At 41.5% G+C, this 72089-nt stretch overlaps 2 protein-coding genes across 6 annotated transcripts in view; one reads left to right on the top strand and one right to left on the bottom strand.

The window, feature by feature from the left end:
- Positions 1-1038: 1038 nt before the first annotated feature.
- nf2b (NF2, moesin-ezrin-radixin like (MERLIN) tumor suppressor b) lies at positions 1039-56686 on the bottom strand. 4 transcript variants are annotated; one of them, XM_078225009.1, is made up of 18 exons: positions 56475-56686; positions 52774-52902; positions 50167-50292; positions 47932-48054; positions 43070-43153; positions 38037-38105; positions 35754-35836; positions 33471-33546; positions 28795-28932; positions 27749-27823; positions 25180-25293; positions 24951-25073; positions 21625-21842; positions 18261-18363; positions 17223-17350; positions 14833-14992; positions 11675-11758; positions 1039-4970 (listed from the first exon to the last, which is right to left on the bottom strand). In XM_078225009.1, exons 2-17 carry the CDS (start codon positions 52861-52863, stop codon positions 11723-11725), a joined length of 1746 nt encoding a protein of 581 aa, XP_078081135.1. In that variant the 5' UTR covers positions 52864-52902; positions 56475-56686; the 3' UTR covers positions 1039-4970; positions 11675-11722. The 4 variants fall into 4 exon arrangements, with proteins under 4 accessions (XP_078081135.1, XP_078081134.1, XP_078081133.1 ...); XM_078225010.1 differs by having other exon boundaries at positions 3377-4973; XM_078225008.1 differs by lacking the exon at positions 11675-11758.
- Positions 56687-69060: 12374 nt separating this feature from the next.
- mrps17 (mitochondrial ribosomal protein S17) overlaps positions 69061-72089 on the top strand; it is a 3271-nt gene continuing 242 nt past the window's right edge. The window contains exons 1-3 of one of the 2 annotated variants that reach the window (XM_078225012.1): positions 69061-69105; positions 70901-71036; positions 71895-72089. The exon at positions 71895-72089 is cut by the window's right edge and continues 242 nt beyond it. In XM_078225012.1, the coding sequence (XP_078081138.1) occupies positions 70914-71036; positions 71895-72089 (318 nt within the window). In that variant the 5' untranslated portion in view covers positions 69061-69105; positions 70901-70913. Of the gene's footprint in view, positions 69275-70900; positions 71037-71894 lie in introns of both variants that reach the window. The other variant, XM_078225011.1, reaches the window with a different exon arrangement.

The following is a 72089-nucleotide window of genomic DNA, read 5'->3' on the forward strand; positions in this document are numbered from 1 at the left end:
GAGTGGGATAGCTTGATCTTGGTTTCAGATAAAGCTCGGCACAACATCGTGGGCCGAAGGGCCTGTTCTGTGCTGTACTGTTCTATGTTCTAACTGGGTCTCCCTCTGTGTATGCACAGGTTTAATTTGAAAGAGGGAAGAAATGCAGTCTTTATGTGAGATAATGCCTGTAGGTGTTTGGGTGCAATGCACAGAGAGATAGCCTGGGGCAAGGTAGCAGCTAGGGCAAGGAGATGAGATGCTAAGTCTTTGTCCAGTGAACAGCATGGAGAACTGATGCAAGAGAAAGCTTCATCCCATTCCCCCAATGATACAATTGTGTGGCAAATCTGTTGGCAAAATCGTCTGTTCATGCTTTTCTTTGCACTTATTTCTCGTTAGTATCACCTAATGCTTGTTTCAATCTCCAAGCCGTTGTTGTGATATCACTTTGAGAATATGCTGATAAGTAGCCAGGATATAAATCATGTAACCAGCAGACATTGTTCTGAGGAGCTTTCAGTTTAGCTAGCATCACTTGATGTGAAGGAGTTGTGGCTGGACTTCCCTGCAAACAATAGCTGTTGAATGTTTACTGTAAATTTGTCTGCTGAGCAATCCTGTGCTACATTTTCAAGTACCAGCCCTGTGAGAGATTGGTAAGTTTGTACCAGGCAAACATATTAACAACCGCCACACCACCATTGAATTACCTACTGTTCGCAGCTCCATTAGGAATTGGAATTATGTCCAGTGCCATATATACATTTTATAAAAATGCTTGAAATAGAAAGAATTTGCAACCTAAAAGGCGAATTATGAGATGTCTCTGGAATTGAGGGTGGCGGGAAGAGAGCGTCTCAGCCAAAGTAGAAGATTGAAGGATAGCATTTGAATTGCAAGTAGAACAGAAATGAATGTTTAATTGTGTAACTAATTTTTATACATATAAACCTGTCACGTAGTGATATTATGAATATCTAAATACACAAAAAAAGTAAAAGGCATATAAAACTGAACATCGTTCCCTGTAATAAAGATATTGGATATGCAATCAAATAATTGAAGATAAGTTTATTTTGAACAGTAATAGTTCAGGAATATACAAATCATAAATTTACAGCACAGACTCCCTTATTTCCTGATACAGGTGTAAGGAAGTTTGCTTAAATCCTCAAAATTAACAAAAATGCATAAAAATACAGGTGCTACAGCTTCCTAAGAAATGAAATACAAATTAAAAATACTCGTGCACCTCTACACTTCAATGCTATGAAACTGATAAGGCAGCAAATTAGGCAAAAATAAAGTTCATTTTAAGGATAAAGCAAGTGTAAATTAGACAGTGAAATGGGAGTCAACTGCCGAACAACCTACATTAACATTAAACAGTCTCAAGATGCCTCATGAAGGCACGAGGAAAGAAGTGGGATATATTTAAAGGTGTGGAATGCTGGTCAATAGTATACACCCTTTAAATAATCACTTGTCAATGGCTTGCCAAATGCACGGACCATCAATAATATAAATATTAGTGTGTTGATCAGAAGAGCAATCTGAAAGGTATAAGAGGTAAAATGATTTAATACAGGGCTTCAAAGACATCATAGGTTCATTAATCAAAATAAGGAATTTAATTGGGTAGTCAATTTTCATCAATTCTTACTTTATATTTTAATAGGTTCAGTCTCCTCTCCACCCCCCAATCTGACCACTCTTCTAACTTTGTTTCCTTAAGTGAATTGCTCCTTCAGAGAGCCAGCACAGACACAACAGGCTAAATGACCTCCTCCTGTGCTATAACCATTCAGTGATTCTAAGTATGAACATAGTATTCGCAGGACAGAAAGAACTGTTTAGTTCTTAACACAATGTAATTGATAATAGTTAAAAATGTGGTAGAGATGCTGCAATCCACAAAAAAAACACCATGTTTTATAATTTTATGATGCAATCAATGTTATTGAGAATGCCTTTGTGGAAATCCTTGGCATGCTCGAGAATAGCAATCAATTAGTTTCACACAATTAGCATGCTGGAAAAACTGGACATTCTCAATGCCTTTATTCAATATTTTTCCATCAATCTGCTCACCTTGCAACTGCACAGGACAACAGTCATTCAGTACCTCATCCATGTGGTTCATTCCACACATGCCAGTGGCCTAATTGAGAAACCGAACGCAAAATGATCTTCCTCAAACATTCAGGATTACATGCAATATTACAGGTCACTGGGAACCAAACAGGAGTAGTAATCCTGATTTTTTTGCTTGCTGTGCTGTAACCCACAGTTGGTGCTCATGCCAACTACATATAGGAATGATATCAGCAAAGTCTAGGGGTCAAACACGGAACATTCTGTCAGCTCATGTTATACTCCATGCAGTATTCGCCCAAAAAGCCATAAACAGTATAATAGGTTACACATGAAATGATAACCTGTATTTTCATTTTACCGGTACCGATGTAATTGTACAGTAATTGCAGCACAGTCTTTGCTCAGAATATTAGGTGTTTAGTTGGTCTCTAGTCTTGGAGCACTGAAGCTTATTCTAGCACCCTTTTTATCACTCAGGCTAAAATTAGATAAGATCAGAGAGAAGGAGTCAGAATGACTTCAGTGCCATATGGTGTATTTACCGCTGAACAAATTAAAAATACTTGTGCACCTCTACACTTCAACGCTATGAAACTGATAAGGCAGCAAATTAGGCAAAAATAAAGTTGATTTTAAGGATAAAGCAAGTGTAAATTAGACTGAAATGAAAGTCAACTGCCGAACAACCTACATTAACATTAAAAAGTCTCAAGATGCCTCATGAAGGCACGAGGAAAGAAGTGGGATATATTTAAAGGTGTGGAATGCTGGTCAATAATATACACCCTTTAAATAATCACTTGTCAATGGCTTGCCAAATGCACGGACCATCAATGATATAAATATTAGTGTGTTGATCAGAAGAGCAATTTGATAGGTATAACAAAGAAGCCGCGACATATCAATTATTTTGGATATGATAAATTTTAAAATAAGTTAAACATGTAATTTCCGAGTCTTTGGGAAAAATAACAGCTGCTGACAGGAACGGATGATCCTCAGTTGAAAGTGATTTTTGTGGCAGTTTCAATTACATGACAGAATGTAAAGATCAAGCACACTCTTGCTTTTCCTTCATCTTTTGTTATCCGGCAAAAAAATGAGCACCATTGAAAGAAGGTATAGTAATATGCTGGTCAACATGTTGGCATGAACTTTCAAAACTTTTTTCTTTTATCCAGAATTAAGCCAAAACTGCACTTAAATTGCATTTTAATCCTCCATATTTCTTCATCAGTGTGAAAGTAACTTCTACAAGAGAGATGCAGATCATGTATAAAAAATGAAGTTCAGATCTGATTTGAACAAGCTTTTAATCAGTTTCTCACTCATTGTTGCCAACATTTGTCAAGCAGCAATGAGCATGAACTATTAAAAGCACCAATTCACAGAATAAAAATCACACTCAACCACCCTAAGTCTTGTGCTCAATAAACAGTAATTTGATTCTTTCATTGATTTACACATGGGTTCTATGCTATTAAAGAACCTTGGATTTTCAATAGTTTGCGATTTCTTTCAACATTAATCTCTGCCCTATTCCTGACAAAAAAACATGATCGTTCTTAGTGAAGGTTGGGCACTCCCACAACTGAAGCTCTGCAAAGATACACATTCCTCAGCAGATCATGCAAAAGTTGCTGTTTTCTGGAGTCCATTAAAAAATCCAGCAGAGACCAACAAGCTCTCCACTTGCTGAGGCCAAATATGAATATTCAAGTCGAACTTGAATCTTTTTCCTGTCTTGTGACTCCGTTACAATTTTAGTTTGAGGATTCCTTCTTTTGTACCTCCTTAACCAATACCAGAACTTTGGACAAGAATAAAATGTAAAGTCAATAGCTGTACATCCATTGGTACCATAATTAACTGAATGAACAAAATTAGGAGGAAAAATGCAATCAGATTTTATAATTTTGTGAGACCTTGAAAGTTAAATTCAGGGTTAAAGAAATTGTGTAATCAGTGGTCCAATTGTCTCAAGAAGTCCTAATCATAAGTTTGGCCACTTGTGTTCAGTATTTCACTGAAGTAGATGAAGAATTCAAGTTGATCAGAAATGACTTGGGTATGAATATGTTCTATGTTTACGTATTTGTGCAATGATAATCAGGACTTGAAAGCCCGTAGCCAGTTAAATAAAAGGTATTTTCCCAACCGTTGTGAAGATTATATATTTGTGACAATTGTATGAATCATATATTGATTTGGAAGAATGTCTAAATATTGTTAATAAAGTACGACCAAAGGAGTGTGTAACAACAACTATAATGTGTAAACCGATGGACATTTTCAAACTAAAAAGCTGGACTCTGATAATTAATAAATGTGAAAAATGATACTTTTGCAGTAACAAAAATAAAGTTATGAGCAGTGAAAATAATAAGGCACTGATGTGTGTGTGTTAATTGGAAGAACTACTTAATTGGTGAATTGATCCAGGATTTTTTGATGGTTTGTGAATAAGTAGCTTTATTAACTGCTAAATATTCCGTTTTAGAGCCAAAGGGGATTCCATCAGCCTACGGTGGCGCTGTTTTTAAAATAAATAGCAATGGGACTAATGTTTAGTGTTATAACTGGGAACCATAAGCACCATTTCCATTTCATGCGCTCACGTTTACTGAGCAACTAAAACGTGACAAACTTTCTTCCTGTTCAAATGGTTATATGTGCATGTTCTGAAGCAGTATCAATGTCCGTCACAAAACTAGCAGCTGAAATTCATTAAGAAAGCTTTGCTAAATCCAGCTTCTTTTGTGCAATGGCTCTGGAATGCAGAAAGGACATCATCAAACTCATTTCCCAGGCTGGACAGTCCAATGTTGAGGATGTTAGAGTTCTTCCAGAAAGGCCACTTGTGTTTTAGCAGTTACACTTTGTAGATTAAGCTGCTGAATGAAAGGGGAAACAGAAAAAAATATTGCTAATGTTATACAATTTAAAAATTGTTCACATACTTTCCACATGTGCAAGTATACCCAGGTTTTACTCGAGTATAGCAATGTAACCCAGTATATATAGGGCAAGCAACAAAAACAAGATGCCAACACGAGTATAAATGATGTTCCAAAGTGCTATATAATTAATGGATTGGTTGCTGAAGTGCTATTATTTTGCAGGTAAACTTGTAGTCAATTTATGCACACAATAGTATCATAAAAAGCAATATAAGAAATAGTAATCTGTTTTAATGGTAATGATTGAGGGAAAAATGTTGGCCAGGACACAGGAAGAAAATTCCATGCTCTTCGTTCAACAACACAACTGTATCTTCTATGTCCGCCTAAACAGGCAGATGAAGTTTCAGTTTAATTTCTCATTCTAAAGGCAGTACCTCTGGCAATGCAGAATCTTCTCAGGACAACCCTCAAGGGCTATCCTAGTCCTGAAACCATAATCTTCTGATTCAGATATTACCGTAGAATCAACTTAGAACTTAAACCTGTATGTTCACAACTTCATTTAATATGCTTTAGACCAAGGCTGCTCAAATTATTACCACAAGGTGGCCACATTTTATCTTTGGCACACACTATGGGCTGCAGTACTAAAATGAAATATTTTTCCAGTCAAATGAAACATGATCCCTTGTACATGATAACAAGACATTTGAAGTGCAATCACACAACTTATAATTGAAGTATTAGATCTGATGAATATATACAGCAATGAAAAATATACAAAGAAAACATACCACCTTTAGTGTGAACACTGGACAAATGTTCTCATTTACGAGAGGAGATATAACTTTCTGCACAGTGACAAATCTAACTCTTCATAACTAAAATTAATAACTTAAAAACGCTTTATACTTACCTCCTGCTAGCCAGTTCAAGTCTCTGCTTTCCATTTGCCAAGCCTCCAGCTCACTGAACCTTTCTGCTCGGTGCTTCCATCCCCACCCTGTCGCTTGGCACTTCTCTCCCTGACCCTAACCCTCACATTCATCACTTTCCTCTCCCTCCCCCTCTATCCTCACCTGAACCCTGCTGAGAGGGAGGAAGCAAGCAAAGGAACAAGAGTGGCAGCAGGTGAGGGAGTGGGAGCAGGGCCGGAGGTGGCAACGGAGGGGATTCTGGAGGTGGCAGCAACAGGGTTGGGGTGGAGGTGGCAAGAGGGAGATTCAGGTGGTGGAGGTGGTGAGGGGGCGGTTCGCTAGAGGGGACGAGAGGCGGTTGGCTGGAGGCAGCAGTTGGGAGATTCCGGGTGGAAGCTGTGATTGAGAGATTCGGGGAGGAAGCTGCGATTGAGTGATTGGGGTAGCGGTGGCAAGTGGGAGGGTCAGGGATTGAGGCTGCAAGCTGCAAGGTCAGAGTTTGAGATAGTGAGTGAGAGATTCAGGGTGGAAGTGGCGAGCGGGAGGGTCAGGGGAAGAGGGCGCGAGCGGGAGGGTCAGGGGTAGAGGGCACGAGTGGGAGGGTCAGGGGTAGAGGGCGCGAGTGGGAGGGTCAGGGGCAGAGGGCATGAGCGGGAGGGACAGGGGTAGAGGGCGCGAGCGGGAGGGTCAGGGGTAGAGGGCGTGAGCGGGAGGGTCAGGGGCAGAGGGCGCGAGCGGGAGGGTCAGGGGTAGAGGGCGCGAGCGGGAGGGTCAGGGGTAGAGGGCGCGAGCGGGAGGGTCAGGGGTAGAGGGCGCGAGCGGGAGGGTCAGGGGTAGAGGGCGCGAGCGGGAGGGTCAGGGGTAGAGGGCGCGAGCGGGAGGGTCAGGGGTAGAGGGCGCGAGCGGGAGGGTCAGGGGTAGAGGGCACGAGCGGGAGGGTCAGGGGTAGAGGGCGCGAGTGGGAGGGTCGGGGCAGAGGGCGCGAGCGGGAGGGTCAGGGGCAGAGGGCGCGAGCGGGAGGGTCAGTGGTCGAGGGCGCGAGCGGGAGGGTCAGGGGTCGAGGGCGCGAGCGGTAGGGTCAGGGGTCGAGGGCGCGAGCGGGAGGGTCAGGGGTCAAGGGCGCGAGCGGGGGGTCAGGGGTCGAGGGCGCGAGCGGGAGGGTCAGGGGTCAAGGGCGCGAGCGGGAGGGTCAGGGGTAGAGGGCGCGAGCGGGAGGGTCAGGGGTAGAGGGCGCGAGCGGGAGGGTCAGGGGTCGAGGGCGCGAGCGGGAGGGTCAGGGGTAGAAGCAGTGAGGGGAGGATCGGGGAGGAGGAAGCGATAGGGAGGGTCAGGGGTACAGGCAGTGAGCAGGTGAGTCAGGGTCAAGGCAGAGAGCGGCAAAGTCAGAGGGAAGGAGAAAGCAAGAATGTTGAGGAGGGAAAACCTCAAGGCTTAATGAGCGAGAGGGTTGTGGGGAAGCAGCACACAGAGTTAACTAGTAGGATAGACAAAGGGGAACCAGTAGATACAGTATAAGTGGCTTTCCAAAAGGCAAATTTCACAAAATGATAATCTGCAAGATAAGGGCTCATTGAGTTGGGGGTAATATATTAGCATGGATCGTTGGTTAACAAAGAGTGAACATGAACTGGGATTTTTAAAAGTTGATAGGCAGTGAATAGTGGAGTGCTGCAAATATCAGTGCTGGCGCCTGAGCTAGTTACAATCTATATTTATGACTTAGAAAGAAGAGAGAGTAATGTATCCAAGTTTTCTGATAATACTAAACTAGGTGGAAACATAAGGTGTAGAGGGAACACAGACTCTGCAAAGAGACATAGACATGTTAGGTGAGTAAACAACAAGATGGCAGATGGAGAATAAATAGGAAAATGTGAACTTATTCACTTTGGCCATAGGAATTTAAAAGCAGAATATCTTTTAAAGTGTGAGAAACCTGTAAGTGGTAATGTTCAAAGAGATATTGGTGTGCTTGTACAAGGAATGCAGCAAACAATTAGGAAGGCTAATGATATGTTGGCCTTTCTCGCAAGGGAGTTGAAGTACAAGAATAAAGATGCCTTGCTACAGTTGTAAAGGGTTTTGGTGAGGCCACAGCTGGAATACTGTGATCAGTTTTGGTCTCCACATTTAAAGGATTTACTTACACTGGAGGTCATACAGTGAAGGTTCACTAAATTGATCCCTGAGGTGAGGAGGTTGCCTTATGATGAGACTGAGTAATTTGGGCTTTTGTTCTCTGGAGTTTAGAAGAATGAGAGACTATCTCATTGAAACCTACAAAATTCGGAAGAGGCTTGATAGGGTGGATGCTGAGAGACCGTTTCCGCTGGTCGGGGAATCTAAAACAGGCGCTGTGTCTCAGGATAAGGGGCTGATTATTTAGGGCTGAAATGAGGAGAAATTACTTCACTCAGGATTGTGAATCTTTATGAATTCTTTGCCCCCAGAGTATTGTGGACGCTTCTTCGTTGAATACATTTAAGGCTGGGATAGACAGATTTTTTTCAGGGATATTGGGATATTACAAACCACACGAAAATGAAAGTATGCTATTAGAATGCACTTTAAATGAGGATATCTTTACACATTTACAAAATCTCTCATAAGCTTCACACAACCCCTAGCAGGCTGCTAGTTGGACAGCCCTGCTTCAGGTGCTTCAGTGACACATATCTCTGGACCCCACCTTTGATGTGGAGATGCCGGCGTTGGACTGGGGTAAACACAGATTACCCCACCTTTGCCATACATCATCAGTCCCTGAAACTCTCATCAGTGCTTTTGTACCCTCAGACGTGACTACTCGATTGCACTTCTGGTTGGACTCCAAATTTCCGCTCCTGACACACTTAAACTTATTCAAAACTCTCTTGCCTTTATCCAAATTTCAAGACCCCTGTACCCACTAACCCACACTAACTCTTGGTTGTCCATTGCCTTGACTTTAAAATTCTCATCCTTGTTTTCAAATCCCTGTATGTCTCTGCCCCACCCTATCTGTGTAACCTGAATCATTCCTACAACCTTCCGAGATATCTGTGCTCCTCCAATTATGGCTTCTTGAGCACCCGCAATTTTAACTGCTTTGTCAGTGGTGGTTGTGCTGTCAGCTGCCATGGAACTAAACCCTGAAATACCCTCCCTAAACCGCTCCACCTCTTTTTCCCTTTTATGACACACCTTAAAACTTATTTCTTTGATTATCAGCCCATATGTCTCCTTATGTGGCCCAGTGACAAATTTTGCTTGTTGACATTCCTGCAAAGCACGCGAGGATGTTTTACCAAGTTAAAGATGCCATATAAATGCAAGTCAGGTCCTACTTTTCAACTTATGTCCCCACTCTGTTTGCACAATAAGATGGGACAATACAGATGGCAGCATGTACTGTTCTACAATTCAGAACACAATTTCTTCAACTTCTACAACTTATCAGAAGGGAGTCAGTCCTAGGTATGGAGTCAGTAGAGGAAGTTGACTGGACAGTTGCATCAGTCACATTTCTGGATTTTTAACCATTTTTCCACATTAATATTTGCAATGGGAATTATTTTGAAATGTGCTTTTATGTTAATACTTGTTTCAAGTGGATTAAATTCAAGAGCCAGCAAGCGTGTATTAGGTTTCATCCCAGGTGAAAGATAGTTTGACATCCCAGCGACTATTCACTCTCACCTTTCAGCTCCGTGCCAAATTAAACTTGCTATAGCCATTCCTGCAGGATGGTCATTGGTTTTTTGGACTGAAATTTGGCACTGGAATAGGGTTTTCAAAACAAGATTCACAGACATGAAAGTCAATTAGGCAGCAGAGTGCTGCATAAAAAGTACAGAAGACTGCAGAGAGAATGGATGGGTCCTGGGCTACAGGACAGGATGGAGGGGGATTATTCTGTTTCAGTTCAGTAATACAATCATTAAGGTGAGACAGTAGCACGTATTCTTTTTTTCAATTTTGTGAACACGAATACTGATGAAACTCTGATCATACCTGTTGCCTATATTTGTTTTTTTAGATTCATTCGTGGGACATGGGTGTTGCAACCTTCAGGAATGGCCAGTTCTGCACTGCAGTAACAGCAGTTCATACAGTCATGTAAGGGAAAGCCAAACAGACTGTACCATTTGGGACCATCTATGGAGCAGTCCAGAACCCATACCTGCATGACTGAGCTGAGAACCCCAAAGGAAAGAATGGCCAATCCAATGCCCCTATAATGGAGGCCACTCCTAGCTACAGCGAGCGCTGACTGAAACTCAAGAAACTTGGGCCTCCAATTTACAACAGTCTCTGCATTCACCTTGATGAATTCAACATAGGTGAAGCTGCTAAGTTACAGCGAATGCTGACTGAGACTCCAATTCACTTCTGATCATTTCCTACTAAAAACTTACAATAAACCAGTAAAATAAAATTATATTTATGCAGTCCTTTTAACTTAATGTTTATCTAAGGTGTCCTTAGTTTGTTTAACAATCTGGGATTTCTCCGATTCTGAAATTAATATAAGGAAAGCAAACTGACTTAATCAATAGTATGCTTTGTTCTGTTCTAGGCATAGTGGCATTTATGTAGAATAACCTTACTACAAATACAATGTTCATTTCCTGAACCATTATGCAGCCTTTGCTGTTTCTTAAGGACACTTAGATATTCATGGAAGAGGACAAATAAGTATTGTGTCGTATTACAATAATCAAACCTGTTAGATACTTTGAACCTTTACTTCCTCACTGCTGATGTGCTAACTCAATGGAATTGGTACATTTCGGTAGGACCAGACATAATCATTCTTTTTCATGCTTTCTGACAATACGCCTATTACAATGCTGCAGTCAAATATAATAGCTTAGATTTTCACCAAATATTCACTGCTAATGCTAGAACTTAATGATGTTATTTTGGTCTTTAAGTCAACAATAGCATTTTTGGAGAGCTTAAGTGTTAAGAATAGGTTATAATAGCAACAACCTTAACACCAACCAACAATTTGTATAGAAATGCAAAATTAGTTCTTTGTTTTAATGCAAATGAAGCAAAACAAGAATTATCAACTGTGGAAAGCAATAAGTTGGCAAGTCAGCAGGCATCGAGTCACATTGCCAATCTGATGCCCCAATAGTTCCATCTGTTGTGCTCAGCTTTCTTACTTGTCTTTATGCTTGTCATCACAAGTGCTCTCTTCATCCTCACTGCAAAGTTAAAATGGCATTTTGTGACAAGCCCAGTGAGGCTTCACACATTAACCCACAAAGTGTGGTTGTTGATGTGCAACTCCATGCTTCTAATCTCATCTCAGGCAGCAAACAAATTATATTTTTTCCATGGGGAGAAATAAATACAACAAAATCCAGAGAGATTATGCCAACTGCGGCTACTCACTTTAGCTCCAGGCTTATGTAAATGCAGCTGTAAAAACAATGAACTATACAGGGGGATGCTACAGGCCTACAGAAAAAGTGACCAACCTATCTGCCCAATAATACAATGGATACCAATTTGTTTTTAAAGTGGGAATCATTAGGGCTTTTACGAGACCACATCCGGGGTAGTGTACAGCTTTGCTTTCCTTACCTAAGAAGGGACATACCATAGATTCTGGTGTATAAAGTAACCTGGTGTGAAAGATGACCCCCCTGTTTTCGGCGCCAAAAATCATATTTAGGCCTATACTCAGCATGCAAGTTGACCCTCCTTTTCTGCTAAGAAATGCTATTCTCACATTTGGAATCGGCCCTAATTTGTCACCTCTGAAATGCATGATTCACTCACCTTTTTAAGTCAGCGCATGGGATCAAGTGGATGATTTGGGCCGTGTTCTCAAGATGATGCGTGGGAGTTTAAACACGCCCACCCCTGCATGTGGCAAACGACGAACAGAAATGAGTCCTCAAGCTAAAAGAATTAAGTACAAAGCTTGTTCCAAGCTATAACATTTGCTAACTCGTCAAACAACTGTGCTCCAGTAAGGGTATTCAGTTAGTGAAAAGCTAGCGCAAGAATGGAAGAAAAAGGAGGAACCTGTCCCTGAAGAAGATGCCCAAGACCAAATGCGTCATCAGAACAGGGACCAGATACTGGCCTGATCCTGAGCACATAGCAGAATGGGTCCCCAAAAATTGTCAGAATGGTTACATTGTCACCAGAAATGTAATGCATGTACGCACACTTAAGTGGGCCAATTCAAACCCTGAGTTCATAAAAGATTTCCAAGAAACAGCTAGTTGGTGTAACTGTTTTTTGGAACAAAAATGTTGAGCGCTGCAGCAGAAGACCAAAATTGCTCAGACGCTATCAATAGAGCTCGATGCTAAATGACCAGTTTCCAGCGATTCATCATCGAAAAACAGTAACATCCCCCGTGTCCCACTGGCAACAAAGATTAAACACCCATGAATTTTGATATGCCCAGCTCACAAACTGGAGCGTGGAAAGGTTCGAAAACAGCTCCAGTGAAGACCACAAGACATGAGAAGACAATATTCATGGTGGTAGTCTACATGGCCAATAGAATAAAATTAAAGCCTGTGATCATTTTCAAATGTAAAACCATACTGAAAATCAAATTCCTTGTAGGGGTTTTTGTGCAGTTCCCTGACAATGGTCGGATACACAAGGATGGAGTGAAGTTGTGGAATGAAGTGCCCCAGTGATTGACTCAAAGAATGCATCACAAGGAGTGGGAATGTGTGCTACTCCGCTTAATGTTTTGTGTGGTTTTGTCATCAAATTGTGGGATGGTATTAATGCACAGACAACCAGATCATTCAAAAGATGCAGAATGTCAAATTCAATGGATGGAGAGGAGAATATGTTTTATGGAGGGATTATTCTGAAACTGAAAGGGCCAAATCTAATCCAGGATCTAACCCAAAATCATTCCACACCAAAAATATATTTTTTCTACTAAAACAAAAGCAATAGTAGAAGGGGGAGCCAGTGGCCTAGGGGTATTGTCACCATAATCCTGGATAATCCGGAGACCCAGGTTCAAATTACATCTCAGCAGATCGTGAAATTTAAATTCAATAAAAATCTGGAATTAAAAGTCCACTGATGACCATGAGACCATTGTCGATTGCTGTAAAAACTCATCTAGTTCACTAATGTCCTTTAGGAAAGGAAATCTGCCATCCTTACCTGGTCTGGACTACATGTGATTCCAGACCTACAGCAATGTGGTTGACTCTTAAAAGCCCTCAGGAATGGGCAATAAATGCTGGCTGGCCAGCATTTAACCAGAAGTAATTTTGTGAAGGTGAAAGATGAGATAACAAGAAAACTCAAATTTGGACAAGGAAAAACTCTTGATGCTACATTCTATCTATTTTCCTGTATGCCTCAGAAACCTGGACAATAAGTAAAATAGAGACCTTTAAAACATGGCCGCTAAGACATATGCTAAAAATTCCATACATGGAACATAAGACAAATGAAGTAGTACTTAAAATTGCAAGCCCAAAAAAAAACTCTTAAAAAGTGACACACAGAAAAGAAAATGTCAACATTTTGGCCATTTGATCAGGGCTGAAAAACTACAGAGATCTATTTTAAAGATGTGGAGGACAGCAGAATGAGGAATCAACCTAGGCATAGTTGGGTGACAGATGCCAGAGTGAGCTACAGTGGATGTGAGAGGGTGGAGAGGAGTGTAGCATACCATGATAGATTGCCTTGCAGGAGTAGTCACAAGCAGCAGCAGTAAAACATCCATAAAATGAATAAAACTTAAAACTTATTTTGCAATAACTACATGAGGCAAGAAAGAACTGCACAATGCATAATGTTTGCAACTTTAAAGCAATACTCAGGTTGGATTTTAGGAAGTCTTGTATTCTTAAAATAATTTTTGAATTGTACATTAATACATAACTTTTTTATGCGATCACTATACATTTTGATCATATACTACATACAAAAAAAAGTAAAACAGTATACCAGTTTTTTAGTTTGGCTATGCATACTTTGGGGGCAAGGCAATTAGTTTCATCTTAGCCCTGTGGTTTAATTTGACAGAGGTTCCTGAAATAGCAGTTGCATTACAAAGCCATGTTCAAAGTGAAAAATCATGAGGTGATTGTCCTCTGAGTATGGCAGCCATGAAGAGGGTGCAGGAGACACTCAACTAAGATGATACTGGAAATGAGAGTCTATAATGAGGAGACTGCTGCTCTTTTCATCAAAACATAGAAAGCTAAGAGGTGTTCAAAATATGTAAGAGTTTTTAATAAGATAAATCACTGAAAACTATTTCACCTGATCCATGAGTTAGTAACTAGAGTAAATAATTTAAAATAATAAACATAATTCACATGGTCTAACTTGTAGCTAGTGAAAGGATATAAAATTTGCAGGTACATATACAAGTACATACCGTACACAAGACTTGTAACATATTAAAGCAAATATTTAGTGACATTGCTAATGGTCTAAGTCAGCACATTATATCTGTTAAACAAGTGTAAAGGTAATATACCTGGAGATGATGCTGCAAGCATAACATCGTATGATCAATTGGGTACCTTGGGCTTGGGCCTAACAGTATTACATAAGCTCAAGCAAACAACAATCACCCCTCCACCCCAGACTCCAGAACAAGATTTTTATCATTAATCCATACTGAGTCAAATCTCTGGATATACCCCTTCCCCAAAGAGTAATGGTTCAACTGTGTACCCTGGACACACTCAGAGCAAAACGACTGACTGTGACCAAACAATCCGCTGATGGCTGCTCATAGCCTGCTTCATTTCCCTTTTAACAGCAAGCTCCTAACCGTTTCCTATCCATAACACCAACTGGCTGTAATTGTTCTTCTCCAATAGCTGGCTGCTTTATGCCCAAATCTCCCTCCTCCCAGCAACCTGAATATTGAAGCTATATGCATGTATATAAGCCATAAATACCCACATTCATGGAAGAAAACTCACATTACTGAGAGGCGTGTAAGCATTTTCATCAAATTCCATAGTCTCATTACTCGGGATGCCCATGTTAGCATGTCGTTCCTCCAGTTTCAGAGCTTCAATTTCAGTCTTTAGTTCCTTCAGCTGTTCTTGCAGGTGTTTGCTTTTCTCCATGTACTCCACACTAAGGAAACCATAAACAATGAAAGCTAAGAACGTTGTAAATGTCACTGTGTCTGCAAAATTTTCCAGTATGATTAAAGAAAATCTCTGATGCCTTTATGCTAATTTGCAAGTTCCTAATCCCATTAATGCCCAAAGATAATATTATAAATACTAAAAGCAAAACTAAATATGTTTTATAGTTAAACTCAAGTTAAAGGTTTAAAATCACTTCAATAAGTCAATCATTTTTAAATATACAGAAAAACCTCAGCATCCCTACCACAATGCTGTCAAGTTGCATTATCTTCACTTAAGTTCCACCAAACCCAAATCATTGCCCAACATTTCCCAAAGTTACTATAGGCTTGGTACCGACCTAAAACCTACCACATTCCTCAAAGTTTGAGAGGTGGAATAATCAGTTAATGTCTGGTTCTGGGGACATTTAAAGGGGCATATGGCCCAGCTGAATGTCAGTTTTTCCTTTAAACTTAAATAGGAGCTTCACCACTGAGTTCCTAGATACCATCCAAAAACTAGCTTTTAACCACTCAAAATGCTTACTGCGTTTTACTGTTTGCTAACTGTGTTGTCAACAGATGGGATAAAACTACAGCAAATGCTTGAAGCAATTTAAAACTGGTTCCTGTCTGGGAACTCACCAAGGGGACCACAATCTGAATATGAAGTGGAGGAAGCAACTCAATGAGATAGTGTTAGAGGGTCTTATCAGGCTGTGGATGGGCAGAGTCAGCAGGAGTAGGTCAATAGGGCAGTAGGATCTTGTTAAGCAAGAGTCTTCAGTAACAGAAAGCCAATAAATGTAATGGCGGAATGGAGAAGGTAGAAGCAGACATGGAACAAAAGCCGAGCGTACACACTGAACAAATTAGCATGGGGAAAAAGCTAATTGTTGAAGTCAAGTTCAAAAGGCCAGGAATTATGTTGAAAGCCCACTCATAGGAAAACTACAGTTTTGGAATAGAAAAGGTTCCAGGGCATAAAGAAAAAGACAAGCTTAATTTTCCTGAGTGAAGTCATTGGTTTCCTTTCTTTCTTTCACCAATCCATTCTAACAATTTAATATACGAGCGAATCCAAATTGATAAACTTGTATGCCAGCAATCAACACACAGTGTGCCCGAGGTGGGAAACATTAACCAATTAGTGACAGAAAATTTATATAAATTTGACTTTAATTAAGTATTGCATATCAAGTTAACAGTGACCAATCTGAGAATGAAATGTTAGATGAATTGAGATACAAAATAGTTTGCTAGATGCAATGTTTTAAAAGCATTTTACGGCACTGTTCACAGTAAATCTAGGAGCTGATGTCCGGGAGCAAGCTGTTGAACATCATAATATCTGCTTCTGGCTCTCTGTTGTGTGTATACACACTTAATTTTGTCCATGTTCTCTCTCTCCAGCCCACTCTCCCCCTCCTCTCTCTGGTCCTCGTTCATGCTGTTTTAGAACAATAGTGGTGTTATGCTTAGTACTGCATGATGCTTTAAATCAGGGCCATTGATTTACAGTGACTGAGTACCTTTGAAAACCATTTGTATTAGATGGTGATATGATAGTTAAACAAGGTTTTGGGCACTAAATTCCATTGATCTTTGCCTTTTTCATGGCAACCACAAATTACATAATCATATAAAAGTTACAACACAGAAATAGGTTATTCAGTCTAACAGGTGTATGCTGATGCTTACGTTCCCAGTCTCTTTCACCATATCCTATAAACACACTGGTCTATCCCTTTCTGCATCATATATGTACCTAGCTTCCCTTACATATGCTTCAACTAGTCCATGTGGTAGCAAGTTCCAAATTTCAAATCTTGAATGTCTTCATTGGTTCATTAGTGACTACCTTATATTTATGACCCCAAATGCTGGATTCCCCCACAAACGGTAAACATCCCTGCATTTAAAGATTAAGCAATGAATAAAAATACATTTTAAATAATAAACCAGTGCCTTGACTATTATGATAGAGAGTGTTGATCAAGTTGTGTTGGCACAAGGTTGTGGTCAACCAGCTCTTGAAGTTTTTTTTGACTTTATGGTGGAAGGCATCAGGCTTTACCAATAGATTGTATTAATATCTGAAAGCAAATAATGTCTGAAAGCTTGATAGTATAACCATTTGTTATAGCTGAGAAGCAGTACACTTGCACTGTGTCTGGTAGCTATAGTATTTTCAAGGGGGAAACATAGCAGAAGGAAGTACCACCAACATACCGTTCTCGTTCTATCTCCATGGAGAGCCGCTTCATATCTGTGTCTTTGAAGTCAAATTTAAAAGACCCAGATTCTAGGTTCAGATCACCAACATCGGCAGGGGGATGAGCAGAATATGAAGGGATCATCTAAGTAAAACAGATTGAAATATTGAGATAGAGAAAGGGCTTTTCATTTACCTACCTTTATGCCTCCAGATACTGTTGCACACATTCATGATCTCATGATACCCCTGAGCATGGCACAGCAAGATGTCCAAAGATGTGCGGGTTAGGTGGATTGGCCAAGCTAAAATTGCGCCTTAGTGTCAAGGGGACTAGCTAGGGTAAATGCATGGGGTTGTGGGGATAGGGCCTGGATGGGATTGTGATCGGTGCAGACTCGACAGGCCAAATGGCCTCCTTCTGCACTGTAGGATTCTATGATTCTATGAGCAAGGAATCACCTTTGAAGTTTGGTCACCATGTTAGCTTTATAGATAAATTTTAGACTAGTGCAAAAATACTTTTTGAAAGTTTCAATAAAAATGATCATATTAAAGCAAAAGTGTTAAAATATCAACGTTTTTTGTTGAAATCGTTTACGTGCACATGTATTGACTACAAGGAATCAAGCACACGAAAGTATACATCCCTATGAATTGTGGTCCAAAAGTCTAATGGCTAACTAGTTTTTGTCTGTTCACTAGCAATTTCTTCCCCATGAAAAACCACACAAGACAAGAAATCATTCAGACAGTGGAATGGAAATTAATAGTAAAATCAGAAGAGTAGAAAAAATGTTACCAATTATAATGGGTGGAAGAAATAATGCATTCAGAAAAAAAAGGAAATAAAACTTGTGTTTGTTTAACTAGTTTTCTCCCCAGAGTACATTTCAATTCCCCTCTAGTGTAATGAAGGATGATGAAAAGATGTTTAAATGATGCATAATACTGAGTTTTCCAGTGACAAAAAATTCCTGGGTACTTGGAAGAAATAAACTGGAGCTGGTCGACTAGAATTTATATACAATTTACATGAATGTTTTGGCACATACTGGATAACTGGGTTTTGTAATCTCCAACAGTCTGTGTTTGGCTCTTCTCTCTGCCTCTCTGGCTTCATTTAAATCCTGTTTTAGCTGTTCCGCTTCCTTGGACCTAAAATAAAGACATTTAAAATCAAAGAATGTAACAAACACATTAAAAAAAAACTGAATTAGATGGGTAGGGCAGCAGAGCACCAATGCATTAACAGAAATAGAGCATGTGCCTATCTATAATACCCCACCCAAGCTTCTGAGGCGGCGTTATACAGATCTTAAGACTAATGCACAAAAGGGGGAAAAAATGCACTGAACAAAAATCGAACAAGTCATCCTGAACCATTCTCAAGGACTCTTGCAAAAACACCTAAAGAGGAACATTGGAACAGGTGGCCATTCAACCCCTTGAGCCTGTTCCACCATCCAATTAAATCATGGCTGAGTGGAACTCCATTTACCCAGCTTGCTTCCATATTTCTTAAAGCCCTACTTGATGAAGTGCTTCCTGATATCAAACCTGAATAGCGTAGGTTTGATTTCAAGGCTACAGATCCTTGATCCGGACTTCAACACCAGAAGAAATAAGGTCTCTCTAGGTGCCCTATCAAGAACTTAAAATCATCTTAAACATCTCAATTAGATCATCTCTTCGTCTTCTTTTCCTGAGGGAATACATCCAGTCCTCCTAAGTGCTAGCCACAGAATGTTGATTTCCTGTCTTTTAGTAGGGAACTTTTCGTTAAGATGAAGCGTGATTAAGATGATGCCCGGGAGGGGGTGCAATGCCTCATCCTGGCAGCTTGGATCTTGTTTGATCGAGCCCAAGATGGGATGCAATGTCTTGTCAGGTTGGATTTGGTTTGTCCTCATGTGGGACCATGATTGGACGTGATTTGAATTGGCCTTTTCTGATTAGAAGTAAAGTACCGAAAGATACCAATAAAAAAAAAAGCATGTGGCAAAGGATTTATGTGGACAAGGGCTGAGTGAAAAAACCGATATGTTTTTTAAAAATTCTTATGATTATGCTCCAACAAGTCATATACATGATCATAAATCTGTAGCTTTGAAGCAGCATCAAAAATGTATATTGTGCAGATTGGACTGAAAGTTACAGCGGAGTGCCCTAATTTTCTAACAAAGGCAGCTTAAAATAACAAAACAGTTACCAGTATATGTCTGCTCCTTGATTACTTTAAACTACTTTAGCATCTGAAATTTGAATCCGCTTGCAGTCAGGTCAGTAACAAAGCACTTTAGTGTTCCAACATACACGGTCATGGAAGAGCAGGATGTGGGCCCAGTACTTAAATTCCCTGCAAAACAAGCTTCTGATTTTAGGCCCATAGCATTATTGAAGTTCATAGGACAGAAAGAAGCCATTCAAATCTAGTGGAGATAGGACCACTATATCAAGTTTCTCCCCATAACTTTGTTTTTCCACATAGGTGAATCCATGCTAAATGCTATCTGTGACTTTCATAGCACCAACATTCCTTCTCCTGTTCTGGTTTGTCTGGGTGTCTGACAGGTGCAGTGCACCCATGCATCTCTCAAGGCCTTAGAACACCCAAAGTTAATGGACCAGATTTCAGTATGTTTTGGGTACATCCCCATGGCAGGTCCATCATCTTCCAGGTTTTGTACCAGGAAGCAATGTCAGGAATAGAACAGCTGTAGAAGTGGACATCAACCTCTGGTCTTCTGGCTGCTGCTCTCCCACACATGACCAATTACAAGTGGTCTTGCCCTGCTGAGTTGGGCCTTGGACATACTGATTTGCTGCAGTGCTAGCAGGGGCAGCTCACTTGAATAGCCCCCAGTGGTTCAGTAGCATAAATCCCATTCTACAACATGTGCAGAAAAAGCCAATTCAAAGTCCAATCGTGACCCCCACATGAGGGACAAACCAGATCCAAACTGACAAGACATTGCATCCCATCTTGGACTCGATCAAGCAAGATCCAGGCTGACAGGATGAGGCATTGCATCCCATCCTGGACTTGATCTAACGTTTCATCTTAGCTGAACCCTATCAAAAGATAGATAATCAACATTCGGTGGCTGGCACTTAGGAGGCCGGTTGTATTCCCTCGGGTATAGAAGGTTAAGAGATTATCTAATTGAGGTGAGAAGATTAAGAGATGAGGCGTTTAAGAGAAAAGTACCAGATGGAAACAAGAGTTGAGCTTTTAAAAAGCCAAAACTGGCTAAAAATGAATAGCTGGTTGAGGAAGAAGCAAACAAATAAGAAAGTAGCTCAGTGGGATGATTGTCAGGTAATTAGACAGGACAAATTGTGTGCGATTTTATTTCACTTTCAAAAAATGTGTTCCATTGGAGGATCTTGCAGAGGCAGACCGGAAAGGGAGAAGGCCACATCAAGGAGACACAAGAGAGGAGTTCCCAATTTTAATCAGATGAATCTCCCAGATGAGATTCACCAAAGGAGAGAAAACCTGCTTAATCTCCGTAGTAGGAAGCATTAAAAAAAGGTGTCTCATATGCAATGGGGCAAGTGGCAGCAACTCTACATGCCATCTCACTCAGCCTCAGAAGTATGCACAAGTGTTAGAAAGAGTTCAATGATGTTAACGAGCGCTAGTAACATAACAGGCAGTCCATTCTCCCATTCCTTCCTTGATCATCAACACATCTTCAAAAATCAAAAGCTGCACAAATTATTCTTCATATGTTAAGGGTGGGGAGCAGAGGCGAAGGCACTAACTCGGGGTCTTACAGTACATGTCATCATCTCCAAGACAGCAATTAATTGTACACACAACATTGAAATCCCTTTCTCCATTTCCCCATATTCTTATCAGATCATTTACATCAGCTGCCTGCTACCACATAGGACCATACTTCAACTAAAAACCTTTGCCAACTTCCCTAAATCTTGTTTCAGGAGAAACCTGTACATAATGAGGGACAATCAGAAAGCTCACTAATGGAGAGGCAGATTCTGGAGATGTCATTATCCACCAATGGGAGAGCCAAGATTAATGGGGTGGTACAGGAAGCAGGTTAATGACTTTGCACTTACTTTATTACCATGCTTCTCTCTGATCATTCTTGTTTTCATAAATCCTTTAGTTTTTTGTTTTGTAGTCACTTTCTTCACATTCGATTCATAAATTCTCTATCTTCCTAATTTGTCTTACATTGAGTAAATCAGCAAATGATAATGGTAAAAGGGGGGGGGGGGTAAAAATGTGAAAATAAAGCTAGATAATTATAGGAAATGTCATATAATTATAACATTTAATGCTAACTCATTTCTTTCTTCATTTGATGACTTTAAATAAAATCTATATGGCATTTGCTGTTTACCCTCCAGGCAAAATGGCCAACTTGCAAATGTAATTTAACTAACCTCCTCTCCGATTCCTCCACTAGCTTGACAGCTATCAGCTCAGCTTCTCGCATCTTCTGTTCCATTAGACGCTTTTCCTCTTTAGTCTTTAGAGCTGTGACCTCCAGCCTTTGCCTCTCCTGCTCTGCCTCAGCAGCTTTCTGAGCGAGCAGTTTGGCCTCCTCCTCTGCAATCTGTGCCTTCTCAGCAAGTAAATCAGCTGTCTCCTCTGATCGGATCTGATAAAAAAAACCATTAATTTCCAGAATGAATATCAATACCTTTGACAAAATTTAAGCCCTTTTTGTCCATAATCTATGACTTTCTTTACTTTGGTCATGGTACATGACCAATTAAAACTGGTTACTTCGGGCTGGAAGGCAGAATGTATGTATACATTTGATCAACCAACATTTGGGAAGACATAGAACATAGAACATAGAAAGCCACAGCACAAACAGGCCCTTCGGCCCACAAGTTGCGCCGATCACATCCCCACCTCTAGGCCTATCTATAGCCCTCAATCCCATTAAATCCCATGTACTCATCCAGAAGTCTCTTAAAAGACCCCAACGAGTTTGCCTCCACCACCACCGACGTCAGCCGATTCCACTCACCCACCACCCTCTGAGTGAAAAACTTGGGAAGACATCATATAGATCATTCGGTGTTTGGAATGGATTAACGGGCCCAGCCATTCCATTTAATTGAAACAGTAAATGTGACTAACATTTTGGGAATGTTAATGCAATACTGAAAGTTGCATCTTGGATCAAGTTTCTGTGAGGGCCAGGATCAACCTTAAGCTAAGAGTTATCACAGTAAATGCATGCTTGTGTTTAAATGAAGGTTTGCAATTAACCTTTGCACAATGCTATTTTTGTCGTCTGTTCCCAACTACTCTGACCAGAATATACGCAAGGAAGATGATATTAAAAAAAGAGGGACTGACAAGAAGCAGCAAGTACACAACTCTGCATTCCATCTGGCCAGTTTCAAGACCCAACACCTCTTATCACAAATGCTGAAGTCTGCACAATGTTTACGTTTTGTAATGTCTCCTCAAATCCAAAGTAAAACATGCCTGTGATCGAGGTTGGGCAAGTAACTGGGAGTTGGGTAACACCTTGGGTTGTGGGAGGAAAACAAAGACACTCTCACAGGACCTCTTGGCAGCAGAAATGAACTTCTCCCAGGAAGAGGCATTTTCTGTTCGGTAGAAAAGTTGATGGGGAGAAGTAGTAAATCTGTGGAAAAGGCAGTTTTACCAGAGCCGACACGAGTGACATAACAGGGACTTATTAAAGGTTCAGATAAAGGAGTCTCTGGAAATCAGTGCTGTCAGGACCGAGGTAACTGGAGGGAGAGTGGAATCAAAGTGTGCCTTGCTGGTAATAACTGTACATCATGAAAACTCCAAGAGTGGAATGGCTGGCACAGGTCCTTGTAAGATTTCACTTGGTGGTGGAACTTTACCAGAAAGAAGGGAAGAAATTTGGGACTGCTCTTGATTCCATATGTGTGGCAGCAATATTTATGATATTGGTTTAAACTGAAATTTATTTTAATTCAAGTATTATTCGTTACTTAACATTTGAATAATGCTGATTATAGTTAATTAATGTATAAGTTTTAAGAACTAACATCTCGTCCTTTGATTTTTTTTGCATTGGGGCTGTTTGGGGATTCCTTTTTTTAAAAAAACTGTTTTCGGTCTCTATGGAGATCGTTACACTTTCAATTGCCCACTCCCTCACAAACCTTAAATTTAACCTCATTGTGCAATCTTGGACATATTACCAGAGCCAAGTTTATCAACTATCTTCAAGAATTTGAAAAAGTGTACGATAACTCCCTCAGCTTTCTCTTCTCCACATAAACAACTCAAAGTTCTTCATCTCCCCCTGATAGCTCAGATCCCTTACATTAGGTCTAAGTTTGGTTACCCTTTTATGCACTAACTTTAATGCTTGATATGCAACCAGAGTCTCACGCTCTGGGTGGAATTTAATTCCCCATCCGAGCAGAGGGCTAGGAGGGGGGGGTGGGGGTACCATATAGTCAGGTGGGAAGGCATGAGGTGAAGATAAGGTTTCTAACTCTGGCTGAACATATTCCAGATGTCTGTGGAAGTGACGTCACAGAAAGACAGTAATGTGGCACGAGCGGGTGAAACTAGAGAAATGGCCTGTGATGCAGAGAGGGGGAATGAACCTGCCGTCACTAAGTTTCATTACGGAGTCTGAACAATTCCTTCCCCTGCCAGCTGCTCAGAGGGTGGTAATCTGCAACACACCACAGTCCACCCAGAAACCACCAATTCAATACAACACTAATTTACATTAATAATACCAATTAATCACTATGCCAGCATCCTGCCAGTCTCAACCGAACCTAACCTTGACTCATAATCAACGCCCTTTCCCAGTCTGCAAGAGCATCAACTTGAATTATTGGAGCACTGATCATGCGGTCCGCAGGTTGTTTGGATTTTTCCATCAATATTTCCTCCACCTATGCTAGTTGGGCTTTTCCATGGATGGGGAGTAAGTTCCTAAACCAGGGAAAGTCTAGTGGTGCCTGAACACAGGTTATGATAGGCTGACGGCCAACCCCTGAGATAGGGAATGTCAGGTGGTACTCAAGCCCGTGCTGGTGATTGCTGGCAGCCAGTCCTTGAGGTAGGGAATGTCAGGTGGTATCTGAACTGGGGCTGTGATTGCTGCAAATGGTCCCAGCTGCTGACATGCTTCCAAAAGGCTTTATTTGGCCTCTGAAAGATTGAGGCCAATTTGTGGCAGCCTGCTAATGACCCCTTGCCATGTCAATGCAGCTCCATTCCCAACCAGCCTTTGTTTTTCCCAGTTTAGCTAATATACAACCAACCTTAGAAATGTGCTCCCAAACTCATGCCATCCTACGTTGGCATGGCATTAACAGCTTTGAATTAGATCACATTCAGTCGATTTTCCTTGTCTACTGACCATTACTTTGTCAATAAACATCTGAAAAATAATTTCCTGTCCTTATAAGAATCTCTCTTTTCCTTAAATCCAGGCTCTTAAGAAACATTCATCTAATATCCTGCAGTATACTAACTACATCATCAGCTTTGATGATTAATACAAGTAAATTATGTTAATTCAATTAAAATTTTGCATGACTTGCTTAAGTTCATACTGTACAGTTAATGTATTTTGAAACATGTGAACAACTGATATCAGCATAAGCCTTCTGCACTGAACACCATGCCAGATTAAAATCACCTTCGATTTCCTTTTGAGCGTTTTAAATGGATGGATGCAGGCTATACTGCAAAGCATAAAAGGCTAAAAGAGGAAACTCACAAGGGCTTCATTCGCTAGCCGAGACTCATCCTGTAACTGGTAAAGCCGTCTTTCCAGATCTTCTTTTGCCCGTTCTGCCTCTTCCCTCAACTTTTTCTCTCTGGCCAATCTTTGGCGTTCCATCTGAAAAATCCACATTTTAGGGAAAATATCCCCATCATATCAATGGACCAGTATTAAACGAAGACTTCGTACATAATTTATATCTGTCAAGATAGAACCAAGTCACCTTTTTTCTAGCCTTTTCTTCTCTGGCTTGAGCTTTCATTTGCTGGACTTCGATTGAATCCACTTTTCTTCTTCTCATAAACAGGTCATGGTTTCCAATGCATAACTGCAAAATCTGTAAATAGGCAGGAACAAGTGACATCTCATTAACCTAGTGGAGTGTACAAATGACTACTTTACCATAAACTGATTTTGTTTTACTTCATAGTGTGATCTGGGGAAATTGAGGAATGTTAACAGGTAGCTATGATGAACAATCTGATTAGCTTTGTAAAAACAAGATGAAGCCCGTCACTCTTTCCCAGAGTAAACTGAGCATTTGGTAAGTTTCCATTCTCCTCTCATCTGGATTTCCACAGCATTCTACATGATAGGAAAGGAAAGGTTTGCACAGTGATTTGTAGGCTTCCTTTAATCCACATTCCAAAAACATGTTTCTTGAAAGTGTACCTCTTAAATAATTCTCATGAAAATTAAAATAAGTTTATAATTTCTTAAGCAGGCCAAGTATTTTTAAATGATTCTCCTCAAAGTGTCTTTAACCTTGCATATACTGGAATATCCATATTGCTACCAAATACATTAACACTGTAACAGCGGTAACCCAGATTGCCTCTGCCCTTGAATCTCAATTGAACCCCAGATGAATAACAGTCAAAGTTAAAATGTTGGTTGCAACACAAGAAGTACACAGAATAAAGTGAGATACAAGTCACAAACAGGATTTATTTTAACAGTGATGGTTGTCATGCAAGCAAAAGCAGAAACCAGAGGTTGCAGACAGCAAAAAATATTGCATTTCTCTGACTGCAACTTATGACTTCAACCTGGCTTAATGGTGCTTATGATTAGTGACTCTGAAAATATCGCAACACAATATAACTTTAGATTGGCCATCCCTAGTACAACCATTTGAAACAATTGGCATTTACATTTACTGTAAGCTTATAACATAGTGAGAGTGTGTGGAACAATAGCAACCCAACTGAGAACACCAAACTGCGAGTCCACCAAGTCTGTGCCTTTAATGCACTCCTCAGTGCAGAGCGTGGAGAGACCTGTAAAACATATGCTATGATGTGGAGATGCCAGCGTTGGACTGGGGTAAGCACAGTAAGAAGTCTCACAACACCAGGTTAAAGTCCAACAGGTTTATTTGGTAGCACAAGCCACAAGCTTTCAGAGCACTGCTCCTTCATCAGGTGAGTGGGAGTTTTTGTCTATTGTATATTTTTGTCTATTTACAAACAGGGCATATATAGACACAATTGAGTTTGTGACTATATATGCCCTGTTTGTGAACACAACTCCCACTCACCTGATGAAGGGGCAGTGCTCCAAAAGCTTGTGGCTTGTGCTACCAAATAAACCTGTTGGACTTAAACCTCGTATTGTGAAACATATGCTCGGCAGGAGGAAAGCTGAACAGTTTCCATCTTTATTGTTTCAGCATATCTTTGGCATCTCTTGAAAGGTCAAGGGTCACCAATCACTAATTCCATCAGCATACACTCATTGCTAAGCCAAAGACGTCTGTGCTAGCTTGGCCACAATCATCAAATGGATGCCTGCCATATTACCAAAGACCTTCTTTACAGTGAACTGACCACTGGGTCACAAACTCATGGACATCCAGACCTCTGCTCCAAGACATGAAGATGGCATACACTGACAACTGGGAGACAGTCACTGATGGGCATGACCTCCGGAGGCTGACTGTTTGGAAAGGCATTGGAAGAGGCAAGCCAAACAAAAAAGCCCAGCTGGCCAAGAAAACAGCCCATAGGAAACAGAGGCCAGCAAATCGTGCAGCTTCTCAGCCCCCTGCCTTCCTCTGCAGCAAATATGGCAGAGACTGTCATGCCAGTGTGGAGTCTTGAGCCACACCAGCTGATGCTTAAGAGACGACCATCGCAGTGAAAACCATCATCTTACAAGATGGAAGGCTGCCATGATTATAACAAAACAAATTTGTTTTTCTCTGGCACGGTACGGCACGGTGGTTAGCACTGCTGCTTCACAGCTCCAGGGACCTGGGTTCGATTCCCGGCTTAGGTCACTGTCTCTGTGGAGTTTGCACATTCTCCTCGTGTCTGCCTGGGTTTCCTCCGGGTGCTCCGGTTTCCTCCCACATTCCAAAGATGTGCGGGTTAGGTTGATTGGCCATGCTTAAATTGCCCCTTAGTGTCCTGAGATGTGTAGGTTAGAGGGATTAGTGGGTAAAATATGTAGGGATATGGGGGTAGGGCCTGGGTGGGATTGTGGTCGGTGCAAACTCGATGGGCCGAATGGCCTCTTTCTGTACTGTAGGGTTTCTATAATTTCTAAAAAAAAATTAGATTGATATGAAATCCAAACTTACAAAAGTACAATGGTTACATTTGTGGTGGCAGAGCACAATAATGCTCCAAAGTATTGTGCAACAGTAGGAAAGCAGACATAATCTCCACATCATTGTATTACTAATCTCAGCCAAGCTAGGACTCACAAGACGTTATAAATAAGAATGTGAAACAAGCAGCTTAAGGGTAAAAGCTGTAGATTTAAACTGTCACAGGAAATAAACTCACCAATTTGTTCACTCGTAGTTGTGACGAGTAGAACTTGAAAACTTCTGCTTTTTTGTCTAAGGGTTTGATGGTAAACTGTTAAAGCAAAAAAAAAGTGTTCGCATTAAATTTGCTTCAAAATTGTTTTTTTTTCCAAAATGTACATTGGGAGGGGGAAATGTGGGAGGCTTCATTCTATCTCTAGGTTGTGTAGAAAATTCAGTGTAGTAAATTAAAAGGTGTTTAACAATGTTTCAAAACCCAGGCTTCAGGTTAGTATTGTGTCCTTGTTCTAGCCACCAAGAAGCTAAAATTGCATGGTAACATCCTTATTAAATCATGACACATTTTGAATGTAGCGGTACTTTACTCAGGTATAGCCAGATTTCAAGGAAGGTATCAATTAAATCTGCTAAACTTTATAGTATAGAAGTGGTTGCTTAAGCTATTTCACAGCTTGTTTGTACGTAGAAATTAGATTTGATACTTAACCAGCTCCAAAACAGCACTTGCAGCTTCCATGTTCAGCTATAAGAACACATTTTAACTGGGATTTTTAAATTTCGTAAAAGGTAGGCCGAAATCACTTAATTTGTCATGGAGAGAAGCAGCTGATAGGAAACAGAATACGCCATTATTTTGTGTTTGTTTCTTTTCCCCATCTACACAAATTTTCTTGTGTTTACATTAAATAGTAGCTCCCTCTATTTATGGCATAACCCAAAGAAATACAAACAAGGAATCAGCTCCTAAACACCACAGTGGTGCACCAGATTACCATAAGAAAGTCTACAAATAAAACAAAATCATAGGTCGTCATAAAACAGACATACATTCAGATTAAAGTTCAAATCTTAATTGTGACTGACAGAGGCATTCAGGTTTTGCGCAAAAATATTTTCCAAATGCTTAGTTACAGTTAACAGATGTAAGTTACTACATTTAGCATTTTATTTAATACAAATAGAATGCCCATTGAAATGCCCATAATTGTGTTTCGCATATCCAATGGCATTTTAACTTACAGAACTCTAAGGAAGCACAAAAAGATTTGACTATTTATCTACCTCTTTCTCACTATAGGAAATGTTTCTGATCCCACTCCACGCAAATGACTTCTTCGATGAGAGTTTGTTGTCAGGGATGTAGATATGAAGACCAAGTGCATCAACTCCAAGCAGCAAGTCTGTGTCCTTCTTGTTTTGCTTTTAAAATGTTCAGCAATAACGTTATAAACTGGCACATTTATTTGTGTGTAATTACAGCCTGTTCTTCCACAAATCATATTGAAACAAAATACAATTTACATTTAAAATATATTAACACCAAGAAATAATTGCAGCCAGAGAAATTAATCCACATATTAATATCTACCCCAAGTTCTGATGAATTCCTCCAAGTCCGGAACATTAATTCTATTTCTCTCTCCACAGATGCTACCTGACCGGCTAACTATTTTCAGCATTTTCTGTTTTTATTCCAGATTTCCACCTTCTGCAACATTTTGCAGCTTTGTACCAATATATACCTTGTGATTTGGACACTATTGGTACTTGTTTTTAATCATCATACAGGTGTTAGGGACAAGATCAGAAACTCCAAGGTATGTTATGAAGTTAGCCTAGACAGTAATTTTATCTGATTTTGGCACTATGGCGAGCATAAGGTGTTTCGCTTGAAGTAAGATTCGACTGGCCCACTAGAAAGTTTTTATGATAACAAACTTATATTTAAGAACACAGTTAAATATAACAAAAAGAATTAGCATAACTTTTAGCAATTAAAATACTTAAACATGTCAAAGTATAATTATTAACAGCTACCGATCTCTAGTTCCAATATAAACAATATTCCCATAGACACAAATCCTACTTCAGAACCAATTAGCACCAAAAACAGATATGTTCATGCGGATGCTGGATTTCCAGCCTTTTAACCCCTCTGGACAGATACAGAAAGAAATCTGCCTTCTGACCACCACACAGCAATTTCCAGAGAAGGATATATCCACAAACAGCAGAACTTCTGAGAAAGAGACTTAGGGCCCGATTTTACCATTTTCATTCTAAGTGCTGAATCTGGGCATAATGCAGATCCGACTCGAAGATCTGCTTTCAGGCGCCCCCATACGCTCTCAGCCATCTCCAGTCCCATTCGCGCTGTGGGCGGGGCTTTGCGCAGCCGAAACGATCGGAGCTCTGAACTGCACATGCGCAGTTAGAAAAAAATTGAAAAAGCGCACCCGTGTCAGATCGCTCGCGGGCCGCAGAAAGCGGCCCGTGAGTGAAAAGCAGGACTGATGGCCCCCACAGACATCACTGTCTCCCTTATCCACCCCCCCACTACCCACACACATCACCGTCCCCCTTAACCAACTCCCCACACACATCACTGTCCCCCTTATCCACCCCCCGCTACCCACACACATCACTGTCTCCCTTATCCACCCACCCACCCCGCTACCCAGACCAATCACTACTCCTGTCCCCCTCCTCCCCCACCGATCGTCCGCAGTGGCAGCGGACTCCCCTGTCCCCCCACCACCAGAGGTCCATCTGCTTCCCCCCCCCACCAGTGGGCAATCGCCCCCCCCCCCCCCAAAAGACTACGATCTAGCCTCACTTCCCCCCCCCGCCAGAGAGTGGCCTAGCCTCGCTCACCACCCACCCCCCACCAGACAAGGATCTGGCCTCACACGCCCCCCCCCCCAGAGAATGGTCTGGCCTCACTTCCCCCCCGCCCCCCCCCCCGCCCCCCCAGAGGAACATCTGACCCACCTCCTTTCCCTCCCCACCAGACAAGGATCGGCCCGCCCCACACCCCCCTTCCCACCAGAGATACATCAGGCCCGCCTCCCTCCTCCCCCCCCACCACTGATCTGAGTCAGAGAGCCATTGGAAGCTCTGAACGCGCTCTTCAGAAGCTGGAGCGCCCGATTCAGACTTTTATTTAGCAGGTCCATTACGGCGCGGTTCCGGATCGGCAAACGCGGTGGTAAAGGGGGAAATGCTGATGAAGTTGGGTGGGCAGTTCATTCACTCAATTTAAATGCATTTAATTCGCCGTTGCGCCTGTTTTGGGTGCAAATCGGATCGCCGCCATTCCCGGGTTTCGGTAAAGCGGCAATCTGCGCGGACGCGGGCACGAATCGTGTTAATGGCCTCTCACCCGACTTTACCACGTTTTTGCACCCGTTTCGCAATGGTAAAATCAGGCCCTTAGTTTCTCCCAGATCCCAGTCTCTAGACCTCAGAAAGACTCAAGAGCTCCCAAAAAACAACTGAACTAGGGTTTTCTCTGTGAGCCTAGCCCCAACCAGTCATCTGACTTTTCCTGTCAAAACCTAATCAAGCTCTACTCTGAAAAGCCCATACGCCTTTTTTCGGCGCCGGTCTATTGGGCGGGGCTTAGCGCTGTTGGAGCGGCCGGAGCTCCAACTGCGCATACGCAGTTCGGAACAGACCGCAGGCAGCGCGCCCGGGCGCGAAAGGCAAAGCAGCACAGACAGCAGAGAGGATGAAAGGAATTCCCTTTGGAGGATAATGTCCACGTTATAATCACAGGAACTAAAAACCTGACAGTCCAAACACCCCCCCGATCGGTGTGTGGGGTGGGGGGGGATTGGCTTCGGCGGTTCCCCTGCTGAATTGGAGTCCCATTCGAACTTTTATTTAGCAGGTCGTTTAATGCGCGGACGCGAAATGGGCCGCAACCTGATAAAGCGCGGGCTTCATTAAGTCGATTTAAATGCATGCAAATGCATTTAAATCGTCGCGCCGGCCGATTCGGGCATGCACCAGCCTCGCGCCCGGATCAGGGCTCGGTAAAGACGCGATCTGCCATGAGTCGGGTGCAGATCACGTTTTAGGCCCGACGCCCAACTTTACCGCAATTTCTTGGTAAAATCGGGCCCATTATCTCATCCAATCATGGTCTTAGAGAGTGATGGATGTAGCCTTGGTTAACTTTTAAAGTTACCAAGGAAGATTAATCTAATTGCTACACAATCAATTTCTCCAGTTCTATTTATGGGAATGTAAAGACCGAAAGGTGTTAAGCAGTGGGAATATTAAGATCAAGATCCTCCCATTCCTGGTGAAGGGAAGGGAGTTCCATGTATAAGACATAATCCAGGATAGTCTACAATGGCAGAAAAAAATAAACATACAAGAATTCTGTTACAATAGCCAATCTATATTGCTGTCATTTGTTCTATAGATATATATTTGATTTTAAATTAAAGTTTATTTATTAGTCACAAGTAAGGCTTACACTAACACTGCAATGAAGTTACTTTGAAATTCCTCTAGTCGCCACAGTCCGGCACCTGTTCGGGTCAATGCACCTGACCAGCACGTCTTTCAGAATGTGGGAGGAAACCGGAGCACCCGGAGGAAACCCACACAGACACGGGGAGATCGTGCAAACTCCACACAGACAGTGACCCAAGCCGGGAATCGAACCCGGGTCCCTGGCACTGTAAAGCAGCAGTGCTAACCACTGTGCAACCATGCCGATTTGGAGTTTTCATTGGAAGAATTTACAAATCCTATTATCCAGTCCTTCTGTGAGTTTGACAAAATGCCGGCAAAACGTGAAAATTGACTCTTTGGAGTCTTGGCACTCGTCATAGAATCACAGAACAATACCATAAAGCCCCTACCTTTTGGTCCATTATGCCTGTGCCTTAAATGACGAGTAGCTAAGCTGAGACTAGGAAGGACCCAAGTTTCAAACCAGGTCTATGCTGAAATAGCATTAAACTGGTGTGTCAGCAGCCACACAACAGCAGCTCTGGATTAGGGCAAGGGAAGAAAACAACCAGAGTTTTCATTGCTATCTTATGCGCCGAACTAGAAACATGCATGTGGATGGGCATCATGTCAGATAGCATTGGCTTTAAACGTAATGTCGCCCATGCCATCATGAATCATATAAAAATAATGTTCATTTAGGTAAACTACCAGAAATTACCAATGGTTTTAGACTGTAATTCCAGCAAGAAATTTGTAAAAGAGTGCAGAGAAAATTGGCTGGATACTGATTGTGTTAAGCAGATGGAGTGAAAACTGATCAAAAAATTGCATTTTACTAGCATAAAGAGGGGACTTTACAAAACATGTCATCTTAATCTATTATAGAGTATCAATTTCGATGTAGCCCAACATTCTTGTGAAGGGAAATCTTTTATATATTATTGGGACGGCACAGTGATTAGCACTGCTGCCTCACAGCACCAGGAACCCGGGTTCGATTCCTGGCTTGGGTCACTGCCTGTGTGGAGTTTGCACATTCTCCCCATGTCTGCGTGGGCTTCCTCCAGGTGCTCCGGTTTCCTCCCACAGTCCAAAGATGTGCAGGTTAGGTGGACTGGCAATGCTAAATTGCCCCTTAGTGTCAGGGGGACTAGCTAGAGTAAATGAATGGGGTTATGGGAATAAGGCCTGGGTGGGATTGTGGCCGGTTCAGAGTCGATGGGCTGAATGGCCTTCTTCTGCACAATAGGATTCTATGATTCCTGCATAAATACAGTACAATAATAATTTTCCTTCACCGGACACAATGCACTGGTGGCACAAACTGCAGTCTACAGAAATACAGGTTGACAAAAACCTTATTAACACCGTGTCTAACGCCTCAAAAGTGAACATTATATTCAGAGTTGACCTTTTATCTTTTTAAAGTGCTTTCTTTGCCCGAGTTCATGCATATGTTATAATTTTGGTATTATAACAATACTTACTGTGATTGGGAAGTAATTTACCCCATACATTTCTAGGTCTTGTGCAATCTTCAAATATTCCATTTCAGCTTCATCTCTGTCAAAAATAATTATAGCAAAAATATAAAGTTACACAAAAATAGGGCAATTAGCGTCAATTGCATATCACTTGGGTGTTAATAATATTCAAGTAGTGGCAATTAACTGGGAACTCAGCAGTGCTTACAATATACATATATTATGTACACATATATATTTATATGTAGAGAGCAGGCAGAAAGAATGGCTGCTTTTAGTTGGAAGTGTTATGCAATATGTGCTTCTGTAAACAAAAGATTATCAGTCAACAAAGACTAGGCATCAATGTTCATAATGCTTCATGGCATTATAGTCACACTATTTCCACCTTGATTCATTCATGATAAGCATGATACATATTGAATTATTTAATGCTGCTTTAACAAGATGTTATTTGGGAGGAGTATCTTTATTTTAACTATCTCGTGATTCATCAATATATCCAGTGTTAATGTTAAATGCCGTAAAGGTAACCAAGATCTATTCTAACTGAAGGAGGAAGAAAAGCAACTTCAAAAAATAGCCAGAAATTGAATTAATCCTAAGTAACCAACTTGTACTGCAGTAAAACTGTGCACTTTCCCACACTCACAGAAACCTACTCAAATTCCAACAACATCAATAAGTAAAATGCGCCACTTGAGTTTGAATTGCTTCATCAAGACTGAGCTAACAACTGAAATTAGATTCACCTTGAAAGGAGGAAAAAGCCTCGAGGTCACCTTTATATGCAGCAAACACAGTTTATTACACCCATAGAGGCAACAAATCACAGCAGCACATATATCCAGCTAAAGTTTATGTTGAAAACACAAAGAAAAGTATTGAATGAGGAGGAGTGGAAACTGATGTGATTTAGTCATTTCCATTAAGACAACACTGGCAACACGTAGTGAAAATCTCAAGAAAGACTTGTTCTGAAATATATGTTTATTTATGACAGCAGCATTCTTCTGAACAGTTGAAAAGTAGGCTGTGTTGTGTTTTGAAGTAGATTGCTTGCTTTTGTTAGTAAGAAACTAGCTTAATTAATTAGATTAATATACAAGCACACATGGCTAATGGACTCTGAATTGATCATGGATTGTTCAATGAATTTCGCAATTTTTAACATCAGATTTAAATCTGATTGCATAGCAAAACAGATTCATTGTTTGGTATGAAAATGACACAGTTGGAATCTTGATGTATATGACTGCATTTTTCTTTATATTATCTTTCAAATTATTTTTTCTTTTCTTCAAGGTCTATCTGAGACCATTTTGCAAGAACTGGAAATTACAAAACAAACATATTGCCTGAAATATCTTATTTTAAAGGCTTTCTCCCGCAAAATGATAAGTATAAGAAATGAATCTATTTTTATGCACACAATTACTTTTTTTTATTTTACCGTGATCCTCAATTCAAATTAGTTTTAATAAATTATAGCAAGAAATTTGCATTCTGATATCAGTATGTATAAAACATGAGCCATCAGAATGAAAAGATGTCCAAGTATGTTTTTTAATTCTTTCATGGGATGTGGGTGTCACTGTCCCTAATTACCCTTGAACTGAGTGGCTTGCTAGGCCATTTCAAGAGGGCATTTAAGGGACAACCAAATTATCGTGGGTATGGAGTCACAAATAGGCCAAGGCAGAGAAGGATGGCCTTCCTGAAAGGACACTAGTGAACCAGATAGTTTTTTATAACAATCAATAATAGTTATCTTGGTCACCATCATGGTTTTATAATTCCAGATTTATTAATTAAATTTAAATTCCACCAGCTGCCGTGAACCCATCATCCTAGACCTCTGGATTACTACCAGTCCAGTGCCATTACCACTACTCTACCATCTCCTGTGAATGATAAATTCACAGTCACTGTTACTAAGGCTAGCTTTCAATTCCAGATTTTATTTATTCATTGAATTTAAATTGCACCAGCTGTCGTGGTGGTACTTGAACAAATCCCCAGAGCATCAGCCTAGGTCTCCAAATTGCTGGTCCAATGACATTACCATTGAACTGCACCACCATGTTTATCCTATTGTGATGGTTGTGACGGTTAGGGCAATGGTGATGAAGAAGCTAATGTGATATGAGCAGCAAAGATCTAAATGTGGCTTGTAGGGATGCTTTTTGAATGTTGAAGATCTTAATACTCCAGAAGTCAAAATAAACATACAGATTTCATGTAGGTGCATACAAAAGATTCTCAGTTAGCTGTAGCGATGCTTACCTGGTGATTCCTCTGTGCTCAGCATACCAAGCTGTTATTTTTTCTTCCCACATATCTGCTGTCATTTGATATTGCTTAAGAACCTAAAACATGCAATATAAAAGTCAACTTACAAAAAGCACTATCCTTTGAAAGGTTAGCTTTGGTGCACAGTATATATAAAAGTCACTGTAAATTGCTGATGCCCACTTTTGTGATCCTGGCAAAGATGCCCAATTGCAAACTGCAGTGCTACCTCAAAGAGTATTAAGAATATTGGTCTGTAAGCTTCCTCCCCACCCTACTTCCCCTTTGACGAGGCTAATGGCACTAAACATGCTGACAGAGCCCTTCTATTAATATTGCTCGTCAGAAACTGTATGGGTCCCAGCACTCAATTCACTCAATCTCCACACTCTATTATAATACCCTAATGTTCATTTCTTCCTCTCCTTCAGTCAACTCCTGGTGAACCTCCTAGTTTGCCTTATGTTACCTGATATTCAAGGTTCTGTAACAACCTTTCGGTGGAATTTTATGAGATATGTAAAAGCAAAGAGTGGGGGTAAATGGGTGTTTTTCTGGTTGGCGATCAGTGACTAGTAATGTGCCTCAGGGATCAGTGTTGGGACCGCAATTGTTTACGATTTACATAGATGATTTGGAGTTGGGGACCAAGTGTAGTGTGTCAAAATTCGTAGATGACACTAAGATGGCTGGCAGAGTAAAGTGTGCAGAGGACGCTGAAAGTCTGCAAAAGGATATAGATAGTCTAAGTGAGTGGGCAAGGGTCTGGCAGATGGAGTACAATGTGAGGACATCCATTTTGGTAGGAATAACAGCAAAATGGATAATTATTTAAATGGTAAAAAAATGCAGCATGCTGCTGTGCAGAGGGACCTGAGTGTCCTTGTGCAGGAATCTCAAGGAGTTGGTTTGCAGGTGCAGCAGGTAATTAAGGCAAATGGAATTTTGTCCTTCATTGCTAGAGGAATGGGGTTTGAAAACAGCAAGGTAATGTTACAGCTATATAAGGCGCTGGTGAGGCCACACCTGGAGTACTGTGAACAGTTTTGGTCTCCTTACTTGAGAAAGCATATACTAGCACTGGAGGGGGTGCAGAGGAGATTCACTAGGTTGATTCCGGAGTTGAGATGGTTGGCTTATGAGGAGAGACTGAGTAGACTGGGACTATACTCATTGGAATTCAGAAGAATGAGGGGAGATCTAATAGAAACATATAGTATTATGAAGGGAATAGATAAGATAGAAGCAGGAAAGTTGTTTCCACTGGTGGGTGAAACTAGAACTAGGGGGCATAGCCTCAAAATAAGGGGAAGCAGATTTAGGACTGAGTTGAAGAGGAACTTCTTCACACAAAGGGTTGTGAATCTGTGGAATTCCCTGCCCAGTGAAGCAGTTGAGGTTATCTCATTGAATATTTTTAAGGCAAGGATAGATAAATTCTTGAACAGTAAAGGAATTAAGGGTTATGGTGAGCAGGTGGGTAAGTGGAGCTGAGTCCACAAAAAGATCAGCCATGATCTTATTGAATGGCGGAGCAGGCTCAAGGGGCCAGATGGCCTACTCCTGCTCCTAGTTCTTATGTAAGCTACTCCTAAAATAATTTAAAACAGACAAGTGGAGGCGACATGAGGAAACATGTTTTTACACATGAGCTGTTGTGATCTGGAACACATTGAAAGAAACTTGGAAGCAGATTCAGTATTAATATTCAAAACTAAATTGGATAAATACTTGAGCAGAGGAGCTAGATTAATTAGATATCTCGAACACACGCACGCACACACAAAGCGTTGTATCATTGTAAGATTCTACGATTGCCTTGTAACATGAGATTGTTCTGGGTAAACAAATATTCGGCATTTAACTTAAAATAAATTAATATGTAGAAATCATAGAAACCCGACAGTGCAGAAGGAGGCCATTCGGCCCATCGAGTCTGCACCGACCACAATCCCACCCAGGCCCTACCCCCACATATTTACCCGCTAATCCCTCTAACCTACGCATTTTAGGATTCTAAGGGGCAATTTTTAACCTGGCCAATCAACCTAACCCGCACATCTTTGGACAGTGGGAGGAAACCGGAGCACCCGGAGGAAACCCACGCAGACACGAGGAGAATGTGCAAACTCCACACAGACTGTGACCCGAGCCGGGAATCGAACCCGGGACCCTGGAGCTGTGAAGCAGCAGTGCTAACCACTGCGCTACCGTGCCGTAGCAATGTAGCAATATACAACAAAAATAAGATGCTCCAATTAACGTTGCAGAACTTACTCTTTTAGGAAGTAGCTCATCCTGAGCCAGGAAACCAGGTTTGTGGAAATTAGGATCATAGTCCCCATACTGTAAAGGAGAAAATACAGTTAGAATAGATAAAGTATCAATGAAGTAGCAGTAAAGTAGCAATGACATGTCATACATTCAATGTTAGTAAACAAACATCACACTGTAATGTAGCCACATAAATCTTAAATTATTCTCATCCTCAGCTAAAACATGACATAACAGCATTGTGCAGGTACTGAAGATTAAATCGATCGGATACTGTAATTTAAATAACCCCTAACTGAATTGTATTCACCACATTTCTCTATGTTGCTAAATAAAACAAAACACATTTTCAACACAAGTATTTAGTTGAACAGAATCACTGCATCTGACACTCACTCATCATCTGGTCAGGCATGTTAATAAATTATTAATAAACATAATACAGACAAAATTCCAAAGATCACACTCCTAAGTTGGCCAGCTCCCACGGATGGTAATGTTGTCCAAAATTAACAGCATCTTTAGCATGGCTCTGATGGATGTTTTAATGGCCTTGCTCTGACAGAAACTCAGAGAGTCGGGATAGCTCGTACCACTAAAATGCAACTGTAAAGACCCGAGCAGGGTGTCACAGAAACCTTGCAGCTGAATTCATCAATCCTTGTGAGGATCATTTACCTCAATCCATGCATGGATTGAGGATTGGTTAATGGACAGAAGACAGAAAATAGAATAAAGGGATTATTTTCAAGTTGGGCAGGCTGTAACTAGTAGCAAGGTTCAGTGCTCGGGACTCAGTAATTTATAATCAGTATCAATGACTTAAATGAGGGTCATAGACTAGAGTCATAGAGGTTTACAGCATGGAAACAGGCCCTTCGGCCCAACTTGTCCATGCCGCCCTTTTTTTTTAAAACCCCTAAGCTAATCCCAATTGCCCACATTTGGCCCATATTCCTCTATACCCATTGTACCCATGTAACTATCTAAATGCTTTTTAAAAGATAAAATTGTACCGGCCTCTACTACTACCTCTGGCAGCTTGTTCCAGCCACTCACCATCCTCTGTGTGAAAAAATTACTCCTCTGGACACTTCTGTATCTCTCCCCTTAAACCTATGCCCTCTAGTTTTAGACTCCGCTACCTTTGGGAAAAGATATTGACTATCTACCTTGTCTATGCCCCTCATTATTTTATAGACCTCTATAAGGTCACCCCTCAGCCTCCTACGCTCCAGAGAAAAAAGTCCCAGTCTATTCAGCCTCTCCTTATAACTCAATCCATCAAGTCCCGGCAGCATCCTAGTTAATCTTTTCTGCACTCTTTCTAGTTTAATAATATCCTTTCTATAATAGGGTGACCAGAATTGCACACAGTATTCCAAGTGTGGCCTTACCAATATCTTGTACAACTTCAACAAGACATCCCAACTCCTGTATTCAATGTTCTGACCGATGAAACCAAGCATGCCGAATGCCTTCTTCACCACTCTGTCCACCTGTGACTCCACTTTCAAGGAGCTATGAACATGTACCCCTCGATCTCTTTGTTCTGTAACTCTCCCCAACGCCCTACCATTAACTGAGTAAGTCCTGCCCTGGTTCAATCTACCAAAATGCATTACCCCGCATTTGTCTAAATTAAACTCCATCTGCCATTCAGACAGGACTGAGTGTCACATGTCCAAGTTTGTTGATGATTCAAAGCTGGGTGGGAAAGTAAGCTCTGAGATGGACACAATAACAAGCATAGAGATAAAATAAATTAGCGATGCTCGAGAAAATAGCCGACCCGAGTATGTGGAGAAATGTGAAATTATTCATTTGAGTAGGAAGAATAGAAAAGCATTTTTTTTCAAAAGTGAGAGACTAATTAATGTCGCTTTTCAGAGGGTTTTAGGATCTGTAAATCACAAAAAATTAACATGTAGATACGGAAAAAAATTGGGAAGAGAAATGGTCTATTAGACTTTATTACAAGGGGATTGGAAACTTGCTGCAATTATAGAAAGTATTGGTGAGACCACATTTTGAGTACTGTCTACAATTTTGGCCTCCTTACCTCAGGAAGGATATGCTTGCCTTAGTGAGGGGTGCCAGAAAGGTTTGCTAGATTGATTCTTGGGATGAGAGGATTGTCCAATTAAGAGAGACCATGAAGACTAAGCCCATATTTTCTAGAATTTACAAGGATGAGAGGCAATTTCATTAAAACATAAAGATTCCTAATGGGCTTGACAGGGTAAATGCTGAGAGGCTGTTTCAACAGGCTGGAGAATCTTGAATTAGAGAACATAGTCTCAGGATAAGAGAGATGGTGATTCAGGACTGGAATGAGGATTCTAAGACTTTGAAAGTTTCAAAGGGCTGTAGATGCTCAGTTGATAAGTACATTCAAGACTAACGTTGAAAGTTTTTGGGCACGAAGGAATGTGGGAGCAGAGTGGGAAAGTGGAACTGATGTAGAAGTTCAGCCATGATTTTACTGAATGGTAGAACAGGCTCAATGAGCTGTATGACCTATAGATACTCTTATTTCTTATGTTCTTAGCCCAAACAGTGAGACGTGGCAGAGTATTTTACACCAATAGCCAAACCCAATTGTACCTTCAGTTGATGTTCACACAGACACCTCCTAACATTGAATGTTTTCAAGAGTTGGATATAACTCTTGCACGAAAGGGACCAAAGGATATGGGGGAAGGTGGGATCAAGCTATTGAGTTGGATGATCAGCCATGGATCATACTGAATGATGAAGCAGGCCTGAATGGCCTACTCCTGCTCCTATTTTCTTTGTTTCTATGATATTGAATTGAAAACAGCATGTTGTACCACCTTGTTAGGCTAGAACACTCTGACCTATTGCAACAGCTCCACTTGTATCCCAGTTAATTCTGCACTAACCAAGAACTGAATTTGGGCACTCTGATCTATTTAGTTCACCAACACTGAACTGAATAACTGAGTCATCAGGAAGTATGAGTGATTGTGCAATCCATTAGCACCGACAGTATGAGAGACCTTGTGACTAAATTTCATAGTTATCAATCTGATCACTTGCTCACATTTTTATCAAGATTCTACAATTGGTCACTGTACCATGGATTAGGGAGCAGAACATAAGTCTGGTCTCATTCTCCTAATCGAATGCTGGAGCTAGGGAAGAGAGCTTTTTCCCGTTACCGGCCTTTTCTTCATAAACTCCACTAATGCAGCTAAAAATACAGCAAAATATCAATGTGGTACATGGAACAAACATGTCCACCACCTTCAGGATATTGGTGTGTTAAAGGCTCAACAAGGAGATCTACAACTAGAAGTCAAGCTTTCGCCCCCACATTCTCCTCCCGCTGCAACGGAAATCCATTGCATCAGGACCAATTCAAAAAATTAAAATGCTGCCCTGACACCCACTCAGCATTCCCTAGTGGGAAAACACTAACTTGCTATTAAATCCGGTGTGTTGCCTTACCTCAGCTAATTCCCCTGCCAGAAATGTTAAAAAGCCAAATGAACCCAAAATATTAGGTTCTGTAAGGCAACAGGAACATACTTCATAATAATCAATCTTTCTATCTCCAGGCACACTCCTCCGCTCTCTGGAGGAAGAATTATCCCTCCCCTCATCCTGCTTAAAGTGACCACAGGAATAGCTGTCCTTCCGCTGAGCTGCTGCACACTCAAGCTTTTCCCTCATGTCCCACCCATATCAACCACTGGAAGCCTCTGTCCATTTCTTTGCAAGGACACTACCCTAAACATCAACCACCCAGATCAGAAAGCCAACAACCCTTCTCACTACGTCACCTATTTACCAATCTTCTAAAGAATGATGCTATGTCCATAGGACAGTGAATAATCCTCAGGCAACACCTGCACAGCTATATAAATCTGCCCATCAAGAAAAATAAACAGAACGTTCACAATATCCACAGCACAACCCATGGAAAGCCTTTGGTGGCATCAAAACTCTCCTAAGCAAAAGCATAAAAGATAGAAAACTAGATCTAAAAATCTTAAAACCATGATGCAAACCTTCCCACCTCCTGCAAAGTGCAGACAACAGGAGACATATGAACTCAAATAAAGCGAACAGCAATGTTGCTGTGTTAGATCACAATACCGCAATCAGGACCATTCCATCATTTATGTTCCCAGACCTGGTCTAAAGTATTCCTGATGTGGAGATGCCGGCGTTGGACTGGGGTAAACACAGTAAGAAGTTTAACAACACCAGGTTAAAGTCCAACACCAGGTTTTTGCTACCAAATAAACCTGTTGGACTTTAACCTGATGTTGTTAAACTTCTTACTAAAGTATTCCAGTCATGGCTGAAACCACAACCTCCAATGGTCAGCTTAAAAAGCAAATACGTCTTAACAGTAACCAAACCAGCAGGCATAAGAGAAACAACAAAATGATCATGGGAAATTTCCTACTTCTCATGCTCAACATAGGACTGAACATCTAGTAGGGTCCTGTGTCAGAGAGAAAGAAATTTTGGACCAGAGAGGTCTGGGTAAGGAGAGATGGGAGGGGGAATTAAGCATGTTCATTGGGATGTATAAACATCTACCTTGCACTTGCTGAGGATGCCTGAAAAGATGAATAGAAGGGAGTGCAACATAAATTAAGCCCTTGAGCTTGGTGTCGCAACCAAGGACAATGTCACCTCACTCCACCCCACCCTTAAAAACAACTTCTGGCTGTTTGGCACTTAGAACTTCAGACTGCTCGATGGACCTTCCTCAAGATAGTCACCTTCAAGTCAATAAATCCCCATCATCACCAACATTAAAATAGCTTAATTACCCAATTATAAAGGAAATGTATTAGCTTAAGATAGTACAGATGTGGGCTTCCTACAGGAAACAGTAGCACCATATTTCTTTAGCACTTTTAATGTAAAAAAATGCTATTTCGATCCTTTGAGGAAAAGCAAAAGTAGTATGATGGCTGATGTAAAGTTTACGTTTTTATATTACACTCTTCTATCCCAAATGGAGCCCTCCAAATTGATCATGTTACACAAACCTTAGCTTGAACAGCATAGGATGCCAACAACACTGAAGCCTCAGGGGAACAGTAAATCTCCTCATCCAAAATCTGCTTCTTAACCTACAGGAGGAAAGCAATAATTAACTCAAAATTAAGAATCCATAATTTAAGTATCTGACAATCTCATAAATGCTTTTAATTGTGAGAGTTGACCAAATTCATTAAACCAAATGGTTCATAAATTATATTGGAAGAAGAAATTCAGTGTGAGGTATCATGCAAACTGATAATTTAGTTTGCAAAGGCGACTGGAAAAAAACCATCATCACATATTTAATTGGCACACATGAGTATCTAAGACAGAAATATTACTCTTAAATTGCTTAGAGATCATTTTAATCCAGTTGGAGTTACTTAAATTAAGATTTACTTGGAGTGCATGCTTATTCATGCCTTGACTTTTCAGGTTTCTTTTGAGGCCTATTCACTTGCCATTTTCCCCCACAAGTTAAATTACTTTCTTCTCCCTGAGCACAGCTAACAGTTTGCATGTCAACAGATGGAGGTAAAGCCTGCTTAAAGCTACCAACAATATTACTGTTGCCCGCCAGCTATAACTCCCTGCTTCTATTTTCCTTACTACTGTCTCTCCAAGTAGGAGACAGCTTAGCACACCAGATCTGAAAATGAACAAATCTTTCCAGCATACATGGACTGAACAATACCACACCATGTCACTAACTATTGGTAATGCAGACGCACAATTCTGCTGCTCTTTGAGCTTTATTTCCAACCATTAAAGCCTTCATTCTCCTGTACCTTCCTCTATTGTAATCAACACTAGCTGATATTAAAGCAGTGACCAAACAACTTATTTGATCCAAATTGATAGTTGCTCCTGTCTTTAGATTTCTGCAAAATACTGACTACAATGTTTCAAGTCTCCAGATTTGGATAACTGGAAAAAGCTGTCCCCTCATTGGTGAATGTTGGTCAATCAGACCAACTTTTACCTATAAGCCTGGAAATTTTCAAGCGTTGAAACATTTCTCCCACTTTCATACTGTCTTAGTTGTTAATAGTCTATTTCAACTATTCTCTGTTGTCCTACCCTTTTTTTTAAAACGCCATCCTCTGACATTTAGTTCTTTCATTTTCCTCATCTCATTCTTTCCCTATCTTCCTACCCCTTTTCTGATCACTGCCTCGCTTCTCAATCACTTGGTGGCCATTTTAAATTGATAACCCTATTTTGCATAGGAGACAGCCTTTTCCTATACAAAACCCTTCATAATTTTAAATACATGTATTAAATCACCTTTTAGCCTTCCCTTTTCCAGTGAAAATACTCTCGGATTACAAGTCTGTCCTCAGAAGTACGTGTCTCAGCTAACCATTTTGTACTGTTCAATTTCCATGGTTTAATATAATATTTTTAAAATAGGCTGTCCAAAAATGCAAGTGTTCTAACCACCACCAAGTACAAAATTATCATTTTGCTCTTGACTGCTAAACACCAAATTATGAAAACCAAAACACATGGCTTAATTTGCCTGCACTCATATCAATAAATTATAGACTGGATCCTTATAGTGCTCCTCTCTTCAGCCACATCTACATTTTTGTATTAAATGTTGGCCAATTTCCTGTCTTTTCTCCCATTGCAAATTACCCAAATGTACATTAATTGCATTTGCCACCTGGATCGTAGAATACAATCCCACAGTACAGAAGGAGGCCATTCAGTCCATCAAGTTTGTACCGACCACAATCCCATCCAGGCCCTATTCCCGTAACCCCGCACATTTACCCTAGCTAATTCCCCAACGCTAGTGTCAACTTACCATGGCCAATCAACCTAACCAGCACATCATTGGACTTTGGGAGGAAACCGGAGCACCCGGAGGAAGCCCACGCAGACACGGGAGAAAGTGCAAACTCCACACAGACAGTGACCCAGAATTGAACTTGGGTCTCTGGCACTGTAAGGCAGCAGTGCTAACCACTGTTCCACCATGCCGCCAACTGTGCTGCCCATCTCTCTGCCTACTCTAACTTAAATCCATTTGAATTATCTTATCATTGTCCCTCACTGTTCGTCAAAACTCCACTTTTCTGTCATCAACAAATTTGACATAGTGCATCCAAAGCAAACCTTTTACCGACAAGGGAACAAAAGCGGACTTGGCCCTGACAGTGGGGCACGCCACCAGCAGCCCATTTTCAGTCCAAGCAATGGCCAGTAACTCGAGCTCTTTACTTCCTGTCTGTCGACCAACTTTGTCTCTATGTTGATACATCATCCCCTTTTCAGCCATCGTCTGAACTTGTGCAACAAAACTCCTATGACAGGCCTTATCAAACCCCTTCTGAAAACCTATCTTTACTACAACACATTTCATCTATCAAATCATCCACTTCTTTAAAAACAAGTTTAAATTTGTCTCCATTCTTTTCTATTGTTAAGTCTATGATATACTTCAACAGTGTGATCAAATGTTTAATTAAATTCAAAGGGATTTTATTTGGACCATTTTTCCACTCAAATCATTACAATATTTCTATAATTAATATCACTACTCTTCTGTACTCTGTTCCTTTCCGTCCCTCCTGGAAGCTTTGCATTCAGGTATCAGGTCAGGTTCAGTAATTGCTACTGTATCATGACTTTCTACTTTAAGCAATTGCTCCTATCCCCCAATTTTGTTACTCACTTTGTATTAAGACATTTTACTTTAGGGTTACCCTGATTAGACAAATTTGCCTTGCTATGCTTTTCCAGGTTTAACTTTGTTTTAATTATCTGATCCTATTCAAACACATTTAGCCTTTCTACTGCCTCTTTATCTATATTTAACACATGCACTGCTTTCTAAGCTGCCTACTTTTGTCCTCTCCCTTACCCTTGATATAACCCTTCACCACAGCTCTAGCTAACCAGATTGTGGAGACAGAGGCCCTAGTTCTGTTCCAGTCTGAGGCATCTCATCAAGAGTACAGCTAAACCAAACCTCAGGAAATTGAACCCTTCCTTCCTACATCAGGCCTACAGCCACTCATTTACCTTCCTAATCATATTGTTCTTTGGTTTGCTAATATGTGGCAGTAAACACAAAATTACCTTTGACGTTGTGCTTCTTAATCCAGCTTCTAACAAATATCTTTCATTACTTATTTTCCTCCAAATTATTGGTTCCAACAGGAACAATAATTTTCAGTTAGTTTCCTGTCCTCTCCAAAAATTCTGCATCAACTCTTATGTCCCTTAACTGGATTGCTGGTGACACCACAAAGAACTCCGTCCACTCTCTGGGGGGAGTTTCCCACTACCACTGTGTTCCTACCTAATTCTCTCTTCTTTGGATAATCACTTTTTCCGACTGAACAGTGCAATTTGTCTCCAATTGTGCCACAAGTTCAGTATTTTTGAGCTCAAATCAGCCCATTTAATAACTTTTCTATATATGTGACTGACCTGGACAATCAATTCCAGAAAGTCCTATATCATGGAAAGTTTGGTGGAACATAGTTCCACTATCTGAAACTGAACTTCAGTATCAAACTCCTGGAGTCTCTCAGCTGCTTCTTGCTCTGCCGACCTCTCGGAGCTCGATTGCTTCTCACTTGTACAATCTAGTCAGCATACATACTCATGATCCTTACTGCCCCTTTCTTATCTGAGTTTAAATCAAAGTTATGTAACTTATCTTTAGTACAGTGGTGGAAAAGTTTTATATGTTTCACCAGTATTCACACTGCGCCCCTAGATTCAAAAGACATAAAAACATGCTGATGGGGAGAAAATCCTAGTAGGTAGAGAAAATTTTAAACCCTTAGGCATTTAAGACACTAACAGAGCTACCAGCACTGAATCAAATGACTCTACATAAGCTAACAAGGGAACAGTTTACACACGTGAATGCAGTAAAAGATCTAAACAAATGATTGTGATTTAAACGTCTATTTTGATATTTTAAATGTATTAACTGTATTTTATAAAGTAATTGTGCATTTTAGCCAAGAGCAGGTTGATGCAAGGTGTGATGGTATCAGGACAAACAGACAGAACCACATTCTTAGAAAACAATGAAAATTCAGAATGTGCAAGTTCTTATCAATGAGAGTTGCTAACAGCAGAGTTCTCAAGGCAGCTTCTCGAATAGGATTAATTCACTGCTCAGATAAGACAATGCCTTCTCAGACATGAGAACACGCATTTGTCTGGCTTGGCCGGTGACATGGTGAAAACTGGTGGGAATATTAATTGACCTTTGTAGCTCAGCGGCTGAGGTTGCTAAGCAATAGAGGAAGTTGAGTCAGCAATAGGGAGAGGAAGCATCCGGATTTTACAGACCAATTAAATCCCATTATGTCAGAGGGTAAAATACAATTAGCGAAAGTATGTGACAGGTGTTATTAATGATTTATGTGTACTGAACATGGTTGATTCAAAGTTAATGAAAGGCGGGAGAAGTTGATAAGAGAAATCTATAATTGATCTATCCTAAGCTTTGTATGTCAGAGTTATTGGATAGGTCAAGCTGCTCTCGTCCAGATCGCTGGTCAAATGAAAGTTTTGTCTTTAAACTGGGACACCGGCTTTCGTGAGTCTTTGTATTGGCTGAAGTTTCAGCGATACAAGGTCTCTGGGGAACCCCGCTAACACATGTGCAGTCCAGCAACCAGATGTTTAACAGTAAAATCCAATCAGATTTGGAGGTGCTCTGGTGCCACAGATATTTACACATCACCTTACAGCTTTCAGGTCATTGATAAGGACTGCTCAAAAACATTGCAGGTACATATATCAAAAATAAACCAACCCTTTTCTGTTAAAACTTCTTCTGAAAACAAAATCTGTGGAAGAAAAACACAAAATAATTTTTGTGGGCACAGACCTGTAGGAAGAAAAGGTGCTGCGTGATTTCCTGGACAAGCTCTTCTTCTACTTTCTCAGGATAAAACTTAGCCAGGAAATGAAACGTGATTGGATCCTCCTTAGGAACCTCTTGGTCCAACACCTATTTACGGAAATATAGCATTAAATAAATTCCTCTTATTCACTTAGAGAAAATCTTACCATCAATACTTATCTCAAAGGCTAACTAATGTGAAGAATTAAAATTATTTTTTCTTCAAAAGCAGCACTGTTGCACAATATTGAGAATATTTAAGCTTGTGACAGAAATTCAGCACAGTTAGAGATACTGTAAATTTCATATCGCATCTACGCCAGCAAATGGAGGTGTAAAAATGCAATCAAGTATTCTGTCACAGGAAGGGGAAACACAAGAGTGAAATAGGCAATCACTCATTCTAATATATGCGATCAAGCAGATGGCTATCAAGTCATAGGATATCACCAACCTATCTTCTTGTGATAGCGATAGGTGTTAAGGGAGAGGAGAAAACTTCATTTACAAGTAGAAAAAATATGGTTCTTGTTGGAACATATTTTGTTTAAATAATAAATGCTGATTAAATGGCAAATCCTCAAGTGTGAAAAGCAGTACTGTGATGGAGTTGAATTAACTTACACCAATATTGAAATAGCACTAATACTTCTTTTATAGTTAACTGTGCTGGAAAATTAAATAATTTTTAAACCAAATAAGGCTTTTTTACAATCAGCTCTGGACTAGTAAGATTCCATACACGTCTTAGCTAATTTAGAGCTTAACTGCAAGAAATAGACTGACGTCTCCATTATTGATGCACTTCAAGTGTTATCATAACTGTTTTCATTATTCAGGAAAATGAATCATCCTCTTATTCAATGGGTTTTATCTAACTTGCAACATCACTGCTTTTCTAACAGCAAATGGAAAATAATGCAAGCACAAATGTTTCACCTACTAATGCACGTTTACTTTATGTTTCTTTCTTAATTAGTTCACCTGCAGAAAAGCACTGAACAAAACTTATGAACCATAAACATTGCACGTGGAAGGATAAGAAAAAGTGTGGGTGAGTACCCATATTCTTAAATTTGGTTGCTATTTTTTGGGAACTGGTCATGAAGACAATAAGCTCTCTACCAAAAGTGTATAAAGAAAACAAGAGCTCCAGCTCACTCATCATCAAATCATCGGCCCTATGATTTATTTCCTAGCCACTGGAAAACACATACAGAAATTCTTCTGCCTGTACATCTCACCAGCATAGAATCTTGGAATAGCAAGGCTCCAATACTTACCTTATTTACACTGCAGTCATCTCTCCACTATCACTGCTTCAACTGCAAAGACAGTAAATCAGTGACAGTAGTGTGTGTGGCTGGAGCAGCATCTTCACCCGGGCTTGGACACAATTATTGGGTTTGGAAACATTTCCATTTCCACAGAGGAAAACCTTTTGTAAGTCTTTTTATTTGACTAGTAACACTTTTTAATTTAAAAAAAGATTCTTTTAACCAGTTTTTAAGGCTTCTAAAAGTATAAACCAGCGAGATTGGCAGCTTGTAACTGGGTTCTGACAAGAGATCATTGCCCTGAAACACTAATCCTACTTTCTTCTCCCTCCCCTATCTCTGAGTGTTTTCAGCACCATTTTGATTTCTATTACTGTTTCACATCTCTCCCACTGGAATTTTATTATTGATGTTTAAAACTTACCGTGCCGTTACCAACTGGTTTCTAACTAATGTTATTATGGACACCAGTAGTCAAGCTATTGGGATTGATTATAATAGCTGTTATTCTTCCCATATTACAATAAAAAATAGTTGGAATCCACTCATTGTTAAGATGATGTTTATGAACCACACATTTGTCACAGTTTCTGGCACTGTCCAAAGTTGTCAACTGTTCTAAAGCTTTTGAAAAACATAAGCCATTTTTTAAAAAATTCTTTAAAACAATTCAAGACTGAATAGTGATTTTATATACCTATTCATCTGTATAAATAATTCTGCTCTCACTGAATTCAACCCTCCATTATAAAAGAAAATAAGCTTTTTCTTAAAACAACATTTTCTTAAAACATAAAATCTATGGAACTCACTGATACGTTGTTCATTAGTTTGAGATTTAAAATTACAACTTTTAATCTAAAGGCATTTTCAGATTTAACAAGAAACATGTCTCTTGATTTCTGCAAATTGCAAATTTCAAAATTAAATTAAATCCTCATACCCTTTTCTCCATTTTTAGCCAAGCATATGTATCTTTTACAATATATCGTAACCCAAAGAACCAAGTTTCACGCAGTCCAATTGTTCGGCACACCAAGTCAAACAAATCCTTCCCTTTCCATTTCACCTAGAAAATGAAAAACAAAAGAATTTAAAATACAAATTTGTAATAATGATCTTACTTTTGAAATTAAATAAGATATGCATGTCTTAGTCTGGTCAACTAATCTTGGGCTAGTAAAGATTAAGTGATTGAGGCACCCCCTCTAGCTCAGTAGACAAGAATACTGACCTATGTAGTACAAGATTTTTAACAATTGGGAAGATCCCTTATTCAACCCTCATTCAGACTTAACATAGCTGATCGCACCCAGAGTGAAATCACAAATAACCTCCATGGGCAGCACGGTGGCACAGTGGTTAGCACTGTTGTCTCACAGCGCCAGGGACCCGGGTTTGATTCCCGGTTGGGGTCACTAGCTGTGTGGATTTTGCACATTCTCCCCGTGTGCGCGTGGGTTTCCTCCAGGTGCTCTGGTTTCCTTCCACAGTCCAAAGAAGTGCGGGTTAGGTTGATTGGCCATGTTAAATTGCCCTTAAGTGTCAGGGAGACTAGCCAGAGTAAATGCATGGGGTAATGGGGATAACGCCTGGGTGGTCGGTGCAGACTCGATGGGCCAAATGGCCTCCTTCTGCACTGTAGGATTCCATGATTCTAGGTCCCTGGGTACAAAAGGAAGAGGAGGAGCAGGAGGACCTAACCATACTACCCAATAACCAAGCTGATACTGCTATTCATTACCAAGTTGAGATGCCCACTATCCAGAAACCAATTGTACTCAATTTCCCTACCAGAAAGTATAATGTTTAGGTGTTTGATAAGGCAGGACCCGATCACCACACTGCTGAAATGCCTCGTTAATCATTAGCATATTACTAAGAGCTGTCAGCACTGCAAAAGCATATCTCAGCATGAATCACATCACCTCCAGATTGAAGGGGATAAAAGTAAAAAAAAGCTTGGAGAAGAAGGGCTAACAATATAGTAACTGGCTGAATTTTGTTAGGACAAGACAGATGTATATATAAATGCAGAAGCTTTTCGAAAAATCTAACACTTCTGGAGAAATTGAAAACAAACACCTGCAGTTCAGATCACCATGCCTAGCTTCTTTTGACATAGATATGTTGTAAAGTTAGTGCAAACTGATTTTTGTCACAGTATTATAAACAGTTAGGAATCTGAAACTCTCTTATGTAGGATTTGAACAAAAGGTCAAAGGCAACCTGGAGAAAACAATATGCATTCTGAAAGAATCGTGCTATTATTTTACTTTGGAAGGATGTTCAGAATAATAGTCGTGAATTTAAACATGTTTAAGAACCATTATTGCATACTGTTACAGATATATTCTGAAAAATTGAAAAGATAAAATCAGTTTAATCATCTGAAGCTGTTTTAAGACGGACACTAAGAAATGCATAATCGATCGTAAATAAAGTCTGACCATTGATACACTAGGTAAGAAGCGCCTGTAGGATCTGTACTTAATTTTATGTCTCTTCTAAAAATTGTCACTTCTGACAAAGGAGTACTCCTTAGCATTGCATTTTGTGTTCAAATCTCAGGAGTGGAGCTGAATCAACATTCTCACAAAAAAGTGCTGCGAAACAGAGATATAGACATTTCAGGCCACTGTGCATCCACAGTGATTATCAAAATGCTCCCCCTCAATTTAATAGAAAAACTGTTTGTTTCCTAAAGCTCTTCAATAGTGGCTGGTGCCTACGAACTGAATTGTAGGAGATCTTTTCGTCCTTCTTTCCGTATGTGAAGTACAAAAGACCAAGTTGAAGTAAAAACGATCTTGCATTTGTATTGCACTTTTAACATCCTCAGAATGCCCCAAAGTGCTTTACAGCCAATGAGTTATTTTTAAACTATAGTCACAATTGCTGTGCAAGCAGACAAACCCAGAAAACACTGGAATACACAACATATCTAGAACGAGACCGGAAAGTTAATACTTTGGATGCAATCCATTGTCAGAAGTTGAATATTTTTAAAATTCTCTTAGTTGCACATTTCTATCATTTCATCTGTGTTTTCATTTAATAAAGTTATATCTAAGGTTCAGAATCAACATCAGAAAGAATATTCTTCCCCATTCTGCTTAGTACAGTATACCCACTTTTTAAACCCAGCATTAGCAAACAAATGAAGAAAAGTAGATCCCAAGTTTTCCGGAACTGTGACCATTAATTTTACACTGGATCATTAATCGTGCAAGCTTGAGATAAGGAATGGGCTAGTTTCGTTACTGCTGCTTAAACATAATTCCTTTGTGCTTTTTGCATGCTAAACCAGTGAGTTTCCTTAGCAGACTTTCCATGAGCCTCTTTCTATAATTACAAAATGTCACTTAAGTATGTTAGTAACATTCTCAACTATATCACAAAATGTTGGTTTAAGCTCCATTCCAGAGATCTGAGCACAAAAGCTGGGGCTATACGTCAATGCAATACTAAGGAGAGCTGCATTGTCAGAAGTGACAGTTGTCAGATGAGGCATTAAACAGGCAAGACAAAAACAAACTTTCTCTCCTACCTCACAGCTGAATTCCATCTCTGCATCCATGGTAATAACCTTAACTTTGAAGGTTTTAGGTTGTTTCTTCTTTAAGCCCATTATCGACATTTTGCTTCTAAATCCTTTGACCGTCCCCTATGATTAAACCTGACAATTGAAAGCGCAGTATTAATGCCACGATCATAGCACATATAAGAAACTTACACTAAACATGTAAAGTTAATAAAGTTAGTTTATAATACAGTAAAATCTACCAGCTTTTCTGACAAGGTGATCCACCTATGTTTACATATAATAGCCTCCCTCCATACATCTTTTGCTAATGGTGTTCTGTGCTAACCACCAGGAGGTATGTGAGTGTCCACCTCCATTTCAATTCTTCTGTCATATACTCGTACTCAGTGGCTCTGTAACAAATCTTGCAGAGTCAGAGGTCTCTACTCCTGGGGAATCTATATCTATAGAAGTTCCATTTGTCCAATCTGGAGTGCATGTTCTCTTCTCATTGAGAAATGCCCAATTTTTCAAGAGCTTCAGCCCAGGTTGGGCCTCAACTCAAGGAGGTCCATTGTGTGCAATCCTAAATATCTCAGGTTATCGTTACCGATGGCTCCAATGTTCGACGTCGGAATGCAATCTCTATCTGCTTATGGTGTAGTTCTATTCAAATGAATTTCAGAATCGTTACAGCACAGAGGGAAACCATCTGACCCATCTTGCCTGCACCAGCTCTCCAAATGAGCAACTGACATAGTTCCATTCTCCTGTCTTCTCCCCACAGCCCTGCACATTGTTTCTTTTCAAATAACAGTCCAATTCCCTTTTGAATGCTTTAATTGAACCTGCCTCCACCACTCACGCAGGCAGTGTATTCCAGACCCTAAATCACTCACTGCATGAAGTTTTTTCTCATTTTTCTATTGCTTCTTTTACTGACTTTTTTAAATTTGTGTCCTCTTGTTTTCGATCTGCTCACTAGTGGAAACAGTGTCTCCCTATCTACTCTGTCCAGACTCCTCATGATTTTGAATACCTCTATCAAATCTAACAGCATGAAAAGGGGAGTAAAGTAGAATCATGAAGGCCTTCTGATCACACAAAGACTAGCCCTTCAACTTGGGGTTATTACTTTGCTTGACAGCTATTTGTGAATCGTTTCTATAAAGGGGCAGGGACCTTGATCAGATGGAAACGCTTTGCAACTGACAGCTTGTTGGCAGGGATTCATCCCACAGGCTTAATTCTGAGGTCCATAAAGAGAAATGCATGGACTGTAAAGGCAGATAACATATTTGCAACAAATGTTAAATGATTTTTAAAGTTCCAGGGCAGTCCGATAACAATTAGGTTAGTCTGAGGGTTACAAAAAATGGTTACCATGAGCGAGAAAGTCAACTTTTTTGTTTTATAAATCAAACATTGTAGAGAAATATATCTCACTGTGAAAACTATGCATGTGTTCATTTATCCAACTCGAAAATAAAACTATTTGTTGCTTTGAAGTCAGTGTCTGAATTCAGTGGATTGCTTATCCAATTTACTGTCAAGAAAGAGAATTCACATGATACATTCCAGGAATCAGTGAATGGAGTAAGGGTTCTCTAGAACAATTCTTAGATCAAACATCATCTAAATAGATATGGAAAAAGAAGAGGTGCACTACAGATCGTTTAGGATGTGAGCTGTAGGAGGGGGCTGGTGACATGAACTAAAAAAAAAATCCAGTGCGAAAATTACGTCAAAGCAACTAAATGGAAAATCCAAATAGGGAGCCCAATGACTTGAAAGCTTTTCTAATGTCTATTTATATTTTCTCTTGCAGTATGACTAAATCTCAAACTGTTTCAACTTAAAACAACTAATATTTATCTATGAACAATATTGTTACAGATCTCAGAAAAACATTCACCCTAAACACAGCAAGTGTCATGTTTGGAGTCTGGGTGATCTCTTTGCTTTCAGGATCTGAAGAAGAATGAGAGAAATGTGTTTCAAGAGCACAGGATGGCAAACAACAAGAAAGGATAAGGTGATGTGGGCAACTTTATGATGATCATAATAGCTCAGGGTGAAGCTGAAAGAGGCTTGGGATTTGAACATTCAAGATTTCCAACTAATGCAAGAGCTGCAATAAAAAAGAAACTATGTTGGAAACTCTACAGAGCTGCAATCAATAAAGGTAATAAAATGTTGAACAGTATAGGAAAAGCATAAAACACAAGTCAGTGGAAGTCATCACACTATGCAGTGCTCTGGTCAGACAGTATCTTAACCATCCTATTCAGCCTGGAAAAATACTCAAACACCGGAAATGGTAAAGAATAGAATAGCAAACTTGGGCTCTCAAGCCAAACGTCTGAATTGAGTAACTGACTGAAGAAACTTCAGTGTTTCAGCCTGAAAAATGCTGAGAATTGATCCTATGGTGATGTATGAGATGATTAATGGAACAGAAAAGGTAAATCAAGAACATTACTTCAAATTAACTTGGACAAGGGGGCACAAGTTAAATGAGGGGACTCAAGTTAAGGCAAACAAGGTATTATTTGGGTAGATCATCAGAAACCAGCTCAAAGAAGTAGATTTTAAGGAGCTTCTTAAGGGTAGAGAGGTGAAGAGACTTAGGAAGACAATTCTAGAGCTTAGGGTCTTGGCAGCTGAAGGTACAACCATCAATGATGGGGCAATTAAAATCAAGTTAATTCAAGAGGTCAGAGATTAGAGGAGCATAGATATCTCAGTGTTGTGGGGGTGGAGGAGATCCTAGAGGTAGGTAGGGGGTGAAGCCATGGGGGTAGGATTTGAAAACAAGGATGAGAATTTTAAGTGGTTAAACAGGACCTGGTGCAAGTAAGGACAGGGACAGTTGAGCTTCAGATTATCTCAAATTTATGGGGTGTAGAATGTGAGAAGTATGACAGAAGTGCATTAGTCAATTGGAGGGGCAATAAAGGCAAGCATAAGGCTTGCACAGATGAGCTGAGGCAGGAGCAAAGTTATGAAGGTAAAAATAAACAGTCGATGTCACAGATATTTAATCAGAAGTTCATCTCAGGGACAGATGCAAGTCACCGAAGGTTGTTCTGTCTGATTCAGACTCAAACAGTGGGTTCCCCAGGAGTCTTCCTCCTCGACACCTATACTGTGGTAAGGCTCTGTGGTCGCAGTGAGGTGTTTGATACTTCAAAATAAAGACTTGGAAATGTTGTTTGCTGTAACTTTGTGACAGATTAGTCATCAGGTTCTCATTGTGTACTGCAGATGCGTTTGCTATTTGTTATCTTTGAAGTGGAATGAAACTAAAATGGGAGAAAAGAAAGAAGTGGATCTATTTCCATTTGTGCTCGACTTATTGTGTGTATGTGGGGGGAGGCTTTCACTGCTCAGTAATTCATCATAAGCAACAAGAAGCAACGATTTAACCAGCACAGAGATGGGGCAAAAAGCAACAAAATGCCCTAATAGATAATTTTTCACAATAGTTGCCTATCATGGTGATTATTTATCTCGGTTGGAGAGGGAAATCCACAAATATAAAATAGCACCGACCTCAGAAAGTCAATCAAACACATTCTGGAGGCCCAAACAGTCCTTTCCTGCCCACCCACTGCTGAAACTGTCACCTTCCAGAATATTCCCAAACAAAGGGAGTTATTTGTGTGAAGAAGTTAATATTTATGATCTGAGGGGGTTCAGTCACTGTTCCCGGGGATACTCACCCACACCGAGCCCCGGCCTGGAGTTACAGCCGCTTCCCGTCCCAAGCGGCAGCCTGGCCTCGCCAACCGCGGCCTTACAACGACACCAAGCCGCCCGGGGGTGGCCCAGCCACCGTGACCGAAGAGCAGGGCCTTCTTACCGCCACCATCCGACACTCATTCCTCTCACTGCCAGAACATCCAACACCGCGGCTGCACTGAGCGGCCAGAGCGCACCCTCCTGGTGGGATGTACAGTCATGATGTGGAAATGCCGGCCTTGGACTGGGGTAAACACAGTAAGCAGTCTAACAACACCAGGTTAAAGTCCAACAGGTTTATTTGTACAGTCCGCAGCCCCAGCAATACAGTCCATCACCCACCCATTCCACCAGCAATACAGCCCATCACCCCACCATCCCCCAGCAATACAGGCCATCACCCCATCCCCCAGCAATACAGTCCATCATCCCCCAGCAAAACAGGCCATCATCCCCCAGCAATACAGTCCATCACCCACCCATTCCACCAGCAATACAGCCCATCACCCCACCATCCCCCAGCAATACAGCCCATCACCCCACCATCCCCCAGCAATACAGCCCATCACCCCACCATCCCCCAGCAATACAGTCCATCACCCCCCAATCCCCTAGCAATACTGTCCTTCACCCCCCATCCCCCAACAATACAGCCCATCACCCCAGCAATACAGCCCATCGGCCCCATCCCCCAGCAATACAGCCCATCACCCCACCATCCCCCAGCAATACAGCCCATCACCCCAGCAATACAGCCCATCGGCCCCATCCCCCAGCAATACAGTCCATCACCCCATCCCCCAGCAATACAGTCCATCACCCCACCATCCCCCAGCAATACAGCCCATCACCCCCATCCCCGAACAATACTGTCCATCACCCCCCATCCTCTAGCAATGCAGTCCATCACCCCCACCCCCCAGCAATACAGTCCATCACCCCCATCCCCGAGCAATGCCACCCATCACCCCCCATCCCCCAGCAATACAGTCCATCATCCCTCCATTCCCCCAGCAATACGGTCCATCACGCCCCCCCAATCCCCTAGCAATACAGTCCATCACACCTCTCCATCCCCAAGCAATAGTCCATCAGTCCCTCCCCCCCATCCCCCAGCAATACAGTCCATCACCGCCCCCCCCATTTCCCTAGCAGTAGAGTCCATCACTCCTATCCCCCAGCAATAGTCCATCACCTCCCCATCCCCCAGCAATACAGTCCATCATCCCCCCCATCCCCCAGCAATACAGTCCATCACCCCCCAGCAATAGTCCATCACCTCCCCATCCCCCAGCAATACTGTCTTTCACCCCCCATCACCCAGCAATACAGTTCATCACCCCCCATCCCCCAGCAATACAGTCCATCACCCCCCCATCCCCCAGCAATACAGTCCATCACCCCCCCAATCCCCTAGCAATACAGTCCATCACCCCCCCCCAATCCCCTAGCAATACAGCCCATCACCCCCCCCCATCACCCAGCAATACAGTCCATCACCCCCCCAATCCCCTAGCAATACAGCCCATCACCCCCCCATCACCCAGCAATACAGTCCATCACCCCCCCAATCCCCTAGCAATACTGTCCTTCACCCCCCCATCACCCAGCAATACAGTCCATCACCCCCCATCACCCAGCAATACAGTCCATCACCCCCCATCCCCCAACAATACAGTCCATCACCCCCCATCACCCAGCAATACAGTCCATCACCCCCATCCCCCAACAATACAGTCCATCACCCCATCCCCAATAATACAGTCCATCACCCCCATCCCCCAACAATACAGTCCATCACCCCCATCCCCCAACAGTACAGTCCATCACCCCCATCCCCCAGCAATACAGTCCATCACCCCCATCCCCCAACAATACAGCCCATCACCCCCCATCCCATAGCAATGCAGTCCATCAGCCCCCCCAACCCCCTAGCAATGCATTCCATCACCTCCCCATCCCCCAGCAATATAGTCCATCACCAACCCCCCCCCCCTCCCCCCCCGCAGCAATACAGTCCATCACCCCCTATCTCTCAGCAATACAGTCCTGCCAGCCCCCAGCCCCATTCCCCCAGCAATAGAATCCTGTTAGCACTCACCCCCATTCCTCCAGTAATGCAGTCCTCTCAGCCCCCCAATTCCTCCATCAATGCAGTCTTTTCTGCCCCCTTCATTCCCCCAGCAATGCAACCTTATCAGCTCCCCTCATTCCCCCATCAAGAGTCCCGCCTGCTCCCCTTCAAAACCCCAGCAATTGCTCCAGCTAAACAGCTCCCTTCAGCCCCACCCCCAGTATTGCAATTCTCTTTTCCATATCCTAGCAACAGAGCTCCACTCAATCTTCTCCATGCATTGCAGCTATCTTTCTCCACCCAGCCACATAGCTCTCCTCACCTCTACCCAGTCACTGTTCCTCTCACTCCCAGCAAAACAACTTTCCTCACTCCTCCACTAGCTACGCAACTTGTCTCACCTGCACAACAGCACAATTCCTCATACCTAGTAGCAGAGCTCCCCTCATTGCCTCTACCAGCAGTACAGCTCCCCTTGCTCCAACAACACGGTTTCTTTCACTTCCCAGCAATGCAGCTTTCTCTCACCAACTCCTCAGCAATGGAGCTCCAGCATCTCATTAGAAGCAACACAACTTCCCCCCACCTCAAGCTACCCCACAGTCCTTACCGACAGTGCAGCTGCTGCATTATCCTCTTATATGCAACAACATCCCAACCAAACTGCTTTCAACTGGCCCTCACCCCAAAACATTACAGCTCCATTTATCCTGCTGTCCAAAGTCCCACTACGAACAGCACAACCCACACAACCAACTACACTGCTCCCAACAGGATCCACTCTCAAACCAAAGTCAAACAGTCGTCATCTCAAAATTGCAGCTCTTGCAAAAATCACAAACCTAGCAAGATAGCTACTTACACAATCTAACAACACAGCTCCTGAAAACCCATTCTCCAGAAACTCTTCATGCAGTCTCCAAACTTCACAATACCTCCAACCCCAGAAATGTTACATCTACGTCGTGCTATTTCAATCATGGTAACTCTTGCTTCCACATAACTCACCAAGCAATTCAGCCACCATACAAGTCCTGATACCATCACTAACATGTTTAATGCACAGCTCACTTAATCCTTTTTTGGGAACATAGTTCACATCCAACATAGCTCCTACACAACCCAATAACTACAGGAATGCAGCTCCCACACGGGCCACACCAGCAGCAACACTGCAGTATAGTTTTCACGCTTTATCGATATAGGTTGCATCCCCAAAAACTGTTGTCCACATAACCCTTCACCCCAACAACATAGCTCCCACAGTGTCTCCAACTGCAAGCGCACAGCTCAAACCTCAGCCCCCATACTTCTGATAAGTTCACATCTATAATACTGGGAACAAAGCCATACTCCCAGTAAGAAAACTTCATGCAGCAAATACCCATATCGCTTGCAACATAGGTTGGGCATTAGCTACCAACATGATTTCCGCACAAATTCTTAGTGCTAAAAGATCTCGTTGTTCTGATTTATAATTTTCTCTGTATAGAATTATCATGGAACAGAACCTAACACTATATTTTTATTGAAAAATATATCCTCATGGCTACTTTTTATTTTAAACTGGACCTTTCGGCTGAACAAAGACCATTAAGTTCACTGACCCTATGTCTATGAGTTATTGCTTGTGAGTCGCCAGAAAAAAAAGTCACTTTCAGAAGTCAGAGATGTCACACCTTGTTATTTCTCAACAGACCAGGGGACTGCACAGCTCGAGTTCAAAGCAAGCTACACAAAGGCTATTTGTATTTGATAAACCAGGCCTGCAGCAGAGTCAAAGAATCTAGGGAGACAATGACTTCCCAAACCAGACCCTCAACAAATAGCACCTCTTTCAACCCATAATTGCTCAGATGCTATCAACCTGGAACACGAAGCCAATTTCAAGACACTGGATACATATCTTAAATGAAGAAGTATCATACAGACTCAAACATTATTCTTGTTTCTCTCCCCACAGGTGCTGCCAAGCCTGTTAAGTTTTACTGTGTAAACAACCTTTGTTGAAGACCTCTTGGAGATGTACAGTCACATGACCTAAGATTCTGGCTTGTTGAACAAGTTAATGTTGCCTTCCTGAGCTGCAAGCCAATCTGCTATTTCAACATATGACTGTCTGCTGTTTCAACATAAGTAAGAAGTCTCACAACACCAGGTTAAAGTCCAACAGGTTTATTTGGTAGCAAATACCATAAGCTTTCGGAGCGCTGCTCCTTTGTCAGATGGAGTGGAAATGTGCTCTCAAACGGTGCACAGAGACACAAAATCAAGTTACAGAATACTAATTAGAATGCGAATCCCTACAGCCAGCCAGGTCTTAAAGGTACAGACAATGTGGGTGGAGGGAGCAATAAACACAGGTTAAAGAGATGTGTATTGTCTCCAGACAGAACAGCCCGTTTCAACATAAGAACAGGAAACTTGAGAAACTCGATATCACCACCAGCAGCAATCAAGCCTCCCCGGTTACCACAGTAGAAAACAGTACCACTGCAGGGAAGTCCATTGTCAACTTGTTGGATACACACTTCAACCAGGTGAAATCGAAGTTCTCAGCCGAGGGCTCAATCTTTGCCCCACCACCAAAATAGACCCCATCACAGCAGACACAGAAGAATTCATCAGGCGAATGAGGCTGCGGGAGTTCTTCCACAAACCCCAAGAGGCCAACAGTGAACACAATGAGACAGCCAATGAACCGGAACAGCCGACAGAGAGATCCGCAGTGCAACCGAAGAGGAAAGAGTCGAATTGGACTCCTCCGGAAGGCCACTGCCCTCGACTTGACATGTATGCCCAAGCCATCAGGAGGTGCATCAACACCAAATTCATCAGCTGCACTCACAAGACAGCACCGAACATCACCCAAGCACAACGCAATGCCATCCACGCTCTCAAAACCAACCGCAAAAATGTCATCAAACCAGCAGACAAAGGAAGGGCCATCGTCATACTGAACAGAACGGATTACTGCAAAGAAGTGTACCGACAACTGAACAACGAGGAACACTACAGACAGTTACCCACAGATCCGACCAAAGAACACACCCGTCAACTCAACACTCTGATCAAGACCTTTGATCTGGACCTTCAGAGCACCCTCCGTGCTCTCATCCCACGTACTCCCCGCGTTGGAGATCTCTACTGCCTCCCGAAGATACACAAGGGAAACACACCCAGCCGTCCCATCGTATCAGGCAATGGGACCCTGTCCGGCTATGTCGAGGGTATCATGAAACCCATTGTACAAAGAACCCCCAGCTTTTGTCGCGACACTACGGACTTCCTACAGAAACTCAGCGCACATGGAGCAGTTGAACCAGGAGCACTCCTCGTCACAATGGATGTCTTGGCACTCTACACCAGCATTCCCCATGATGATGGCATTGCTGCAAAGGCCTCAGTACTCAACGCCGACAACTGCCAGTTTCCAGATGCAATTTTACAACTCATCCGCTTTATCCTGGACCAAAATGTCTTCATCTTCAACGACCAGTTCTTCATCCAGACACACGGAACAGCCATGGGGACCAAATTCGCACCTCAATATGCCAACATCTTCATGCACAGGTTGGAACAAGACTTCTTCACCGCACAGGACCTTCAACCGATGCTATACACTAGATACATCGATGACATTTTCTTCCTTTGGATTCATGGTGAACAATCACTGAAACAACTATATGATGACATCAACAAGTTCCATCCCACCATAAGACTCATCATGGACTACTCTCCGGAATCGGTTGCATTCTTGGACACACGCATCTCCATTAAGGACAGTCACCTCAGCACCTCACTGTACCACAAGCCCACAGATAACCTCACGATGCTCCACTTCTCCAGCTTCCACCCTAAACACGTTAAAGAAGCCATCCCCTACGGACAAGCCCTCCGTACACACAGGATCTGCTCAGATGAGGAGGATCGCAACAGACACCTCCAGACGCTGAAAGATGCCCTCATAAGAACAGGATATGGCGCTTGACTCATCGATCGACAGTTCTGACACGCCACAGCGAAAAACCGCACCGACCTCCTCAGAAGACAAGCACGGGACACGGTGGACAGAGTACCCTTCGTCGTCCAGTACTTCCCTGGAGCGGTGAAGCTACGGCATCTCCTCCAGAGCCTTCAACATATCATTGATGAAGACGAACATCTCGCCAAGGCCATCCCCACACCCCCACTTCTTGCCTTCAAACAACCGCACAACCTCAAACAGACCATTGTCCACAGCAAACTACCCAGCCTTCAGGAGAACAGTGACCACGACACCACACAACCCTGCCACAGCAAACTCTGCAAGACGTGCCGGATCATCGACACGGATGCCATCATCTCACGTGAGAACACCATCTACCAGGTACACGGTACCTACTCTTGCAACTCGGCCAACGTTGTCTACCTGATACGCTGCAGGAAAGGATGTCCCGAGGCATGGTACATAGGGGAAACCATGCAGATGCTACGACAACGGATGAATGAACACCACTCGACAATCACCAGGCAAGATTGTTCTCTTCCTGTTGGGGAGCACTTCAGCGGTCACGGGCATTCGGCCTCTGATCTTCGGGTAAGCGTTCTCCAAGGCGGCCTTCATGACACACGACAGCACAAAGTCACTGAGCAGAAACTGATAGCCAAGTTCCGCACACATGAGGACGGCCTGAACCGGGATCTTGGGTTCATGTCACACTGTCACACATGTCACAACCCCCATAGCTTGCCTGGACCTGCAGAATCTCACTGGCTGTCCTGTCTGGAGATAATACACATTTCTTTAACCTGTGCCTATTGCTCTCTCCACTCACATTGTCTGTATCTTTAAGACTTGATTAGTTGTAAAGATTCGCATTCTAATCAGTATTCTGTAACTTGAGTTTGTGTCTCTGTATGCCTTGTTTATGAGCAGATATCCATTCCATCTGACGAAGGAGCAGCGCTCCGAAAGCTAATGGCATTTGCTACCAAATAAACCTGTTGGACTTTAACCTGGTGTTGTTAAAACTCTTACTGTGTTTACCCCAGTCCAACGCCGACAGTCATTAGGACACAGCAGTAGTACTGGAGATACAGGATTCACATCAACATATGACGAGCAGGCATGCAGAAGGTGCTCTGGCCAGGTTGGACACCTGACCCCATCACACCGGAACTCTGCTGGAAGTTCTACACTGTTGTCTACAAAAACTCAATTATCTCTGCATGCCTATTTCTCCTCTGTGAACTGAACACCACCGGAAAAATGCATTTTACAACAGTGGTTTTTAGCCACCAACCTCAGTGAAGGAATTCCTCACCGGACTTTGATTCTGGACTCTGGAACTTACATGAACCAATATTTATTTTCTCTGCTGTCCATCTTTTCTCTATCCATCCTTTACTGAATTGAGGGGGGGGGGGGGGTGGACCCTCCTTTTTGCAATTTTTGAATGTGTACAATAAACTAACCTTTTGAGGTCATCCTACCTTGAATTTGCCGTGGGGCTATTGGTAAGAATTAGATCACACAAGAAAATGAGGAGTTGGGAAATATGGCACCACTTGTTAAAAAAGAAACAAAATACCCTTCTGTTTACAGATGGGTGATTAGGGGAAAAATTAGTGCTGTTTGAATGGACATTTCCCAAACAGACTGTAAAGAAGAGGTCGCATGATGAATAATGTTGTGATATCAGTGCTATGTCATAATCCTCTTTATAAAGAAGTTACCTGTCATGTGACCCACCCCAAAATGTTAACTGGTGCTGATTGTGTGAAAATCACGGCTGTTAGAGGAAATTTTGTTTCATAATTGGGACATAATGTCATTTAATGCACAAGGTCATGAATTTAAGGTCATTAAATGTATCCAATTCTAATTTTATTAACTGATAACCTGAAATTTTTATTGTTTTTTTAAGGGATTAAATTCCACAATTGTTCATTTGTCTGTGAAAAGTTTAAAAGTGTCCTTCGTTATTCATGTGTTCATAAATGAGTGGCTTAATTTTTATATGTGCTTCGTCATCTCTAATTTTAATTTTGATCTCTTACAATTTTTCCGAAGCAGGGCAAGATGTACCAGGTTGGAGTCAAGTGCCGAATGGTATTAAGGAACGGAATCATGGAGTTTCCAAGACTGTCGTAGGAGATAGGTAGGAAACATCACATTACACCTTACGTTGGCATGAAATATTATTTGGACATCTGACAAGATTTTCCGCTCCCATTGCTGATCCTGTCTGATGAAAATGGGAGCAGAAAATCCCCCCAATGACTTTAGTTTAGATGCATGCATGGTAATGAGAGTTTACGACGTGAAAGCAAACAAGGATTAAAGAAAACTAAGCTGTTGCTTGGCAACCATCGCCATCCTGGGACAGAAAGAACTTTTAAATTAGTTGTCAGCTGGAGCCAGGAGAAGCTTGACAGGATAAGGCAGTTGCAGAGGGCAGACTTGTCAAAAGAACAAAAGAAAGTCCCAAAAAACAGGGAGTGGGGACAAAGAAAAATGTCTCAGGAAGACAGTTAAATTAAAAGAACAAAGAACAAGAAGTTAACCAGGTACTATCTGAAGTTAAAATAAAAAGCAGAGAAATTGCTCTGAGTTAAAGAGAGAGCTGCAAGAACCAGATTTAAAGTTGTCTAGCTGAGAAGGCAGTGTAAATCAATGTAAATCAAAAGTTTGGTGATGCCTTAACACAGCCTGTGAAATGGTAGTGTTCTGTTAGCATGCTTGGGTACCTGACAGATTGTGTGGCAGCTTGAATGCTCGTGGCAATCCAAGGCATAAGGATATTGAAAGGATAAATTGAAATCCTGGAGCTTTATGCTTGGTGGTGGCATCTGAGTGAAAGCTTTGTTTGGGGGAAGATTCCAAGTGTGTTCTTAAAAGGTGGAATTTCGAAACACTTGCTTGAAAGTCAGAATTCCAGTGAGACCAGTCAGCTCACAGTGGGACCAGTCAGCTCACAGTGGGATAAGCATCTGAGGAGATTTGATGAGAAATCCACAGAAGTTGTATTGGGTGGCATCTGTCACTTGGTTTCAGAATGTGGTAAGTCTAACAACAGTTGGCCTATTGGTTTACATGAACTGTGTACTTACTGAGAACATTAGAGGATAAGACATATTTTGCGACTTGTGTTATCCTTACAAATCTGTGTACATTTGTAAAGAAATAGTGGGGTAAAGGAGTAGTGTATTCTTGTTAACATCTGTTGGATGTAACTCCCTCATTATATGGTGCTGTTAAATGGCTAACAATATTAACATCTGATATAAAATTGATATGGCCATAAAAGAAGCATTAGCACTTTGTAGCCTGACAGCTTGATTTCTCCAACTATTTTCTACTAAGGAAAGAATGTAAAGATACAAAAAAGAGTAAGTTAAAACTTCTAGTAATGATACTCTTAGTAAGCTGCTGGGATATTTTACTCTGTTGGAACATAGAACAGTACAGCACAGAACAGGCCCTTCGGCCCACGATGTTGTGCCGAGCTTTATCTGAAACCAAGATCAAGCTATCCCACTTCCTATCATCCTGGTATGCTCCATGTGCCTATCCAATAACCGCTTAAATGTTCCTAAAGTGTCTGACTCCACTATCACTGCGGGCAGTCCATTCCACACCCCAACCACTCTCTGCGTAAAGAACCTACCTCTGATATCCTTCCTATATCTCCCACCATGAACCCTATAGTTATGCCCCCTTGTAATAGCTCCATCCACCCGAGGAAATAGTCTTTGAACGTTCACTCTATCTATCCCCTTCATCATTTTATAAACCTCTATTAAGTCTCCCCTCAGCCTCCTCCACTCCAGAGAGAACAGCCCTAGCTCCCTCAACCTTTCCTCATAAGACCTACCCTCCAAACCAGGCAGCATCCTGGTAAATCTCCTCTGCACTCTTTCCAGCGCTTCCACATCCTTCTTATAGTGAGGTGACCAGAACTGCACACAATATTCCAAATGTGGTCTCACCAAGGTCCTGTACAGTTGCAGCATAACCCCACGGCTCTTAAACTCCAACCCCCTGTTAATAAAAGCTAACACACTATAGGCCTTCTTCACAGCTCTATCCACTTGAGTGGCAACCTTTAGAGATCTGTGGCTATGGACCCCAAGATCTCTCTGTTCCTCCACAGTCTTCAGAACCCTACCTTTGACCCTGTAATCCACATTTAAATTTGTCCTACCAAAATGAATCACCTTACATTTATCAGGGTTAAACTCCATTTGCCATTCTTCAGCCCAGTTTTGCATCCTATCTATGTCTCTTTGCAGCCTACAACAGCCCTCCACCTCATCCACTACTCCACCAATCTTGGTGTCATCAGCAAATTTACTGATCCACCCTTCAGCCCCCTCCTCTAAGTCATTAATAAAAATCACAAAGAGCAGAGGACCAAGCACTGATCCCTGTGGCACTCCGCTAACAACTTGCCTCCAGTCCTAAAATTTTCCATCCACCACCATCCTCTGTCTTCGATCAGATAGCCAGTTACCTATCCAATCGGCCAACTTTCCCTCTATCCCACACCTCCTTACTTTCATCCTGTTAAAGACACTAAATATATTGATAGACTGATACAGCACAGAATGAATCACCTTAAATCTGTGTTCTCTGGTTGCTGCCTCTTAGAATCATAGAATCCCTTCAGTGCAAAAGGAGGCCATTTGGCCCACCGTGTCTGCTCCGACTTCCCGATACAGCATCTTACTCTGGCCCACCCCACGCATTTACCCCATTAATCCCCCTAACCTAGACATCTTGGGACAATAAGGGATAATTTAGCATGGCCAGTCCACCTAACCTGCACATCTTTGGACTTTGGGAGGAAACTGGAATACCTGGAGGAAACCCATGCAGAAACGGGAGACTATCCAAACTCCATACAGTCACCCAATCTGGGTCCTTGGCACTGAGGCAGCAATGCTAACCACTGTGCCACCAAGCTGCTCGCCATCAGAAAGTTTTTTATTTATTCTATTAAAATCATTTTGAACACTTTTATCAAATATTTATTTAACCAAGTCTGAGCAGGGCTCATCAGCCCATATACGAGTGGTATGAATGTTATCTTTCCTTTTCACTGTGTATGTAAAAAAATCTGATCCATGCAAAATTGAAAATGTAAACCATGAAGTATCCATCTCTTTGCTGGCATTTGCAGGCTTTCCCTGCAAACCCACAGTTTCTTTGACTGATTTGTCTACTGTGAAGTCCGAGGAAAAGAAAAAGACTTCCCGGAGTATTTCAAGCCAATGAAGGTATTTTAAATTGAATGGCATTATTATCACATAACAAATCAGGAGTCAATTTATGCACATTAAACGTCCACAAACAGCAATGTGATGATGACCAGATTATCTGTTTTTCTGTGATACAGGAGGAAATAGTGGTAATGTCACTGAACTAGTTTTCCAGAGACCCAGGCTAATGCTCTAGGACATGGGTTCAAAGCCTACAACAGGAGCTGGTGGAATTTGAATTCAATTAATAAATCTGGAATATAAAGCAATGGTGACCATAAAACGATCACTGATTCCCTAATATTCTTTAGGAGTTTGCACGTTCTGCCCGTGTCTGCGTGGGTTTCCTCCCGGGTGCTCTGGTTTCCTCCCATCATCCAAACATGTGTGGGTTAGGCCTCTTTTAGGGCAAACCAAATAAACCAACTCAAATTAACTCAGGGATAAAGTAAAAGGGGCAGCTCTCCAAAAGGAGGGGGAACAGCCCGAAAGGAACAGAAGTACAAAGGAACCTTAAAACATCAAATCATAATGTGATTATCGGGGTCTATAATGCACCCCAGCCCCTGCGATGCCCAACGGGCGCAGAAGGCGAATGTGTGGGTTAGGTGCATTGGCCAAACTAAATTGCCACTTAGTATAGAGGGGGGGGGGTGGCGGTAAGGGTTAGCAAGGTAAATAGGTGGGGTTATGGGGATAGGGCTGTGCGTGATTGTTGTTTGGTGTAGATTTAATAGGCCGATTGGCCTCCTGCACTTCAGGGATTCTATGTAGATTGAGGGATAAATATTGACATAACTCCCCTGCCCTTCTTCAAGACAGTGCCATGGAATCTTTCACATCCACCCTCTCCTCGGTTTATCATCTCATGGGAAAGGTGGCAGATCCGACAGTCCTTGAATCCAGAACCTTCTGACTCTGACCAGAAATGCAGGCATTTGAACTAGGGTTCAAACGGTCACTATTGGGGAGGGGAGGGGGAGAGAGTAAAGTCAAATCAGGGGAATTGAATGCGTTGGAATTAAAGACAGAACTATATGTTCAGGGAAGAAAAATCTTAGATCGGAGAGCCGACTACGAGCCCACTTTAGCTCCAATGGCCGAGTAAAAGCCGCATCGAAGAAGATGATAGATATGCCGGGGGAAGCAATAGCAGGAAACACACCCGCTCCACCTCGCTGTGCGCATGCCCGGTTCTCGGTGGGAGGAAGTGGCGCGCTTGCGCAGTCGTGCCGGAAATGTGTCCGCTGCTTTAACATTTCCCTCCATTCGGAGGTGTGGACCTGGACAAGGTGCGTGTCTGGGACGTCAGATGTGGTTGGGGTGGAATAAGCTACATCGAAAGGAGCAAATAAGTAACCGATCATTTACCCAATTATGTTTTGAGACCCCCGGTTACTGTTCTGTCCCGTATAATCAAACTCTGCTACCAGTCTTTTCATGTTATTCGGGTGAATCAATGTAAGTCACATCTGTCCTTCAAACGTTCCGCACTGCTTTGTAGCCGGAAGTGAGAAAAAAGTTTTTCATTGAATGAAGAAATTTTAAGGAACGTTGCTGATGTTGAAAATGATGATACTTTAAAGTTAATTATGCATTTACACAGCGTCTTTCCCAAACTCCCATCACCAAATAGGAAATGGTCTTATGGTGTCCCAACACAGCAAATGAAGTAGTGCAATACATTGTTGTAACGTAGAGAAACTGACAACCACTTTGTAGAGAGCAAGGTCCCACAAAAAGTGGTAAGATATTGGGCTTATGTGCTTGATGAGAATGGATCCAACTTGTGTGTACAAACAAGATGTTGTAAAAATGCTTTATAAGTACTACGTGTGGCTCATTCTCAACTCTTAATTCAAAATGTAATGGGTTCAAGTTGCATTCCAATTCTCTATGTGTAGAGTAAAATATCCAATGGTAGAGTATTGCATCAATGGAGATGAACATCTTGTAATTCATCTCATTGCTGTTTGTGGAATGTGCTGTTGCTTGTTGTAATTTCCCACAGAACAGCGGTGATTACATTTCAAAAAGGTGATTTTTGCTGTCTGAAATGTTTTGGGTCACCCGAGCATGTGGAATAAAGAAAAACTTGTATTTGTATAGCATTTTACACAATCTCGGGACTTCCCAAAGTGCTATACTGCCACTTTTGAAGTGTGGTCACTGTCTAATGTAGGAAATGATGTGGAGATGCCGGCGTTGGACTGGGGTAAACACAGTAAGAAGTTTAACAACACCAGGTTAAAGTCCAACAGGTTTATTTGGTAGCAAAAGCCACACAAGCTTTCGGAGCTGCAAGCCCCTTCTTCAGGTGAGTGGGAATTCTGTTCTGAACAGAATTCCCACTCACCTGAAGAAGGGGCTTGCAGCTCCGAAAGCTTGTGTGGCTTTTGCTACCAAATAAACCTGTTGGACTTTAACCTGGTGTTGTTAAACTTCTTATAATGTAGGAAACACAGTAAGTTGTCTCACAACACCAGTTTAAAGTCCAACAGGTTTATTTGGTAGCAAAATCCACTAGCTTTCGGAGTGCTGCTCATTTGTCAGGCAAGTGGGAGTTCTGTTCACAAACAGGGCATATAAAGACACAAACTCAATTTACAAAATAATGATTACCTATAAAGACTCGCATTCCAATCAAGGCTTAAAGGTACAGAACTCCCACTTACCTGACGAAGGAGCAGCGCTCCGAAAGCTAGTGGATTTTGCTACCAAATAAACCTGTTGGACTTTAACCTGGTGTTGTGAGACTTCTTACTGAGTTTACCCCAGTCCAACGCCAGCATCTCCACATCATAATGTAGGAAACACAGCAGCCAATTTGCTTATAGCAATGTTCCACAAAGGTGAATGTGATAATGATCACAATGTTTTTGTGATGTTAAGGGTTAACTATTGGCCAGGACACTCAGAGTAACTACCCTGCTCCTTGAAATATTGTCATAGGGTATTTTAAGCCCACCCAGAGAAGGAGCCTTGGTTTAAAATTACAGTTAAATATACTATTAAAATAGAAGTTGTCTTTAAGCAAAGGTTTTGAGCTATTTTATGTGATTTTACAAAATCTCATTTACTTTACAGGCAATTTTGAAACATGTCAGCAAGAACTGCTTCTGTCCATGCCAAGTGGATTATAGGAAAAGTGATTGGGACAAAAATGCAGAAGACTGCCAAAGTCAGAGTAACTAGACTTGTCCTGAATCCATATCTGTTAAAGGTAAATTTGATTACTTAGCGGTATATAAAGTGTTATGCAGATTAGAGAAAAAGAGACAATGATTGTTTCATTTATTCTGAGATCTTATTTTTTTTCTTTAAAAACTCGTTAGTCCATATTAATGAATTCAGTTTTACTAAGCAGATTGTGGTGCAGTTTAGGGATTATTTTCCCAATTAATTATTTTCAGCACTTATAATTTCTAAAATATGTGTATAAAGTTTTATTGGTTTCTAGTCAGAACATTAACAGATTTACTGTTTTGGTTAAAAGATTGTAATCTTCCAAGATTTAACGATTATTATTTTAATAATTTGAAGACTCGACACAAAGAAGAAACTCTTCACACTGCTAAATTTTACTTATCTCTTTGGAACCACTCATTACTTTCACTGCCCTTAACTCTACAATCGCCAATTTTGACAATCTTGGATTGTCATAAAATCCCACTTGATTCTTAAATGGCCCTTAGAAAAGAAAACCTTCTGTCCTTATCTAGTCTGGCCTGTTTCTAACCCACATCACCTATCAACATGGTCAACTCTTAACTCTCCATTGAAGTCGGCCTGATGAACCACTCAATTATATTGGGGCAACTAAGGGAAGGGCAATTAATGCCAGCCTTGCCAGTGATGCTCATGTCGAGTGAACAATTTTAAAAAAAAAGTATTTCCAGAACCTTAGCTATTGAACACCTTGCAGTAGATAAATCCACAGTTCCGAACAGTTGGGTTGACGATCTGCTCTTAGAACTCCAGCATCATTCCTGTCTAAAAGTAGAAGTTCTTTTTTAAAGCGGTAAATGCATGTTAAATGTACTTTTTAAAACAGCACTTTAAAATGTCCATCCTTCTACAGTTCTACAATAAAAGGAAGACGTATTTTGCTCATGATCCAAAAGAACAGTGCACTGTGGGTGATATCGTACTTCTGAAGGCTTTGTCTGAACGAAGGACCAAGCACGTTAAACATGAACTGGCAGAAATTGTATTCAAAGTTGGAAATATCATTGATCCCATCACAAGAGAACGCTGTAGTGGAAGCCGAATAATT

This window comes from Mustelus asterias, chromosome 12, assembly GCF_964213995.1.
Source record: "Mustelus asterias chromosome 12, sMusAst1.hap1.1, whole genome shotgun sequence".
NCBI classification, from domain to species: Eukaryota; Metazoa; Chordata; class Chondrichthyes; order Carcharhiniformes; family Triakidae; genus Mustelus; species Mustelus asterias.

What these genes read in the sequence shown, in the direction of transcription:
- nf2b (XM_078225007.1), bottom strand. Translation starts at nt 52,863, where the DNA reads ATGTCGATAATGGGCTTAAAGAAGAAACAACCTAAAACCTTCAAAGTT. An exon ending in TTTCCTATAGTGAGAAAGAG is followed by an intron (nt 27,824 to 28,794) that starts GTAGATAAATAG and finishes TTGCTTTAACAG; the next exon opens with TTTACCATCAAACCCTTAGA. An exon ending in GGCTAGCGAATGAAGCCCTT is followed by an intron (nt 21,843 to 24,950) that starts GTGAGTTTCCTC and finishes TTTTTTTATCAG; the next exon opens with ATCCGATCAGAGGAGACAGC.